Raw genomic sequence first — 68,269 nt, forward strand, 5'->3', positions numbered from 1 at the left:
TTGTGACACGTGGGCTCAGTAGTTGTGGCACACGGGCTTAGTTGCTCCGCAGCACGTGGGATCTTCCCAGACCAGGGCTCGAACCCGTGTCCCCTGCATTGGCAGGTGGATGCTTAACCACTGCACCACCAGAGAAATCCTAAACCTCTTTCACTCCTAATTCCAGTATCTGATTCTCAGAGAACCTAACTCATGTGCTGAAACCTTCAACTGAATTTTTTCTTCCTTGCTTTAATATTATTTTTTAAATGATTTTACGTTAAAAAGTTTTCATACACAGACTGAGACCTGATGTACCTTTTCAAAAAACCCAGCCCCTGGGGTTTGATAATTGTATAAATTGAAGTTTAAGAAGTATCTCCTTCATTCTCTTCTTCACTTAGCAGATCTTACTCATCCTTGAGGTCTCAGCTTAAATATCATTTCTCCATGGGGACCAGCATCCGTAGAACATACAGAGATGTCCCAAAAGATAGAGTCTGCCTGGGGAGATAAAGATGTTTTTATGGTCATATGATCACAGCAACATAGGAACTGCTAAGGGAGACCCGAGGCAGAGCATCCTGAAAGCCAAATGATAGGGCTGGATAGAAAGTGTTCAAAGAACTTGGGGAAAGTGCTATGTCTGGGAAGTCTGGGAGTACAGAGAGTAGGGATCTAGGAAGGCTTCATTTAGGAAGTGGGATTTCAGCTGAGTTTGAGGGACAGGAAACATGAGGCAGTGGGTAAACCATCTTGCCAATCAGGCTCAGAGAGAGAACTCTTCCCAAGGTGGACACGGAGGGGCTTAGTGAGATGGAGGAAGTTAGAGGGCTGCTACATAGGGTGAGAGTCATTTCCCTCTCCTCAGGACTGTCAGTTGGTCACTCTGTCTCTCGCAGCATCCTGGCAGCTTGTCTTCTTCACAGCCTTCGGGGCTGACCAAGTCACACCTGGAGCACACCGGGACACAGGGCTGTGGACATGGGGGCCCTTCCATGGCTGCTCCTGCTCTTGCTGTTCCAGGAAGGTGAGACAGACTGCTAGCTCCAGGACAGGAGTATCTCTTTCCCCCTCTGTTCTCCTGCTGGGTCTTGGGCTAGCAAGTCACCACCTTTGGGACCAAATGCTTCAGCTCTTCTGGAGTAAAGAGGACTAGGGTGTGGCTTCAGTGCAGGACCAAGAGATGAGGAAACCTGGGGATATGGAAGGGGAAGCAGCCCCATATCCCTTCTGGGGATATGGAAGGACAGCGAATGGAGAAGAGAAAATTTGGAGGATGGGGCACAGATGGAAGCCGAGCCCTGGTAGGTGCTCAAGTCAGGTGCAGCAAAAAGCTAGAGCCAGAAGAGGCAACTGGAGGGCAAGGTTGAGTGTGGGTCCTAGAAAATACTCAACTGAGATTGAGACCACAGCCCTGCTGCCAGTCTCAGCAGCCTAGAGACACCAGCTGTGTTGTTTCCATCTTTTCTTTCTTTATCTGCAGCCGAAGGGGACTCTGGAGATGGCGTGGATCCCGAGGAAATTGTTGCAGTCCTTCAGGAGTCCATCAGCCTCCCCCGGAAATACCATTGGATGAAGAGGTTGAGAACATCATCTGGTCCTCCCACATAAGCCTTGCCACTGTGATGCCAGGGGAAGAGGGACATCCGGCTACCATCATGGTGACCAACCCTCGCTATGAGGGCTGAGTGAGCTTCCTGGAGCCCACCTACTACCTGCACATCAGCAATCTGAGCTGGGAGAACTCGGGGCCTTACCAAGCTCAAGTCAACCTGAGGGCGTCCCAGATCTCCACCATGCAGCACTACAATCTTTGTGTGTCCCGTGAGTTTACTGGGAACCATAAAGCTGCTTTTTCTGGCTCTCCTGAACTTCTCACACAAAGGATCAGGGGTCTTAGGACTCGGGGTTATGGCTTGAGGGTCTGGGATGGGAAGGCAGTCTGCCTCCAGTGTGTCTGACCCCAGTATCTGCACTGCAGGTAAAGTGACCTGGAGTAGCAAGACCCTGGACTGAGGCTGTTCCTGTGGATGTGCCCAACGCAGTGAGACGGGTCAGGGGTTTCGTTTACAGACGTCTAGGGAGCCTTTCTCTCCCAGTGAGATTCTGCATCCTGGGCATGAATGCCACCTCCATTCTTGAGCCTTTTGTCCTCCTGTGTGATTTGAGGGCTACTAATCAGGGTCTCCTCCCTACTTGACCCCAAATTTCCTCTTAGTGCCTGTGACATTGACTGATTTTCTTTTTCTTTTTTCATTAATTAATTAATCTATTTTTGGCTGCGTTGGGCCTTCATTGCTGCGTGTGGGCTTTCTCTAGTTGCAACGAGTAGAGGCTTCTTTTGCTGCGGAGCTCGGGCTCTAGGTGTGTAGGCTTCAGTAGTTGTGACTCCCGGGCTTAGCTGCTCCGCGGCATGTGGGATCTTCCCGGACCAGGGATTGAACCTGTGTCCCCTGCATTGGCAGGTGGATTCTTAACCACTGTGGCACCAGGGAAGTCCATTGACTGATTTTCTACCTTGAATCTTGCAGGGGCACTGATTAAACTATAAATGCCCCTGGGAGGGGTGATAATATTTTCTAAGATCAAGGAGGCAGGACAGAGTCTGAAAGAAGGCGGGGTGCCAAGGTAAGAGAGAGAAGGCAAGTCATAAAGGGGAGGTAGAAGATGCCAAAGGCAGCTCTGTCTGCTTGGCCACTGCCCTGGGGACTCTGGAACAATAGGTTTGATGGTGGCTAGGTGCTGTTAGTTTGGCTTGTTTGTTAAGTGAAGCAGGTCTCAGTGGGCAGCGTCCATACCCCAGTGTTGAAGAGCTTAGGAAAACAGACCCAACCCCTGATTACTTAGAGGGTCTTTGTGTTTCTCCTTCATCTAGGATGGCTGTCATAGCCTCACATGGCTGTGAACTTTGAGATCTCTGGGGAAGAAGGTACTGTAATATGTCCTTGACATGATCCACAGGGAGGCAGGCCTGGATGTGACCTACTGCTGGATATCCTGGGAGGACGGCGCTGACACAGCCCATGAAGGCCCTGTCCTTAGCATGTCCTGGAGGCCCGGGGAAAAGTCTGTCTCCTACACATGCAGGGCAAACAACCCCATCAGCGACGTCAGTTCTCATCTCATCCCTGCTGGGCCCTTCTGTGCAGGTACCAGGGCCCCAGAGACAGCCCCTGAGCGACCACAGGGCCTCAAGTCTACCCGCTCCCTCCCTCCCTTCTCCCCAGGAGAGTACATGGAATCTAGATCTAACTACTCCCGTGGAGACTTGACCCCTGGATTGGGGAGGGGCCCCCCACTTTCCCTGTGCTCCTTCCTAGTCCTCCCAGCTTCCAAAGATCCCTTCTAGTCTCTTACTCAGGTTGAGATTACTCCTCAGACCCCAGCCCCTGAAATTCTGTGAATAGAATATACATTTCCTGGGATACTTGCCAAGGAACATCAACAGACTGTGAACTTGAGACCCCCTGTGTGGAATTTGGGGTAGGTGTCTGCCCCCTAATCCAGGCCTTCCCTCTGGTGAGCCCCTCTCTCTTTGCCTTCTTCTGTCCCAGATATTGGCTACCCTTTGGAGAAGTCTTCCACTTCCTTCTGTCTCCTGGCCAAGGCATTGCTCATCCTCTTGCTTTTTGTAATTCTTGCTGTGGGGCTCTGGCTCATCCGAGTCCAGACAAGATGCAAAATGCCAAGAATGAAGAAACTCAGGAGAAACAGAATGAGACCGAGAAAGAAGGGGAAGCCTGGCCCCAGCCTGGCCTGACGGCCCCCTGGGGACCCCTGCCCTGAGCATTGTTTCTTCCCAGCCCCAAGGGAGACCTTCCTCTCCTTCCCAGACTCATCTCTTCCCAGGGGGCCAAAGGGTGGGTGTCCCAAGGGCCATGCTCCCCGAGGGAAGATTGTCTGGCAATAAAGTCAAATTAGGTGACCTCACTCGGGAGGAGCTGTTTGGTCCTTCCCTGGGTGACTCTGGCAGAACCTGCTTTCCTGCATTTCTTCCATTCCAGTTACCCTCTTCCAACCCCACGTGCTTCCCTCACCTGCCTTTGGGAAGGAAAGTGAGTCTAAAAGACCCGCTCACAATGAAGTGTTGGTATGTTATTATTCATGCCTAACCCATTCCCCACCAACACACATAACATTTACACTTCAATAAGAAAAGTGGGAGATTCCTTTTAACCTAATAGAAGCTGTGACTCCCGAATGGGAGATTTCAGGCAATGAGAACGCTACATAAGAGCGGTGTTATTCCTGCCAATCTTTCTGCTCTCACACCCTCCTTCTGCCCTGCCCTTAGCTACTCCCACCCACCCCACCCCACCCCAGTCTAGCGGCTGTCCGGCACGGGCGCTCTGAAGCACCCCAGTGCAGTCCTGCTCTGGGTCTGACCTTTCTACTCTGACCTTTCGGTCATCTCCCTGGTGCCAGCTTCTCTGGGGCTCTGGTACCTGCCCCACAGAGATGGCAACTCAGCCGGATTAATAGCAGAGGTCTGCCCTTGACCTCTGTTTGTGGTTGGTGTTACTGTCCTGTCTGTCCCTTCTCCATAGACTTCCAGGCCTTACACCTTCTCTCTGGACTCTTGTCCTGGGTTAATGCCCACCCCCTACACATACATTACCTGTGCCCCCCACAGAAGCCTTTAAGTTTATATGTTCTTTCTCTTTCCCAAGCCCAGGGATCAGTCCGAATTCCTCACCCTCTGATTAAGTCTTGGTCATTCTCCCCACATCAAATCTTGTAGATGTTACTTAATGTGGCTGCTGTGGCCGGGTGGGGAGGGGGGGTGAATTGGGGAGGGAATGGAAAGCCACTCAACTCACAGGACATGCCTAGGGAGTGAGTGACCTGGAGGAGGGTGGTGTGTAGGATACGGTAGGGAGATCACTGGGTGAGATCTCAAGAGATATGGGCTATGCTCTGCCACTGGTCTCTGGCTTGGGACACTTTGCCCAGCAGATGTCCATGGGGGCACCGTCCCTTTCCACCAGGAACACGTGCTTTGAAGGAGAGGCAGGCACAGGTGCAACTGACTGGCGCTCTTACAGAGACAGGGCTAAGTGAATGCCTTGGCTCCCACAGGGGCGGGAGGGGCCGGTAACCCCGGGGGATTTTAGAAGAGGGTCTGAGGGGTAGAGACAGAGCCATGTGGCAGAAGCCATGCCAGACGTCTCTCTGCATCTGGCTTTCCCCTCTCAGTAAGAAGGATGCTGACCTCCAAAGTGTTTCCCAAGAAAAGGAACACTGAGGCTGTGAAGGGGCAGTGGGACGCACTGGGGAACCACGGGGACCAAGGATGGCTTTAGGGAAAACAGGACACATGGACCAGGCACTGGGACACTCCAGGAGGGGGGCTCCACTGGGACACTCCAGCCAGGGGTATGGTGGAAACCAAGGGTCAGGGTCTCCAGGGCTGGAAAGGAAGCAGGGCCAGGAGGTAAGCAGGGGCTTCCTGTCTAGGTTTCTGGGCAGCAGATGGAACCCTGTAGGGCTTGGGAAGGACGTGATGAGGTTGGGAAACCTGTCCCCAAAGAGCTCCTAAGAATAGCAACCGATCCACTCTACTCCCTGAAGGCCTGAGTCCTTGTCCTGCTGGAAGGCAGTCCCTGGCCTGAGGCTGGTTCTCTGTGCCGCCCTTTGGGCTGAGGAGGCCCACCTCCAGAAACGCACGAAGTTCTAGGACCAAGCCTGCAGCACCCAACTCCTCTCATTCCTTTAATACCTTTCTGGAGACTGAGTGGAAAAGGCCAACAGCCATCTTGCACACACAGGGGCAGGTCTTTTCTTATCTATTTCAGAGTCTGGCCCAGGAAGTCAATAAGGGAATGAATGTCACTGTATGGCTGGCCCAGGGCCCTCCCTGGAATTTGGCAAAATACCTTCTCACACCCAGTCTCTGGACAGAGAAAGGCTGAGGTCCTCAACCAGTCCAGAGCACCTGAAAGAGGAAGGCTCAGACCCTCAAGAAGGTGGAATATAAGCTCAGAGAGACCCAGGCCCCTTCCTCTGCAGGAAGCCAGGATAATAATCACCCGACAGCACTTTGCCTTTTGCAAAGTTTGCTGTTTGGAAATAGATGAAAAGCAAACTGAGGGGAGTAGGATGATATTTGAGCATTGACGTGCCAGGCATTGGGCTAGCCGTGGAGAGGTGGAGAAGACACTGTCTGCCCTCAAGGAACTCTTTGTGGGGTGTGTAAGATATAATTACAACGAGCTGTGACAAGGGCTATGGGTGAAGTTGAGGGCATGGTGGGAGGAGTCGTTGATGGTGTCCTGGAGGGAAGAGGTAAACAGAATTTTGACCTGTGATTAGCAGTGAGTTCAGGGAAGGGAGAGAAGGACATTCTAGCTAGACAGACGATAAGTGGGAAGCCACTGATAAGTGAACAAGCACCATGAATTCTAGGGACTATGGGGCCACATGTGCTGCCCTGTGATGAAGGGGTAAGTGATAAATGAGTCTGGAGAGGTAGGCAGGGCCCCTCTGATAGGCTAAGGGCTGGGGAGGAATTCAAGGACGAACAAGACCAACTCCACACACTCATGGAGCTAGAGTCTCGTTGGGTCAGCAGATAGGCACGCCAACAGCCAAAGGACAATCAGTGAGGAACGATACCTCTTTTCTGATCAGGTGACAGGACCAGTGCTCCTAGCATGTGGTCAGCAAAGTCCCTGTAATTGACAACATTGTCTGGTCTTCTTGTCAACAAGTTGAAAATACGTGGGCTGGCTGAAACTTTGGTAGAATGATGCTAGGTAGAATCCTAGCAGATTGAATACACTATACCAGAGCGTGATGATTACAGATCCAGGACAACCTAGAGGAAAATCTTTAGTTTTGAGCCTCAGGGACTAATTTTACCGACTTTAACTCCTGGCATGGTGAGGGAACAAGTTAGGGTTAGGTTCCTTTTCTTACCAAAAAGCCAACAAGATGCATCTGAATCAGAGCAAAATGACAGTAATAATAAAACACAAAATAAACTTCCAGAAAAAAAAAATGACCATATTATAAACTTAAAAAAATTGAAAATCATTTTAAATCCCAATTTTACAAAAAGTTATTTTAATGTCCAAAAGAGTTTAACTTATCTTCAAGAAAACACTGGAGACAGCAGAAATGAAACCTTTGAACCAGAGATGGAGCTGATTCTAACATGGGGAAGGGAGATCTTTCCCACTAGTTGGTGAGGGGCCAAGATGTAAAACAGGTTGCGCTCTTCGACCATATTTCCTAGGCATTCTGCCTGGCCTTGCTTCCATGCTGTGTCCACTGACATGTTTTCATTAGAGTGTCAGCACTGTTAGGTCAATCTGTTACATTGTAACATTGGAAGCAGCCACTTTGGGAAAATGTGCTGAAGGGATTGTGGGAGAGATCAGGCCACTGCTCCTGCCTCCTCCCTCACTTCCCATCCCCCTATTTTCATCTCAGGCTGTGGCAAAAAGCACCCAGATGTTTACACCTGGAAGAACTTTCCAGCAGTCAAAGTCCCTGAAGATGGGGTTTCCCTGGGGCGCAGTGGTTAAGAATCCACCTGCCAATGCAGGGGACACGGGTTCAAGCCCTGGTCTGGGAAGATCCCACATGCTGCGAAGCAACAAAGCCCGTGCGCCACAACTACTGAGCCCATGAGCCACAACTACTGAGCCTGCGAGCCACAACTACTGAAGCCTGCGTGCCTAGAGCCCGTGCTCCGCAACAAGAGAAGACACCGCAATGAGAAGCCCGCGCACCGCACCGAAGAGTAGCCCCTGCTCGCTGCAACTAGAGAAAGCCTGTGCAGCAACGAAGACCCAGTGCAGCCAAAAAAAAAAAAAAGTCCCTGAAGATGGAATGAGTCACTCTAAGGGGTGGTGAACTTCCTGGCCCAGAATGTATGGGGCTGGATGACCACCTGGAAGGGAGGATGTGGCAGGGATACTGGTCCTGAGGTAGGAGATAGATGGGCACTTGGGCTGGACAGCTGGTGTTTGTCGTGTGGAGTAAAACCAAAGCTTTGTTCTCACCCAGACACTCCAAGGACAAAGTTAGTGGCGGAAGCTGAGCTCTGCTTAAGTAAAGAGATAAGGGTCCCACTCCTGAGGTCAAGGGAAACCTCCCTGTCTGCACATGTGCAGGAAGGCTCCTTGGGGGTCAAAAATGGAGGGGGCACCACCCCATAATAAGTGTGGATCCCACACAGGCCTCTGGGGTGGGATCCATCTTAGCAAAAAGTTGTGCATGCATGTTGGGGAGGGTCCTAGGACTGGTCAGGTGTGCAAAAAGAATCGAGATAATCGGCCAAAGGTAAACAGAGACACAGGAGGACTGTCCTGTATAAGTGATTTAAATCACCTCTTCACTGCTCTCCTCCTCATTAGAGAGGATGCCCATACCCTTTCTCTCCAGGTGTATATTTCTACCTTGCTTCAGTCTTAAATAAACTGTTTTTCTGTGTGCTCTCCCACTTGTGCTGTGTCTCTAATAATAAACTTTGTACCGGGCTTCCCTAGTGGCGCAGTGGTTGAGAGTCCGCCTGCCGATGCAGGGGACACGGGTTCGTGTCCCAGTCCGGGAAGCATCCCACATGCCACGGAGCGGCTGGGCCCGTGAGCCATGGCCGCCGAGCCTGCGCGTCCGGAGCCTGTGCTCCGCAACGGGAGAGGCCACAACAGTGAGAGGCCCGCGGACCGCAAAAAAAACAAAAAAACTTTGTACCTGTTTTTACAGTTTTTGCCTGCTTGAAACATTCTTACTTTCAATGGAGGTAAGAGCCAGGGAACTTTGTCTCTAGCCCCTAGCCCCTGGTGGTCTGGCGGTTAGGATTCCTGGTTTTCTTCCAGGCTTCTCAGGGTCAATTTCTGGGCAGAGAACTAAGATACCTCTTCAGGACCGCTTACCGATGTCCCTCCGAGTTCAGTGTGAGCCGTGGTTAGACCTAACCTGTTGGATCCCTCCTGGTGTTGAGGCCATGATTGGGAATGGTGCACTTGGAGTGGCAGGACTTCAGCCCGGGGGGAGATCAGAGTGCTGCTTTTAGGGAAGGCTTCCAGGGCAAGACCCGGACAGACTTAAGACTGCTTAAGCCTGGGGGGGAAGGTGTCATGACCCTGCATCCCCAAGGCGGCACCAAGGTGAGGAGGTAGAAAGCTCTATGGGGCACACATGCAAGATGTATTTTTGCCTGCTGTTGAAGTTTCCAAGGGGGTGGGTGTGATGGAGCCCCAGCTGGGTCTGATTCCAGTTCTGCCCTGTGCTAGACAGGAAGTCTTGGGCAGGTGACTGCACCTCGTGGAGCCTCAGTTTTCTTATTAGTCAAACAGAGCCATACCTACTTCTCAGGGTTTCTGTACAGGTTACGTAAGAGTCATGAAGCATGTAGTCCAGGATCTGGCTCCCTGTAGGGGTTCAGTAAATGATCACTTATTTCATTCCTCCTCTCTCAGTCTCCCGTGCCAGGATGTCTCTCCCCTCTGGGCCCGTTTCTCTGGGTAGCTGGTGCTGGTAGCTAACTTGGCAAACCTCAGGCTGGGAGCGCCGCCTTCCCCTCTGCACACCGTGGGCGGCGCCTGGGCAAGATTTGGGAGCTCGCCAGTGCAGACAGGTATTTCCAGTCCAGCCAGAGAAGAAATGTGTGGAGGTGGGAATGGGGATGGGAGAGGAGATCAGAGGAGCGGGGTGGGTCCCCTGGGAGGAGGGCGGGGAGTCCTGCTCCCCGCTTGGTGCTCCTGCCCCCAGGCTCAGATTTCAACCCTAGCTGCCACTTCTGCGGTTAAGCCCGTTAGGGGAGGGGAGAGGGTCCAAGGTGGCTTACACAGGAAGGGAGGTGTGCAAGGAGCCGGCTGAGGGCCGGCTCCTGCGACCCCGGGAGCCCGGGACCTGACCGGCGTAGCCCCTCAAGCTTGCGGCGGGAAGCGGCCAACCGGCCTTTCCACCCTTCGTTGTATCGAGCTCCACCAGGGGGCGACCCGGGCCCACGTGCCACCCAGTCCTCCTCTCTCGAAACTACAACTCCCAGGCCGCTCGGGGGTCGCGCCCGCCTTGCCTCGCCTTCTGCTCGCTCCAATTGGCCGCCGCGGGAGGGGGATTGGCGGTCTCCAGGGCGACGGGCGGCGCTCTGGGCATCCGAGGCTGGGAGGCGGGTCCGCCCCCTATTGTGTAGCTGGAAGAGTGGAGCGGAGCGGTGCGGAGCAGGTGAGGGCGGGAGCGCCCTGGGGGCAATGGAACGGGGTGCCGGCGGGGGGATGGAGAACAGTGCGGGAGTTATGGGGGACAGGAAAAAGCGGGGGACTTGTGGAGAGAAGTGGAATTCTTCGGGGAGCAGAACTAGGGGAGTTCTGGGGAGTGAAGTGGAATTCTGGGTGGGTGGATGGGTGGGTGCTCCTGGAGAAGTGGAGGAGTTTTGGAGGTAATGACTGTGCCGGGGGTGGGGGATGGGGTTGGTGGGTTCCAAAAGCAGGGAGAAGTTCCAGGGGTCCGGAGAAGGCGAGGGAGAAGGGAATTGGGGGCGGGGTACCAAAAGTGTACTGTGGGCTGAGGCTAGCGAATTCTAGGGAGGGAAATTCCAGGGAAGAGAGGATAGAAGTGGGTGAGTGGCGATTCGGGAGGAGACAGGGAGTGCCTTGAAGCGGAGATAACCTGGTGCAATTGGAGATCAGGTGCGAAAAATAGGAATTTGGTGTGTGGGAGTTGTGAGAAGTGGGGATAACTGGGATGGGGGAATGAGAGAGTACTGGGTGGGGAGATTATTAGGTGAGGACGTAGTGGCCGACAGAAGAGTTGGAAGGATCTTAGGAAACACAGAGGAGTTCTGGGCAAACCTGGATCCTGAGGTTTTCAGAAAACTGAGCCAGGAGGGAACTGGGGGTTCCTATGCATTTGGAAAAAGATGTGTCCATGAGGTGGCTGGGGACAGTGGGAAGCAAGGGCGATGGGTGCTTGCTGGTGAGGTATCAGGAGTTAGACGTGCAGGGCCATTCAGTCCAGGCAGGGGTGTTTTATAGCCCATTCCGAGCTGTGAGGCCAAGAGTGGGGTGGAGGCGCGCAGAGCAGAGTCCACTTGGATCTTCCAGGCCCAAGGCAGCACCCCCCACCACCATCACCACCACCACCCCAGCCTGCTGTGACTTCCTTAGATGCTCAGGGGCTGGAGCTATCAAGAGTTCCTCCCCTCCATGCTCCAGGGCTCACTTTGTACACCCTAGAGACTGGTTGACTTTTTAGCTTCTCATGGACCATGCCTCTGGGGTTAGTGAAGGGGGAGCCTAGCAAACCTTAGGCCCCGAAGATACTGGAGGGAGAGTAAGTGGGAGGAATTGGGTTAAGGCACTTGGGTCATGGTGTCTGGCAGAGGGAGGGCTGCCTGGCAGCATCAAGAAGAGGAAGTGGCGTCAGCCGCCAGCCCCAGGACCTGCCCAGACCTGGAGGATGCTGCCTGGGCCCCCTTACCAGCAGATGGGGAGGCAATCATCCTCTCCCAAGTGTCTGACTCATTCACGGCTAAAGCAGTATTGGGAGGCTGATGGAGAAAGAGGTACAGGGCCTCCAGCTTGCAGGGTTCACAGAGGCTGGAGAAATGAGGCAAGGATTTGTGCTCTGGGGGCCACTTTCTCTGGGTTTTCATCCAGGCTTTGCCCTTAACTGGCTCTGTGCGCCTGAGCAAGGCTCTGAGATACCCAAGGTCCTTATTTGTCACCGTGGGGTGGAGGCGATAATACTGGTTCTACCTTGCTATCTGCTACCTTGTTATCAGCATCAGGACTAAGGAAAGAAGAGGGAGAAGAGGCTGGGCTATGGGGGTTCTTCATCTCCCATGCTTTCCTGAAAAGTCCTTTTCCAAGTGTGTAGGAACCCAATTTCCCTCCTGGCTCAGCTTTGCAAGAGCCTTGGTAACCTGCGTATCCCCAGAATCCCTCTGCTTTTTCTGAGATCTTTCCAGCTCCTCTGCTCCCCACATGTCCTCATCTGTCTGGTCTCCCCACCCGGCACTCCCTCACCCCAGCCCTTCCCCCACGCATCTGCTCTCCTCTCTCCTTCTTCTGCCTTTGCTCACCTCCAGCTTTTCTCTAGCTCGGGGTTTCTTCTGGTTTCCAACATTGGCCCACTCTGCACGTTGCCTTGCATTTTGCATCTAGATCTGGCGGTGCTCCAGAGGACGGCTTCATCAGGTGTTACATGAGCCAAGCCCTAACTGTCCAGAAGAGTGAGAGCTGACCCCCGTTACCCAGTCAGAAGGATTGACAGGGCTTGCTGGGCTGTGCAGGTCCCTGGGCCCCTCCGTCTGGGCCCCTGTGGATAGGAGGGGCCGGGTGAGCAGGCAGCTGGGCTATGGTTTGGTGCCTCAGTCTGGCCATCCTCAGCCTGATCATCGGCCAGGGGGCTGACGGTGAGCTGGACTTCCTGGGCTCTGGAACTCCCCGTTGGCCTTGGGGTGGGTGGTGGTCCCCTGGGGTTCTCTGTGCGCAGGTCAGCGGAGGGGAGGAGCAACACTGGTTCTGCAGAAGTCGAGGATTTCCTCAACCACTTCACAAAGGCCTGGGAAGCCCACAAAGATAGAGAGGGTATCTCCCCTCCCAGCCCTGATTCTGGCCCTCTGCTGTGTCCTCATGCCACGTGCCCTGCAGGTCGAGGGAAGCCTGAGGTGGTGTCGGTGGTGGGCCGGGCCGGGGAGAGCGCGGTGCTGGACTGTGACCTGCTGTCCCCGGCTGGCCGGCCCCCTCTGCACGTCATCGAGTGGCTGCGCTTTGGATTCCTGCTTCCCATCTTCATTCAGTTCGGCCTCTACTCTCCCCGCATCGACCCTGCTTACGTGGGTAAGGCTTATCATCAGGTGGGAGGTCGGGAGGTGTCCCCAACAAAGGTGGACTGGGTAGAGTGGGAACAAGTCCTCTTCTTAACAGCTCTGTCCCTGTCCCAAACTCATCTCCAGCTCCACTGCCTGAACTCTGCTTAACAAGCGTGGCTCTGCTCCCAAGCAGTGTTCATTCATTGAAGGATTCATTCATTTACACACACACACACACACACACACACGCACACACACACACACACACACACAGAGACACACATGTGTTCTCTTTAAAACTCCACATGGTCTGTTCCAAAGGAGATCCCGCAGCCCTATTCCAAGTGTCCATCCTACTTCTCTAATCGCTCTTTCTAGCTCATGAAACCTCCCAGACCATCCTCATTCTCCCTATTCTCCCTCCTTGGCCCTCTCCTGGTCCCTAGCTCTGCTATCTTCTCACTGCCCTGCCCTCTTCTTCCCCTACTTTCTTAAATGCTAGTTTGGGTGTTCTAGGCTTCTAGGGAGTGGGCTGAGGGGGCAGCAGGGTGGGTGGGTCTACGACCTGGCTGCTTTTCCACTGCTTCTGATTCTGGGTACAGCAGAGTTCGTGCATGGACAGGGTGGGCTGGGGATGGACCAGGCTCCCTTAAAGATCAGCAAATGGATGGAGCTGGGCTGGGTTCCTGCTTCAGCTGGTTTCTGTATGGACTTAAAATAGTGTATAGGCCTCCCTAGGGGCCTTCTCCTGTGCCCCAGCTGGCTCCCTCGAAAGGCTCAGCTTCCCCCTAATCCCCGATGGAGCCTTAATCTGAGCGGTTTAGTGCAGGTCTCCGAGGACAGTGTGTGGGAGAGCCTAGGGCTGGGGCTGGGGCTGCTGGGGAGAGAGTCTGGCTGCCTCCTCTTCAGAGGGGAAGCCCAGGAAAGGCCACCTGGGAGGACGTCGATGGGGGCAGGGGGACCCCCTCCCTTTTCCCTCTTTAGTTTGAATCCTGGGAGAAGCCACAGGATTGGCTGAGCTGTCGCCGCGGGGCAGGCTGAGCAGAGAGGGGAGGAGGCTCAGGCAGGTGCTGCAGGAGGGAAGAGTTTATTTTCAAACTGGGGTCAGTTGTTGGCAAACAGCCTGGTGGGAGCGTATGTGTCTGCACAAGCCCCCGGAGAACTGATGAAAGCGGGGCCCCAATTAGGACAAGTGGAGAGACAACGGCTGTGCCCACCAGCCCTTCCTGCCTCTGCCCGCCAGGCTGGCAGGAGCTGGGCTGCCAGGCTGAGGCTCCGCAGATGCAGAACGTTGCCCGACTGACGGCAGGGCACGGGGAGGTGGAGGACAGGGGAGAGAAGGGCTTTTCCTGGGCTTCCCCCAGGGAGATGTGCAACTCTCCTCCCCCCAACCCCCTGCCCTCTGTCCTGTCTTGAGGTCCCTCAGGCGGACAAACCCCTGGACGGTAGCAACTTTGCTACCTGTGGGTTTTCTTTCTGTCTCTGTGGTGTTCCTTTCAGCTGCAAGTCTTTCTTCCTACCCCTGCCCTTCATGCCCACCCCTGCCCCAACTCTGGAGCTCCTGGTCGGGCAGGGCTTGTCTGGGGAGTCAGGGCCCTGGGGAGAGGCCCTTGCACCCATTAACCCTTTTACTGCCTCCCAGTGTGGAAGGGGCCTCTCAGCCTTTGTGTAGGGGACTCTGAACTGCAGTTGCTAGGCAACGGGAGGTGAAGGTTGCTAAGGACAATGCTGTCCTGTCATAAACCCTCTGGGCAAGCGAAGGGGAGATGGCCTGGGACTGTGTGTGTGAGGCCCGTGGCCTAGAATGTGGGAGGGACCATGAGAGAGACTGGGGCTTCAGGGATGACACTGAAGAGAAGGCTTCCAATCTTTGAGGACCCTAGAACCCATCTAGCAGAGGAGACTGGATTTATAGACGAGTATAAAAGTAGTAAAAAGCAGGATAAAACAAGCCAGGACTAAATCCTAGGATGAAGTTAGCTGCTGTACGTAAGGAACCCAGCACAGAGCCTGTACAGAGTGCCTGCACGGTGTGAAACCGTGACTCGGCATGCAGAGGAAAGAGGGTCCACCTCCTCTACACCAGCTTTCCTGGGGTGGATCTGAGATCAGCTCTTCTAATTCATGGGACCAGCTTTGGGTCTTCGACTTCTGTGCTATATTTCTTGGGAGTTTCAAGATACCCCATGTGGCAGAAGGGACATGAATTTTCTCTCTGTCCTGAGTCATGTGATACAAATCAGTTACCTTATCCTCCACTTAGAACCACCTGGCTCCCTGTCATCATCTCCCCTCACTACCTTTAGCCTTGCATCCCCTCTGCAGAGTCACCTCTTCCTGGAAGCCTTCCATACTCCTCCTGCTTCTTAGCCTCTTGGAATATTTGTTAAGCTTCTGTGTGTATATGAACTTGCACGTGTCCATGAGTGTGGATTCCGTGCCTTCCTAGAGCTTGCAAGAATGGGGACTGTGCCTCCTTCCTCTACACTCCCCTGCACGTGGGGAGGTCCAAAGACACTCAGGCTCCGGCTCTGCGGGTGGAGGGGGGCCCAGGACTCAGGAGGATACAGGACGGCCTGCCCCTGGCCAGCGTCCTGTTCTTCTGCGACTCTACAGGTCTAGCCATTCGTACCTCACAGAAAAGTTAGGACATACTCTATGCTTTATTAGATGTTCTGATCAACAGACGTTTGGAGCTGTTACCCGTTGGCTACCAACATCCCCCGAGTGAGCATATACTGACTATGCTCAGCGATCAGTGCCCTGAGCGTCCCTTGATCCTCACACTAGTGTGCAATGGAGAGCACGCAGCATCATGAGAAAGGAGGCCTGGCTGGATCACCGAGTAGCTTATTGGAAAGAAGCTTAACATCAATTCCTTCTTCTATAATGGAATTCTTGGAAGGATTAAGTATGGTGACAATGCCTAATATTACGTGGCCCATATCCCAGACTCTATTTCCCTTCCCTCTTCTTCCTTCTTTGTAGCGACCGAAGATCACCGTAATGAAACGTTGCCATCACACGGGACGTAGTAGAGGTCGCAGGGAGTTCCCCGGTGGCCTAGTGGTTAGGATTCCGGGCTTTCACTGCCATGGCCGGGGTTCAATCCCTGGTTGGGGAGCAAGCCACGTAGTGCAGCCAAAAAAAAGAAAAAAGAAGAGGTCGCAGTGGGGTCTGCGGGGGTCCCATGCCAGGCAGTTTAGGGTTACTGAGGAATCCCACTGGTGGGAGGAAGGGTGTGATCATATTCAATATTTACCTGCATGACCCAGGCTTATCTTCTAGGTGGGGATTTAAACACCTAGCCCTTTAAGCAGCTCCACCCTTTCTAGAGAATCTGCGCCCTTGGACCTCATTCTTGGAAGAAAAAAGTCCCTTGCCTGAGCACAGCGCCGGCCTCAGCCTGATCATCTCCTCTTTTTTCCTTGATGTCTTCAGGGCCCGCACGGGTTTTGATTCTATTTCAGAAAGGTGAACCCTAGAGGTAGAATGCAAGCAGATGGAAGGGGGCAAGTGTGTGAGCAGCTTCAGACTGCCCAGTCTTAGAACGGGCAAAGTAGGGGCACAGTCTGGTTGCTTTCGTTTGGCATAACCCACAAGAATTAGAAAATGTCAGCTGTCCCTATCAAAGGTCAAGGCGGGGTGGGTCGCTGATGAATGTGGAGGGCGGGAGGCTGGAGGCAGCGGGACCTCTTTGTGGACTGTTGGTGTAACCCAGGAGAGAGATGCTATGGGACTAAACTAAAGAGAAGGTGGCAGAGAGGGAAACAGCATCCAGGAGGTAGAACTGAAAGGCTTACTGGACAAGCAGATGTGGGGTTAATGGAGAGAGCAATCTGGGTGACACCAGGTTTCTGGTAGGGTGACGTGCGTGACGGCACTGTTCACTACTACAGGGGAGAAGACGGAGAGGGTGTGTTGTCAGGTGAGGGGTGGTGCCAAGGTTGAATGCAGGCTGCTGATTTCAGATCATGAGCTCCTTCATTTGTTCAACCGCTTTTATTTAAGCACCCGCTGAGGTCAGGCACCATGCTGCCAGCCTTCCATCCACCCTACCTGGATTTTTTTCTCTCTCATTTTATAGATGAAGAAGTTGATGTTGAGAGAGAAGTTAAGTGATCTGGCCAAAGAAGTAAATGGCAGAGCCGGAGGCTAGGTCTCTGTGGCTCCCCAGCGTGTGCCTTGCTTTCTAGGCTGCACTGCCAGGGACCCACGAAGCTGTCTGGGGTGCAGGGCTCCGTCGGGGTGGGAGGGCACCGTCTGCTTGCGCTGGGGCCGGGTGATTTGTGGAGCTCTATGTAGTCTGTCAGCCGGGGCTTGGATGCCCTGGAGCGTGAGGGGATGGGGTGAGGAGGCTGCTGACCTTGCTGCCTGGCTGGTTTGGACTCTGGCCACCCTAAGGCGCTTAGGCCGCTGATAATAGCCCTGGCGGATTAGGGGGCTTTGGTAGGCGAGGTGTGGATCCCAAACCCAGCTGTGGTTTCTGGGCCCCGAGTCCTCTGGCAGGAGCACTCCCGGGACCCCCCTTACAAACAGAGCTCAGGGATGGGCAGATTCTGTACGAATCCAGAGGAGACTGAGTGTTGGCTCTTCAAGCCCCTTCCCCCTACAGTCCTGGAAGCTGGGCGTAGTTCAGTGCCCACCTGCTGCTGCTCTGGTTTCTCTTTGTCTAAGCTGGGTCCCAGCTGCTGAAAGGCAGGAGCCATCAGAGGGACTGAAGGGAGAGATCTGCCCTCAGTGACCCCAACCCCATCTGTGCCTCTCTGGACCCCACTCTATCAGGGTAACTGGGAGACACTGAGCCTGTTCTTGATGTCTGAGAATGACCAGTGTGACCAGGGGCCTGGGGCTCCCATGGGGTCCCTTCTGCACCCTTGATCCAGGGCTCCTCCCCCAGGGCGTGTCCGGCTTCAGAAGGGGGCATCTCTCCAGATCGAGGGGCTGCGGGCTGAGGACCAGGGCTGGTACGAGTGCCGCGTGCTCTTCCTGGACCAGCACAGACCCGAGGACGACTCTGCTAACGGCTCCTGGGTGCACCTCACAGTCAATTGTATGAGGCTGGGAGCAGGCAGGCTGTGGAGGAGGGAGGGGAGAGGAAGGAGGAGGGAGGGGAGAAGAAGGAGGAGGAGGGGAGGGGAGGAGGGGGAGGGGAGGAGGGCAGTCCCGATGCCCCACCCTTGCTGACACCTCCTGTTTGCTGGCTCCCTGTTTGCATCTTACCCCTGCCACCCCCACTCCTGCCCTTTCAGTTCCTCAAACCTGAATCCAATCAGCCTTCTCGACTCTTTGTTAGGAACTTCCTCTTCCTCTCTCTTCCCTGCTCCTGCCTCCCTGGCCAAGAGAGGGTAATGGGTAGGAGGGGATAAGGGGTTATTGAGCCTTGAGTGAAACATCACTCACGTGTATACAACATTTTGTTTTTTCAAAACACCTTTTGACCCAGTACCTCATGAATTCTGTCTCAACCCTAGGAAGCAAGGAGGTCATAATTATTCCCATTTCATAGATGGGGCATGGGGAGACTGGGTCATACCACTGATTAGTGGCAGAGCAGTCTAGAACTCAGGTCACCTGACTCCCAGGACAGTGCTTTCCTAGAGGGCACCTAGCTCTCTCCCAGCTCTGAACACCCAGCCTGGTGGTCAGCTCCCTAACCAACTCTGCAGGCCAGTGGGGGAACGGGCTTGTGCGTCCTTGCTGGGTCCTGGGTGCAGCAGACAGGGTGGCCCTGGGTTGGGAATTCCTATGAAGCTGGTGGGCTGATGGGCTGAAGGCTGAGGCCCTGATCTGCCTCTCTGGTCCTCGGACGCTGCTCTTTGGGCTGATGGCCCTTCTGGCCATCCCTGACGCCTCTCTCCTTGCAGCGCCCCCTCAATTCCTGGAGACGCCTCCCCAGGTGCTGGAAGTGCGGGAACTGGAGCCTGTGACCCTGCGTTGCGCGGCCCGCGGCAGCCCCCAACCTCGTGTGACTTGGAAGCTCCTAGGACAGGACCTCGGCCAGGGCCAGAGTCAGGTGCAAGTGAGTCGCAGGGCTGGACAGGGTGAGAGTGTGAGGCAGGTAGTGGCCTGGAAGCGGGGCTGGAGGCCAGGAGGTTGGGAGACGGGCCGGAGGAGGGCTTGGCATTGGCTTCCCTGAGCCCAGCACGCTGCCTCCCTCTGCTGGCCAGACTGGGAAGTGCGGGGTCTGAGGCCCGCCGTGGGCAGGGGAGACGCAAGAGTCCTTCCTCACCCACTTTGACTCTAGGTGCAGAACGGGACGCTGAGGATCCGGAGGGTGGAGCGAGGCAGCTCCGGGGTCTACACCTGCCAAGCCTCCAGCACTGAGGGCAGCGCCATCCACGCCACCCAGCTGCTGGTGCTAGGTGCTGTCTCGGGGGAGGGCCGGGAAACAGGACACACACGTGAGAGGACTGACCTGTGGCTGGAGGTGCACACAGCCAGCAGCTGGGGGGGGTGGGGTGGGGTGGGGGGGGGGAGGCTTGTGCCTGAGGTCAGGGGCCCATGGAGAGGGAGGGCGCTCCCAATACAGGCTCTTCCTCTAAAACCAGCATCTTGCCTGTAAAAGGATCAGTGAACGGAGATAGATATTTAGAGCCAGCAATGTGGTATAGTGAGAAGGGCGTGGGTGCTGGTGTTAGACCATGAGCCATGGAACCCCCTTGACCTCCAGTTTCCTCATCTATATGAAGAGGTTCCTATGTTCCTTGCAGGATTGTTACAAGAATTAGATTCAGACGAGCACAGTGATCATAGTAATTCCTGGCCAAGCCCTTCCCCTTAGAAAGCAAGCTGAGAAGTAGACTCTGCCTTCACGGAGCCTCTTATCCACTGGGGGAAATAAGACGCAGTGGCGAAGTGCCTGTCTCCTGGGTACTGTGGGAGAGGCAGTGCTGGGCAGTGGTGTCGAGTCTGGTGTTGAGAAGGCCTGAGTATGAATTTGCCTTCCCCGCTGATCTCGGGCAAGTCACCTCACAGTCTCTCTGCCTCTGAGCCTTCATGTCTTCACCTATGAAGTGGAGACAATAATTTCTACCACAAAAGGCTCTTGGGAGGATTAAATGAGAATAGCGCAGGTAAGGTGCTCAGCTATGCCCGGCATGCCTGTAAGTGCTCTATACACCAACTCATATCATTACCGCTTATTACTGACCACTTATTATAGGAGCCCAGAGAAGGGAAACAGCAGTGCAGCTGCAGACGCTAGGCTCTCAGGGAAGGCCAGGCTCTCAGGGAAGAGCATTCTAGACTGCGGGTCCAGAGAGCAAAGGCATGGAGATGGGAGTGAGTCTGGCCTAGGCGCAGTGAGCTGCCCATACTGACCTGAAAGAGTTCACAAAGACTTGACATATGAAAAGACAGTTGGCCAGGCAGGGGTTACAAGGGCCCACAGGGCTGGGTCAAGAAGTTTGAGCTTAATGTGCTAGGAGCCAGGAGCTGTTGTGGGTTCTTGAGTAGAAGTGTTCTGTGGCCAAAGGTGGGGGGGACATTTCTGCATGAATGGCCATCAGAGTGGCAGTGATGGCGGAGCTTGGAGTCAGGGATTGCTGCAGCATCTTGGGGTAAGGTACTGGGTACCCGGATTAGGGTAGGAGACATAGAGGTGATTTCAGGTGTGACAGATGAAGGATGGAAAGGGTAGTGGGTGTAAAGGTATAAAGGGTGATCAGAGGGGTAAAACTGATTCCCCCTCCCCAACACACACACACACACACACACACACACACACACCCCGGAAACTAGGTGAATGGAGGTGATGGGAAGGGGAGCTAGCCAGGGCAGAGGAAGAACTTGTGTTAAATAAAAGGGTTAGGACCTGTTTCCACTCCCAAGGCTTTGTAGCAACCAGCCCTGTATTCCAGAGAGCGGACCTGGGAAGAACTGTAGAAGTGACCCTTAGGGTTCCTGGCAGACTGGGCTGAGGCCTCCCCTCCCCCGTGTGCTCCCCCCGACAGGACCCCCAGTCATCGTGGTGCCCCCCAAGAACAGCACGGTCAATGCCTCTCAGGATGTTTCCCTGGCCTGCCAGGCTGAGGCGTACCCCGCTAACCTCACCTACAGCTGGTTCCAGGACAGCACCAATGTCTTCCACATTAGGTGAGGCATGGGGTGGGGTGGGGGTGGGGTACTGATGGGCAGTCTGAGTCCAGCAAGACCTGGACCCCCCTGCCCACGTGCCATACTGCAGCCGCCTGCAGCCCCGAGTGCGGATCCTGGTGGATGGCAGCTTGCGGCTGCAGGCCGCCCAGCCTGATGATGCGGGCCGCTACACCTGTGTACCCAGCAATGGCCTTCCACGCCCACCCTCGGCCTCTGCCTACCTCACTGTTCTCTGTAAGCCTGACCCCAGCTCCCTCCCCAGACTGCTCTCCTCCCCTGGGCCAGGCCAAGCTCCTCCCCGACAACTTGTCACTGCTTCCCCCCAGACCCCGCCCAGGTGACTGCCATGCCTCCTGAGACACCCCTGCCCATGGGCATGCGGGGGGTGATCCGGTGCCCGGTTCGTGCCAACCCCCCACTGCTCTTTGTCAGCTGGACCAAGGATGGGCAGGCCCTGCAGCTGGACAAGGTACAGGCTTGGGGCAGGGGATAGAGGACTTAGCTTGGTGGTATTCTAGTCAGGACAGCTGGGGCAGCATTAGATCAATTCAGTGACTGGGGAACATGCTGTGTAGGTTGTCGCATGGGGGACAGAAGCAGAGACACCCATGCCTAGAGGGGGCAGCACAGCCGTGCAGACACTGCTAGAAGGCCAGGAGGCAGCGAGCACCTTCCTCTTAGGACTGGTTGAGGATAGATCAGCAACAGCTTCTGGGACTCTGGTGATGGGCCTTGAAGGGTGGAGAGACATTCCATGCAGAAACCAGGGCAGGAACAGTATAGTGCATTTATGGCATAATGAGTCTCCCAGCTGGGGGGAGCTACAGTGCCTATGGGGACGTGACTAGTGCAGAGAAATCTGGAAAGACTGGTTGGGACCAAAAGGAGGAACTATGGATGCCAAGTTAATTTACCTCATTCCACGGGGTTTGAGATCTTTTGTTTGTCGGCAAAGACCACAAATTCCTTGTGGGCTAGTATTTCATCTTTTAATCCTAGTCTCCCCAGGGCTACTGCAACTGTAGTGGTGCTCAATAAATTTTTGTCTAAGGTTTAAAAAAAAAGTCCAAAGGCATTCGGAGGCAGTGAAGTTGCTTGGGCAACGGTGTGATAGGAATGGAGAGGAAGAGACTGGACAGACAGAGGGGGTACAGAGGCTATTGAAATGAGAGTGTGGGTGAGAGGTTACGAGGCCTGAGCTAGAAAGGAGGACATGAAGATAGATGGGACAAAAGGCCTTCCCAGGAGGACAGACGTGGGGCGTGAGACAGAGTGAGGAGTCGGATGTTAGCCTTTAACACAGAACTAGGGAAGCCAGGAAGAAGAACCGATTTGGGGTGGAAGATGCAGAATGTAATCTCGAGTGCTGGGAAGACAGCAGGCCGGGAGACCCACACCTTTCAAGCTCAACCCCAGGGTGTGCCGTGCACACTGGATTCCCCGTGAGTGGCTCTCCTGGAGTCTGCAGTCCCAGTCTTCACCCCCATTGGTAGTGGCCCCTCTGTAGGAAAGAGGAAGGAAGGATGGAATTCACAGAGAGGTCTGGCCTAGGGGTAGGGTTGTGGCTTCCTCTGCATAGATGTGGGTCCCTCCCGGGCATTGCCTCTCTCCATCTCTGGTCTGGCCTCCGCTGAGTTTCTCTCTCTGGTTGTCATCTCCTCATGCCTCCAGTTCCCTGGCTGGTCCCAGGGCCCAGAAGGTTCTCTGATCATTGCCCTGGGGAATGAGGATGTGCTGGGAGAATACTCCTGCACCCCCTACAACCGTCTTGGCACTGCAGGGCCCTCCCCGGTGACCCGCGTGCTGCTCAAGGTGAGGCTCGGGGGGGGCCAGCGGCAGCAGGTCAGGTGGCCGAAGATGCGAACCTAGTGCTGACACCGGGCTGACAGAGGCGGGTGGGACAGACACATGTGGGGAGGGGGGGTGGGCTTCCCAGTCTGTGTTTCCCACGGTGGCCACGGCAGCAGCTGTCAGATGCCATCACAGAGGTTTTTGCAGAGATGGTGCTGGGGAGGTGGGGCATCGGTCACCTCCACACAGTAAGATATCCTGCCTGCCCCGACCCTTTAATTTGGACCAGGCTGCCCTCCGCTCTAGAGGGAAGAGAGTGGGAAGCAGAGGGCAGGGTGAAGGGTGTTCTGCAGAGGTTTGTACGTCTCCAGAGAGGCCCTCGTCTCTCCAGCAATGTCCCTCCAGCTTCCCTGCTGGGGAACAGAGAGAAAGCTAGAGAGACACTGAGAGATGGAGACAGACGCAGCATGACGGGGGCCCCGCAGAGGGGAAGGAACGACCCTTAGACAGCAGTGTGAGAGAGCCCCCTCCCAATGCCAGATCTGGCTTACAGGCTCCCCCAGCTTTTCTAGAACGGCCCAAGGAAGAATATTTCCAAGAAGTAGGGCGGGAGCTACTCATCCCCTGCTCTGCCCGAGGAGACCCTTCGCCTACTATCTCTTGGGCTAAGGTAAGGCTCCTGACCCTGCTCCTCCTGTATTCACGCCTCCTATGCCCCTGCCTCTCCGTACCCCTGGCCGTTTTGTGGGAGGGAGAAGGGGGAGGAGAGGGCTGTCAGAGGCAGGGCGGGGAGGAAACTGGAGCTGCCCAGAGAGATGAGTGGCGCCCTTGGTGAGGGGTGGCTGCGTGTGTCCTCAGGGCTGACCAGTGGTTCTGTAGGTGGGCCGGGGGCTGCAGGGCCAGGCCCAGGTGGATAGCAACAGTAGCCTCATCCTGCGACCGTTGACCAAGGAGGCCCACGGGCGCTGGGAGTGCACAGCCAGCAATGCTGTGGCCCGAGTGGCCACCTCCACGAATGTCTACGTGCTGGGTCAGTGGGGGCAGAGCCAGCTGGAGGCAGCCATGTGGGAAGGAGATGGGAATAAATCATTCTGGGGGGCCCAGATGGGGGATCTTGGGTGGGGTGCCCCTGGGATGATGGGTGGAGGGCCGAAGCCCTAGTCTCCCCCTAGCTCTTTGCTGTCCCTCAGCACCCTGACCATCATCCCTCTGTTCCCCCCACCCAGGCACCAGCCCCCACGTCGTCACCAATGTGTCCGTCGTGCCTTTGCCCAAGGGTGCCAATGTCTCCTGGGAGCCTGGCTTTGATGGTGGCTACCTGCAGAGATTCAGCGTCTGGTACACCCCACTGTGAGTGACCTGCCCCTGCCATCCCTCTCCCTCAACACCCTGATTCTCTCTCTGGCCCTCTGTCTTTTCTCCCAGCCCTCTATCCCAGCCCTGCCCTAACTCTGCTGCCCGAGTTCCAGAGAATCTCAGGGATTCATGGCCCAGGTCCTGAGACCCCGGATGCTGAAAGGGAGGGGAGAGGTCAGCCCCCGTTTCCTCCTGTCCTCCAGGGCAAAGCGTCCTGACCGAGCCCACTACGACTGGGTGTCCTTGGCTGTGCCCCTGGGGGCTGCTCACCTCCTAGTGCCAGGCTTGCAGCCCCACACCCAATACCAGTTCAGCGTCCTCGCTCAGAACAAGCTGGGGAGCGGGCCCTTCAGCGAGATCGTCTTGTCTGCTCCTGAAGGTGAGAGACCTCTTACCCAGAGCAGCAGACAGGGATAGGCAAGGGCTGTAGGGACCTGGGTGGGAGGGGGCAGAGGTGCTGGGCAGCTTGGGGGCCAGAGGGCTTTGTGGAAGATGATCCAGGCTTGTCTTTAGGGGCTCTGGGAGAGCAGCTGGGCACCAGGGGATGTCGAAGGCCAGAGGAGCAGGGGAAGAGCGCTGGAAATCCCATCTTTATGAGTCTATCTGTCCCATTCAGGGCTTCCTACCACACCAGCTGCCCCCAGTCCTCCCGCAACAGAGATGCTGCCCCCCCTGTCCCCTCCGAGAGGTCTGGTGGCAGTGAGGACAGCCCGGGGGGTACTCCTTCATTGGGACCCCCCAGAACTGGTCCCTAAGAGACTGGATGGCTACGTCCTGGAGGCACGGCAAAGCTCCCAGGGGTGGGAGGTGCTGGATCGGGCCGTGGCAGGCAGTGAAATGCAGTTTTTGGTGCCAGGACTTATCAAGGTAGGTGTGGGAAGTGGGCACAGGGAGGGTCCTCCCAGCAGCCCTCCTGCCCTCTGCTCCACTCCCCAAACCTGATCTCACCCTGATTTGACTATCCTCACCTCCGGCTGTCCACTTCACCCGTACCTTCCAACTGCAAAGTCTTTCCGAACGGGGTTGGGGGTGGGCAGTGCTGAGCCCTGACCCCCTTCCTGGACCCCAACCCCCAGGACGTTCTCTACGAGTTCCGCCTTGTGGCCTTCGCCGGTAGCTATGTCAGTGATCCCAGCAACACGGCCAACGTCTCCACTTCTGGTGAGAATCTGGCAGGAGGGCAGAGCCCTGGGCATTGGGGGGCTCGAAGCCCACTAAGTCGTGGACACCGACCCTCCCCCGTGGCCCTTTGCCCAGGCCTGGAGGTCTACCCCTCGCGCACACAGCTGCCGGGCCTCCTGCCCCAGCCAGTGCTGGCCGGCGTGGTGGGCGGGGTCTGCTTCCTGGGCGTGGCTGTCCTCGTGAGTATCCTGGCCGCTTGCCTTATGAACCGGCACAGAGCCGCACGTCGCCACCGCAAACGCCTCCGCCAAGGTAGGCCACCTGGGGCCCCGGCCAAAGAAGGGCCCCGCCCCTCCATAAGCACCTCCTACCTGGAGGAGAAATCCCTCCCTCCTACATGGGCCAGGTGTGTTCCCACAGCCCGTGGTCCTGCTTCCCCACTGGCCTCCACTTTTCCCAAGCAGATGAGATTGGGTGCCTGTGTCACCTCTGGTTCTCCTGTCCTTACAGATGCACCTCTTATCTTCTCTCCGGCCGGGAAGTCAGCTCCCCAGTAAGTCCCTCCACTTCCTCGGCTTCCTTCTGTGAGCACCAGGGTTCTCTGCTTCCTTTTCTGCACCTTGGGGTAGGAGGGGTAGGAGAGGTGGAACAGAAGTGAGAGGGAGGTAAGGATGGAAGTGCAGAGGCCCCAGCCTGGGGGCTGGTCCAGCGTTGCCTGTGCCTCCCCTCCACCGCTCCACCCCTCCACCTTGTGGGTCCTTTTCTCCCTTGCTCTCCCTAGCTCTGCTCTGTTCTGCATCAAACCTCTCAAGGCCTGACGCTGGTTCCTGGGAGGGGGACTGGCCCCCTACCACAGACCCTGATCTCCTGTCCTTCCCCAGCTCTGCTTCGGGCTCGGGCAGTCCTGACAGCGTGGCGAAGCTGAAGCTCCAGGGTTCCCCAGTCCCCAGCCTGCGCCAGAGTCTGCTCTGGGGGGAACCCGCTGGACCCCCCAGCCCCCCTCCGGATCCTCCACCTAGCCGGGGGCCCTTACCCCTGGAGCCCATTTGCCGGGGACCAGATGGGCGATTTGTGATGGGACCCAAGGTGGGGACCTCCCAAGAAAAGTCAGGCCCTGAGCAGGCTGAGCCTCGGACCCCAGCTCAGCGTCAGGCCAGGTCCTATGATGGCAGCAGCAGCCCCAGTGGGATGGCCCAGCCCCTCTGCATTGCAGACATCAGCCCTGTGAGGCCCCCTCCAGCAGCGCCACCCAGTTCCCTGCCAGGTCCGGGACCCCTGCTCCAGTACCTGAGCCTGCCCTTCTTCAGGGAGATGAACGTAGATGGGGACTGGCCCCCCTTGGAGGAGCCTGCTCCTCCCCCAGATTACATGGATACTCGGCCCCGCCCCACCTCATCTCTCCTCCACCCCCTGGACTCCCACTCTGAGTTCCCCAGGGCGGCGCTTCCTGGGGCTGTGCTCGGGGTTGGGGCCTCCCCAGAGCCCCCGTACACAGCGCTGACTGACTGGACACTGAGGGAGCGGCTGCTGCCAAGCCTTCTGCCTGCTGCGCCTCGGGGCAGCCTCACAAGCCAGAGCAGTGGGCGGGGCAGCGCCTCCTTCCTTCGGCCCCCCTCCACGGCCCCCTCTGCAGGAGGCAGCTACCTCAGCCCCGCTCCAGGAGACACCAGCAGCTGGGCCAGTGGCCCTGAGAGGTGGCCCCGAAGGGAGCATGTGGTGACGGTCAGCACCAGGTGAGGGCAGTCCCTGCCCAGCCCTGCCCTATCCAGGTTCTCCCCACCCCTCTCCTATACCGTCTGCCTTCTCTGCTCCATTCCCACCCTGGGACCAGGAGAGCTGAGGTCCTTTTGCTGAGGTCCAGGGATCTTCAGAGGAAACCCATGGCCCACCCTCAGCTGGGGGTCCCCGGGTTCAGGCTTTTCTGGCTACCCTCCATTGCTCCACCCATACCAAACGTCTGTCCCTTTTAACAGGAGGAACACATCTGTGGATGAGAACTATGAATGGGACTCAGAATTCCCAGGGGACATGGAATTGCTGGAGACTCTGCACCTGGGCTTGACTGGCCCTCGATCCCGACTTGAAGCTGAGCCAGAGCTAGGTGTGGGAGCCCTCCAGGAAGGCAGGCACCCCTGGCCTTGCTGTCCTGCACCCACACCCTTAGGACCTAGTCAGTTCCCAGCTGGGCCCTGGGCCCCAGGCCCTCTCCTCTTGCTGTCTTGGCTTCTCTGCATTGGCAGGCCCTAGGGAGCCTCATGGTGCCGGTGAACCACAAGACTTCACCCAGGGAACCTTAAGACTTCTTCCTCTCGTTATTCTGCCCTCTTGCAGGTGCGAAGACTCCAGAGGAGGGCTGCCTCCTGAATACTGCCCACGCTCCTGGCCCTGAGGCCCGCTGTGCTGCCCTTCGGGAGGAATTCCTGGCCTTCCGCCGCCGTCGAGATGCTGCTAGGTTCCGGCTACCGGCCTATCGACAGCCAGTCTCCCACCCTGAACAGGCCACTCTGCTGTGAATGCCCTAATGTGAGGCAGGGGGAAGGCACACGGACCCTGCAAAGAAGGCCCCCAGCAAGAACTAGCTCCAGCCTGGGACACTGCCCCTCCTCTTTTGGTGCTCAGGCACGGACCCTGACAGTGGGCTTGGTGTGGGATGTGCTGAGCCTCTAGAGTCTGGGGACTGGAACAGGGATCTTAGGTCTGCCCGTGTGTGTGTGTGTGTGCGCGCGCGCGCGCATGTGCGTGTGTGTGGTGTTTGTGGTGTGGGTGAGGTTTTTTTTACAGGTGAATAAAGAAAGTCTGAAAAATCTTTCTGTGTGTCATCTGCTTTGAATCTGAGAGGGAGGTTGGAAAATCCCTGAACCCTAAAAAAGGAGGGTAGGGCTTCCCTGGTGGTGCAGTGGTTGAGAGTCCGCCTGCCGATGCAGGGGACATGGGTTCGTGCCCCGGTCCGGGAAGATGCCATGGAGCGGCTGGGCCCGTGAGCCATGGCCACTGAGCCTGCGCGTCCGGAGCCTGTGCTCTGCAACGGGAGAGGCCAAAACAGTGAGAGGCCCGCTTATCGCCAAAAAAAAAAAAAAAAAAAAAAAGGAGGGTATTCTTCCTGAGGGTACTCTTCCTGAATGAATGGATGTACGTTCAATATCCATTCAAAAAGCATTTACTGAGTGCCTACTGAGGTCAGCTATTGAATGCCTACTGAGACCAGCCATTGAGCTAGATGCAGAGGAACTACAAATTTCACAAGACATGTCTGCTCTTGGGGAGTTCTTTCTGGTTGGTGAAGCAGGCAAGTAAAGAAATAGTTACAGGGCTTCCCTGGTGGCGCAGCGTTTGAGAGTCCGCCTGCCGATGCAGGGGACATGGGTTCGTGCCCCGGTCCGGGAAGATGCCATGGAGCGGCTGGGCCCGTGAGCCATGGCCGCTGAGCCTGCGCGTCCGGAGCCTGTGCTCTGCAACGGGAGAGGCCAAAACAGTGAGAGGCCCGCGTACCGCAAAAAAAAAAAAAAGAAAGAAAAAAAAAAAGAAATAGTTACAGTACTATGTGATAAGTTCTGTGATAAACTATGTGTTGGTTATTAAGGCAGCATGAAGGAAGGAGTCAGCAAACAGTGAATGCTTACAGCTTGCGCTGGGATAAATTGGGACGATTGCAGGCATCATCACAGGAAGTGAGAACAATGATGACAGCCACAGCTGAGCACTCACTATGTGCCAGGCACTGCTGTAAGCTCTTTACATGTATCATTTAATTCTCTACCACTTTGAGGTACGTAGTACTATTAGCTCTATTTTATAGACTAGGGAACTGAGGTGCACAGTGCTTTAGTAAGTTGCCCAAAAGTCACAAAGTTGGTGGTGGATAGAGCAGGTGAGAAGTCAGTCAAGGGAGGAAACGCATCCCAGGCAGAGGAACAGCCTGTGTAAAGGCACGGAGGATTCCTTGGCCTACCAGGGAATCACTGGAATATAGGGGTAGGGAGGATCAGGCAAGAGAGAATGGAAAAGTGGGAAGGCACTGGTTTTTTTTTTTAATTATTATTTTTAAAATTTATTTTATTTTTGGCTGCGTTGGGTCTTCGTTGCTGCGCGTGGACTTTCTCTAGTTGCGTGGAGCGGGGGCTACTCTTTGTGGTGGTGCGCAGGCTTCTCATTGCAGTGGCTTCTCTTGTTGTGGAGCACGGGATCTAGGCGCACGGGCTTCAGTAGTTGTGGCACGCGGGCTCAGTAGTTGTGGCTCGCGGGCTCTAGAGTGCAGGCTCAGTAGTTGTGGCGCACGGGCTTAGTTGCTCTGCAGCATGTGGGATCTTCCCGGACCAGTGACCAAACCCGTGTCCCCTGCATTGGCAGGCGGATTCTTAACCACTGCACCACCAGGGAAGTCCGGCACTGGTTGGTGATGCGCTTGAAAACCAGGCTCAACTGGGTCTTCTATCATCTGTGAAGAACTCCACCGATGGATGTAAGCAGGGACTCCACCCCAGAGGGACTGCTCAACTGAAGCCTGAAAACAGGGAGGAGGGAGCCCTCCTTCAACCCCCAAACGAGGCTCTCCTCCACCCTCAGAGACAGAAGAACTGCCAGCCTCTTCCTCCACTGAGGGTTCTTTTGATCCCTCCAGGATTAAGAAGAGGTGCCAGGTCATAGAGGAGGAAATGAAGGGGAAAGAAGTCAAGTCTGGGGACTTCCCTGGTGGCGCAGTGGTTAAGAATCCGCCTGCCAATACAGGGGATACGGGTTCGAGCCCTGGTCTGGGAAGATCCCACATGCCATGGAGCAACTAAGCCCGTGCACCACAACTACTGAGCCTGCGCTCTAGAGCCCGCGAACGACAACTACTGAGCTCATGTGCCACAACTACTGAAGCCCACACACCTAGAGCCTGTGCTCCACAACAAGAGAAGCCACCACAATGAGAAGCCCACACACCACAACAAAGACTTAACACAGCCCCCAAATAAATAAATAAATTATAAAATAAAATTGTTTAAAAAAAAAAGAAGTCAAGTCTGAACCCTGGGTCTCAACGCTGATCATGCCTCTTGGGCCCTGGGCACGGAATCACCTCACTGCTAGTCTGGGGCTTGAAGAAGGTGGGGAGCAAGACCACCAAGATCAGGAGCTGTCCTGGCCTGCTAGCCCCAGTCCTGCCTCACCCTAGACGGTTGTGTGTGTGTGTGTGTGGAGTGGGGGCAGTGAGCGTCTTCCTGTACCTCCATTTACTTAACCACCCTTTTTAAACCAAGAGGTTTCTTCCCATATAAAAACGCCCACAGTCTTGAGCTAACCTAGGCAGAAAGTTTCCCACTGGGGCACAAGTTTAAGGGCTCTGGGGTAGGGGTATAGGTTCTCAAGAGTGGAGGCTACTGCCTCCAGGTCCTTTAACTCAGGTTCTTCTCCACCGCCCCTGTCTTTTAAGCACTGCCCTCAGCTTCTGGACTGCGGCGCCTTTAAACCCTCTCGGCCCTTGCCCCGCCCCTGGTCCGCCCCGTCCGAGGCGGGAGCAGGCTGAAAACCTCCGGCCGGGCCCGGCCCCGGCGCTTCACTCGCGCTGCAGACCCCGCCTGGAGTGCGCAACTCTTCGGTCCGCGTGAACGGTGAGCTGGAGGGAGGGGTCTCTAGAAAGCTAGAAGCCAGAGCTTGCGACTTGCTCCAGTGAGCTTGGTGATCAAGGGCTGGCAGGCAAGGGTCCGTTGACTGCTTTGCCCCTCCCCGGGCTGTCAGGTCTGTCCCCAGGCTCTGACCCCGCATTGTTGAGCAATGAGGTCAGCCGCTGTTGCTAGTGCATAGACGGGGCCGTCCGTCCGGATCAGGGACTCGGGGACTGCGTCCCGCCCGCCGGCTCCAGCCCTGGGTCTTCGCTGGGGTGGGGAAAGGGGGGCGTCAGGGATTAGCTGGCTGGCCCCCAGTGATGGAGCGTACAGGGTCCCGGCGCCCACCCTGGCCAGCTCGGCGCCGCCGGGACTTCCGAAGCGACACTTCACTTCCTAGTTCCAGGAGCACGTGTGGGTGCTGCCTGCCCTCTGCGTCCCCGAAGCCGACCTTTCTGTTCATTCTCCTGCAGCTCGTTTTTCTGGGGATTCGGCGTCGCGGGTTGGGGCGAGGGGGCTCCGTGCGCGGGTCCCGCATGGCCTCGCCTTCCCGGGTTCGGGCGGGGAGTTGAAGCTCCAATCGCCTCCAGGAGAGTCCCCCCGACCTGAAACATCTGGGAGGCTGCAGCCTTGACTGCGCCCCATCATGCCCTGTCTGTAGGAGGTGGTGTTGAGGGAGGATGGATGCTTTCCAGGCCTCCAGCCCCTACGGGAGCCGATGCCCCCACCCCTTGCCCCCTGCTGCTGGGAAAGTCGGTGGTGGCTGCGGGCGGGCGGTCGGGCGGGCTGCCCAGACCACTGCGTCACCCCAGCGGCGGGCGGTGGGTGATTCATCCCAGTAACGGCCCAGGGTGTGGCGAGGGGGGGGCGGCAGGACCGGAAATGGACTGCCACCTCCCTCCCCCACCCCCCTCCCTCTGCAGGCCTCCTGGAGGCTCCTGGAGCCGCTATCTGTGAAGTTCTGGGGCACCTTGGTATCTGTGAGCAGAAAGAAGTGGGGTAGAAGTGAGGATGGACTGGTGTGGGGATCCGGTGTAGGAGGAGGCCTGTGGCTCTCCTAGTTTTCTGACCCCAGAGCACCCGACAGAGGGACAGCTCCCCGTCTTTAACCCCACTCCCAGTTTCTCCTTCCTAGTCTACAGGGAAGACTGCCGAGGAGGCCAAGGTAGGGTGGGGCCGGCAGGGCCCTCCCCTTCTAGAATCAACAAATAAGTCTTTGTCCAAGTGCAGTTCTCCCCCCACCCCCCCACGCCCCCCACTCCACAGCCCGGGTCCCTCTTTTGCTCTCCGGGGATTGGCCTCTAATCCCTTCTCCCCACCCCCATCCCCTCTCCCCCACCCCCATCCATTCTCCCCCACCCCACATCCCTTCTCCCCCACCCCCATCCCTTCTCCCACCCAGGATTTTCAGTTATGGGGCTCTCTAGCTAAGAATGTACCTTCTGTTCCCAGGATATTTCTTCTACTCCTGAACTATTTCCTTAAATCTACTTCTCTACCCCAAAACTTGTAATTTCCCTTCTCCACACGCCCTCCGTACCCTCCACAGCTGCTTCCTTGAGGAATCCCTTGCACCTGTCTGTACCTGTGAAGCGGCCCCTTTCCCAAGGATCCCACTTCTCCCCGCCCTCGCCCCGCCCTCTCCCCGCCCCCGCCCCGCCCCCACTCGGAGCCTCCCCGCCACTCCTGCGCCGAGTGGATGTTTCTGCCTGGTGCCCCCACCCTGCCCCATTCCTGTGTTTGGTACACAGAAGCCATGGCAACGGCCCCCACCATACCCCTCCTCCTGCGCAAGCCTTGTGGCTTCCTGTTTGTATAGCTTCAGCTTTCTCTTCTGCTCGCTGACTCTTGATACCAAGGCGGCTGCCCCAAGGTGGCCCTTCAATCGTAGGTCTCCCATCACCCCCGCTCCCTGTGGCTCTTCACTTTGGGGGCAAGTATCCCTGTTTCGCCTTTTCAAAATAGTCTTAATGCCAATTCTGGATTGGGAGGTTCCCCTGTGTCCTCTCTGCACAATGAATGGAGAGTCCCTTTGTCTTTCCAGTTCAACACCCCAGCCAGGAGCCCTGGAATCCTACTCCCACCCCATGTCCGCTTTTTCTTTGGCGTCGGCGGTGGGGTGAGGTCAGCTTCCAGCCCAGGGTCTGGGTGGGGCTGAGGGCTGGAGTGCCTTTTGTGGCCCCTCCCCCTTTCCCAACTGTTGTAACCTTGTGGGTGGGAGTGAGGGCTGTTCCCACCGCTGTAGGCAGCTCTGGAGTTTAGGTTACTCACTGCCAATCCACCCCCCAAGCTGTGCAGCTGTTGTTTTCCCTTCGGACCCCCAGCTCTGGGCATCTCCCACACAGCCTTTCCCCACTGCAGTAGGCAACTGGCTACCTTCCCTCCTTTAAGGGAGAGCCAGGGTAGGTCCCCTGAGTGTCACTAGCGTGGGCCACTCCAGCTCCAGCGGCCGCAGCCCCTCAGCGTGTGCCTGCTCGTGGGGGTGGGGAGAGAAGCCGTGGGCAGGCTGGGCCCGTCTGGCCTGCCTCCTCCCAGAGCTCTGCTTTACGGCTCTGGCACCTCGGGATCTAGGGCAATGGCTCCAGAGTGGAGCCGAGACACTGCAGCTGGAGTCTGTGACCTTGCCAGATGTGCCCAGGCACCAGAGTTTAGGAGGGAGACCCAGAGGTGGGTCTGGGAGGCCGAGTCTGTCCTGCCCGTCCATACCGTGACACTGGAGGGGTCACTCTTCGGTCCTGCGCTCCCCTCCTAAACCTGGTGTCTGGGTTAATCATTCTCCTGTCCTTTCTTTCCCTGGGCCATAGTGATCCCTGGGCCTCAGGCCACTTGGCTCCATGGAGACAGCCCTGAGGCCCAGGTGACGACAGTGGAGCTGCTCCCAGAAGTGAGGTCTGAACACTGGGCTGGGAAAAGGGGGCTTACTGGTGGCAGCAGCCTCTGGCCCCCTCTCCTTGCTTCTCAGGCTCCCAGCCGCGGCCCTGTGCGTCAGGGGTCACAGGCTTACGGGGACCGAGTGGCTCTCGGCTGGGCAGCTGGGGCTGGGCTGAGGGGAGGGAATCTTGTCTCCCTTTCTCCACTCGGCCGGCCTGCCCTGCCCCTGCTGAGTGTGTGCTGGCTCGTGGTGTGGGTCAAGGCCCAGACTGACCTTTATCTGGCCTGGCTTCCGGGCTGGGCGAAGTGGGGCTGGGTCGTCTTAATGAGGTTTAAAAATAACTGATCATGGGGAGGATCGCTGCCGGAAATGTGCAGCCCGATAGGCTGCAGTCGGAAGGAGCAGCCATGTTGCAGTGGGGGGAGGGGACTGGCCCGAGCCCCACCTCTGCTGGGGCTGAGAGGTGGGAGGACGTTTGAGGCAGCTGCTGTCCCTGTGGCCTGCCCCGAGGCCCAGGGAGGGGGGGTTGGGGTGGCTCAAACTGCTGTGCAGGGGGACCCAGGGAGCCAGAGTGACTCCGTCCCTTAAGTCTGACCTGGCCTGGGGCCAGAGGTAGGGAGAGGCAGTGTTTCTCCTCCCTCCCCTTGCACAGAGGTGCCTGGCCTGGGGCATCCCCTTTTATGTACAGTCAGCCAGCTCTATCTCAGAGCAGAAAGAAGAGCCCATGGGGAGGGGATGGGGGCAGGAAATGGGGTCCTGGCTCCCCCTCGGCATGGGTAGCATTCCTAGGACAGGGCTCTGGGTGTGGGACCTAGGCAGGGAGGTGGCAGGTGGGGACAGACTGCCCACTGCGAGGTGCTGTCAACCCAGGCCAGTGGTCAGGAAACCACCCAGTTCTTCCTAACTGAGGTCCTCCAACTAAGTTAAAGAAACCCCGCTGTGTATTTCCCCATCCCTCCCTCTCTTCCCAGGTTTCCCTAAAAATGCCATCCAAGGCTCCTGGATTAGTGCCCTATTCCTGCTGTGACAAATTATCACAAACTGAGTGACTTAAAGCCACACACATGTAATATCTTGCAGAGCTAGGTTTCACTGGCTAAAATCAAGGTGTTGGCAGGGCTTGCATTCCTTCCAGGGGACTTAGGGGAGATTCCATTCCTTACCTTTCCCAGCTTCTGGAGGCCATCTGCATTGCTTGGTTCATGACCCTGCATCACTCCAACCTTGGCTTCCTTCTCACTTCTCCCACTCTGACTCATCTGCCTTCCTCTTTCACTCATAAGGACCCTTGTCGTGAGTGCATTGGGCCCCCCTGGAGACCCAGGGTACTCTCCCTATCTCAAGATCCATAATTCAATCACATCTGCAAAATCCCTTTTGCCATATCAGGTAACATTCCCAGGTTCTGGGAATTAGAACATAGACACCTTTGGGGGGCCATTATTCTGCCTACCACTGCTTCTAGAAAGGAAAGTAGAATTAGGTATTACCTCTTTTCTCATGGGAAGCCCCTTTGCCTGGTGAAATCTGTTAAGGGCCTACTCAGACCTACCTCTTCCAGGAAGCCCTCCAGGCTGCTTCTGCCAATACTCCTCTCTCAATTCCTATAACATGTGGTCTGACTGTGTAGTTTAATATTCATCATGTACAACTCTTGCCCTTTCATAGGTGCTCACTTTGTCTCTCTGATGGCACTGTGGGCAACTTTAGGACCAAGGACTTCTGTGTCTTCCACAATCCCCAGCACAAATAGTGGGTGTTCAATTAAAACCCAGTGGCTAATTAAGGGTAGATCTGTCCAGTCCCCTAGCTCCTGACATAGGTTTCTCCAGCCACTCCACATTCTTTCCAAATCATTCTCTTGCCCAGAACTGGAAAAGGCAGGGTTGGGGTTAGAATGACCAGTTTGCCTTTGCTAAAGCTGACCACCCCAAATGAGGGGCGGAACCCCCAATCCTGGCCTCATTTACCCTATTTTCTATTCCAGTGGGTTTTATACTTCATTGTAGCAGTGGAACCATTCAAATGAAATCTAATGGGAAGCCTCAGTAGAGTAGACAGGCTACCTGTCACAGGGGTGGAAGAACCCAGAGGTGCCTTAACACCTCCTAGAGTTCTGAGCACTGAGAGTCTAGCCCATGTCCAGGGGTTAAGGTGAGACTTCCCTCATTTGGTGGCTGTTCTCACCTCCGGGGCCCACCCTGGGGATATGGTGTGTGTCGGAATCCCCCACCCCACAGGCTGCAGAGTGCTGACCACAGGCCTGTATGTGTCCTCTCCCCAGTTCCCCCAGACACCACCGCCCTTTGGAATGGCCAACAGGGGACCTTCCTACGGCCTGAGCCGGGAGGTGCAGCAGAAGATTGAGAAACAATATGATGCAGACCTGGAGCAGATCCTCATCCAGTGGATCACCACCCAGTGCCGCAAGGATGTGGGCCGGCCCCAGCCTGGGCGCGAGAACTTCCAGAACTGGCTCAAGGATGGCACGGTGAGAGCTTGGCGCCGCTGACCAGAAGTGCCAGGAGAGCAGGGCTGGGTCTGAGGGACCGGGGATTGTCTCAGCTGAAGAATGGAGGGCAGCCCCCTCCCAGCTCTTCTTGAGCCGGGATATCTTCATCGTGCAGAGGCCCCCTGCTTTCCTCCCTCCCGCCGAGGGAAGTGGGAGGGTGAACGTGCCTCCCTGCAGTGGAAGCCGTGTGTGACAGAAGGAAGAGGAACTCTAAGGGAAGAGCTGGGGGAGGTGTGCTGTAGTTGGTAATCCTGGAATAGCACGGTTTACACTCTGGGCTCAGAGGCAGGGGGCTGGGCAGGAAGGAGCCTCCTGCTCACTCCAGGTAGAGTCAGAGCTGTCTTCAGGTAGGAGAGGCCCCTCTGCGGTTCACTGTCTCTAGCGCCGAGCATGGTACATTCTGATCTGTGGTAGGCAGGGCCTCACTTCTGCACACCTACTGTCCTCACCCAGGTGCTATGTGAGCTCATTAACGGGCTGTACCCCGAGGGGCAGGCCCCAGTGAGGAAGATCCAGGCCTCCACCATGGCCTTCAAGCAGATGGAGCAGATCTCCCAGTTCCTGCAAGCAGCCGAGCGCTACGGCATCAACACCACTGACATCTTCCAGACTGTGGACCTCTGGGAAGGTGGGTCAGGGCCAGGGCACCGTCATCCAGAAGACCAGAGGCTGGGCTGGGCCATGTCCACCAGGGAGAAGGGGCAGGTTCCTGATACCTGAGGACAAAGAGTGGTGTGTGTGTGTGTGTGTGTGTGTGTGTTTATGGAGGAGTTGGCCATATTGGGGGTTGGGTTGGAGAAGGGTCGGGAGACCAAGAGTAAAAGAATTAGGAAGCTGAGCCTGCTGACTTAGTGATAGAGGTGGAAGCCTGGCATGCAGGACCCCAGACCCACTGAGGCCAACACACCCCCTCCCCCTTCCCAGGAAAGAACATGGCCTGTGTGCAGCGGACACTGATGAACCTGGGTGGGCTGGCGGTAGCCCAGAACAATGGGCTCTTCTCTGGAGATCCCAACTGGTTTCCCAAGTGAGTACTGCTGGGGCAGCCCAGGCCCCGGGCCGGCGCGGTGATCCTTCCCACTCCTGCCCCTAGGAAATGCCCTTTACAAAGCACTTTCACATTCCTCGTCTCACTTAATCCTCATGAGTCTCCCGGGGTGGCAAGGGACAGTCCCTTTTGAGAGATGACCGGGTGGCTTCAGAGAGCTCAAGGCTCTCCAGGGCAGAGCTGGCACCAGTACTTAAGCCAAAGAAAGCCTGTGCTGTGTCCATGGAGGACATTTACTGGGGCAGCCTCCACCCTCCTCCTAACCAACGCTCCCTTTCCACCCAGGAAATCCAAGGAGAACCCTCGGAACTTCTCCGACAACCAGCTGCAGGAGGGCAAGAATGTGATTGGGTTACAGATGGGGACCAACCGCGGGGCATCTCAGGCAGGCATGACCGGCTACGGGATGCCACGCCAGATCCTCTGATCCCACCCACAGCCCTGCCCCTGCCTGCCGTGAATGGTTAATATATATATATATATATATGTGTATATATATATATATATATGTATATATATATTTTAGCAGTGACATTCCCTGAGAGCCCCTGGAGCTCTCACGCTCCCCTCTGCCAGGGTGGGGGCCTGGCCTGTCTCCTCTGGGGGTGCCTGACGATGGCCTCCCCACTGTGCTTACTAATACATTCCCTTCTCTAAATCCACCAAAACTGGACCAACTGGCCTCTTTTCCACGGGACCAAAATTAGGGGGGCATCACCCCCTCTCCCCACCATACCTCTTCTCTTTCTCTCTGGCCTCTCTTCGCCTGAGCCCTGTGCCCTAATCCATTCCTTGGCTGGGAGTCAGGGATGCTGCCTAATGGCCTTCTCCCCACAAGTACGCCTCGCCCACAGCTGTGGCTGCAGGGACTTAATTTATAGGGAGGGGTCTGTGGCGGCTGCCCCCCCAGCCCCAGCTGGACTACGCTCACCACACTTCTGAGGCAGCCTGCCCTGGCAGAGGCCTTCAGGCTTCTCATTTTCCATTCCCCTCTCTGTGGCTAACGGGTAGGGGTGAGGGGACTGGGGAGGGAAGGCTGCCCACCATGGGCTGGGGCTTGAAGAATCTGAGTTTGCTGGTTTAAATAAAGAATCTCTGTCTTTTTTTGGATGGACTCTGGCTGTGTCTGGGGCCACTGAGTCCACTGTTGGGAAGGGAGGAATGTGGGGGAAGGGCGGTGACTGGCTCCAGGGAAGAGGGCTTTGAAATAAAAGGTTACAAACATCTCCCCATCGTCGATTTCCTTCCCATTCTTTTTCTCACTTGGTTTAGGGGTGGGGTTGAGATGGGACAGGCCCTTCCAGCTGCCCTCGAGCTAGAAGCCATGATGACAGCATACGTGGGCAGGCTTCACAGGGAGGGAGGGCCGTCACCTACCCAGGTGCTCCTGGCTGGGCCCTTCCCACAGCCAGAACAGTTCTCAGCCACTGCAGGAAGGTGGGGCCGCCGTCCACACAGCCCTGAGTCCTGGCAGGTGTCTGGGTGGGAGGCCCTCAGGCAGGCTTGATGCAAGGTGACCTCTGGTGGCCAGACCAGTCCGGGAAGGAGCTGGTGGTGGTGGCTGGAGGCAGGAAGCCTTGTTGATCATCCCAGGCACTTGTGAGCTGCTTGCTGGTGAGAACCTAGCAGCATTCCTTCTGGACGGGTGGCCCTGGACCACAATAATCAATTTTGGGGTCAGGTTGTCCTGAGCTCCCAGCCCTGACCCAGGCATGAATGTAGTTCCAACCCCACGGCCTTCCCATCAGACCCTGTGTCTCCCTAGAGGCTCTGGGCCAGTCCCCCACTTCAGCTCCCACCCGCATCAGCCAACCTGGCCTCCACTGTCCCTCTCCCCATGTCCACTTCCGTGTGTCTCTATTTCCCAAGGATGGGAAAGGCACAACGTTGTGCCTGAGGGTGACAAATTGTGCAGTGGTGGATAACAAGAGAGCTTCCATTCTCCTTTCGCCCACCCCACTGTGGTTCCCGCTGCCAAGAAGCACCTACTGTGTGCCAGGCCCCATGCCACTGCTGTACATTAGCCGTCAGCTCAGGGGCTCTCCGCCTTATCCGAGCCCCAGCCATGGGCGAGATGGTGTTTGCTTGCCTGCTGTACTCCCTTGGGCTGTGGCACAGATAAGATAGGGTACAGCCTATTTGCAAATTCCCCGGGGATTAGCTGTCACTCCACCCCGTTATCTCCCATTCAGGAAGCCTCCGTGGAATGCCAGTGAGGAAGAGTGATGTCATTGCAGACGCAACATTGAGTTCATTGATATTTGAACTAAAAAAACCAAACCATTTGCACCCTTCTCTGATTTAACTATAGCTATGAATTATGGGCCACAGGCCTCACGACTTTCTGGGACCGGCACACCACAGAGCCAAGACTGAGGACCACTGTCTTCTCCCAGCAGATTCCCATGTTAGTCCACAAGGTGGATATGACTGTATTATTTCCCTCATTTCGTTCCCAAATGAGCGTACTGGGTCCCAGGACAAGAAACTCACCCAAAGCCATATAAGGATTTAGTGGGCAGAGGGGTTTTGAACCCAGGTCATCCTGGCTGGGAGCTGGCTGAGCCTATGCTGCTCCAGCCGGACTGGATTTGAGAGGTGCTCAGCCACGGGGCTCACCTCCCTCCTGGCTGGATCCACCACCCACCGGCAAGCTCTGGGAGGCCCCTCCACGTCTCCCCTTAATCCACTTCGCTCCAGGTTCAGCTCCTTCCTTCTGGAAATGGCCTCCACTGACTCCTCAACATTTTGTTTTGTTTTCTGTTTGCTTTACAGCATTTTGTTCTGTGTGAAATCACAGTTTCATCCCTAATTTGGCCCCTCTCATCTCTCCTGGCACTCCTTCAGGCCCTGGAGCCCAGAATGGGTCCCAGCCCTGGGAATAGGGGGAAAAGCTTCTCTGAGTGGCAACCCCTTTTCCTGCCATCTCCTAGCAACTCATTCCCCGTGGCTTTCCACACTGGTGTTCCCTAACACCCTGCGCCTGCAGGACGGTTCCTGCTGCCCCGAACAATCTCCCCTTCCAGGTGTCACCGTGGCTACTTTCTCTCCTTCAGGTCTTTGTTCAAATGTCACCTTCCAGTTCAAACATACTGCCTTCCCTGGCCGCCGTGTTTAAAATTGCACACTCCACTCTCAGCCTGCACCCCATCCTCCTTCCCTCCTTTCTCCTATCACTACATGATACTAATGTAGTTTACTTATTTATCTTCTGTCTCCACCCACAGGATGTACACTCCGTAAAGGCAGGTTTGTGCTGGTTTTGTTGATGCGCAGTAGTGCCTGGCGTGTTGTAGGCGCTGGATAAATATTTGTTGAATGAACGAATGAATGAGTGAATATCACACTGCCCTCATGCTCCCGAATCCCCTGGCCTGGTGCCCAGCCAGCCCAGGGTCCCAGTGACCCAGCCTGTCATCGGATCTGAAATGAAACCAGTTTCCATTTCAGTTTCCAATGCTTCCTCATTTCCTGTCAGTTTCCAATGCTTCCTCATTGTTCATTTCTCAAAGGTAAAAAGCTGAGAAGCGGGTTCTCCCTATAGCCAGAGGAGTGGAGGTTGGGAAGGGGAGGGAGGGTGGTTTGTGTGCTCTGGGCAAGTGGAAGGTGCTTGAGGATTTGGCAGAAAAAAAGTGGGAAGAGGGCAGGAGGAAGGGGTAGGAGCCAGCATTGGTTCATTTACTCCTTGCCTTCAGCCTTGCAGTGGAAGATCACTGTGGAGGTAAAGGGAAAGTAGACTTGGCCCATGGTGGCTGATGGGAAGGAGAGCTGGAGAAGGAAGGCAGGCAGGAGGAAGAGGAGGGGGAGGGGGAGGAGGAAGAGGGGGGAGGGGAGGGGAGGCTAGGGGGAGGGGAGGGGAGGGGGAGGAGGAGGAGGGGTTCACAGTGTGGCTGACCTGTAGGGGAAAAGTATAGTTCTGTGCGGTCTGTTCATGTGCACTGAGTGTGCGTCCAGGTGTGCGAGAATTCACAGGGCCAGGGCTCGGCGGTGCGGGTGGGAGGAGATGAAACTGTGACCTTGTGTGGAGGCTGCCTGTGAGTATGTGTTTACCAAGGACTGGGGACTGGGGGTGCAGAGAGGTGTGTGTCAGGTGTGTGTAGGCAGAGGGTAAGCGTCTGAGTGTTTGTCCGTGGCTCCCTGGAGAACAATATGTCCATTCCTGCCTGTGCAGCCCAGAGAGGCCTTTGAGAGCTTGGCAAAAGGCCCAAGGACCAGTGGAACAGGGAAAGGGCTGGACAGTAGGGCCCCAGGGAGGGAGCAATAAAGGGCCTGGGATTAAATTTGTTGAAGAGAAGGCTAAAGGTAAATTAGTAACCGTCTCCTTGTGAAGAAATGAGTTTTAGTGCCAGTGGCTAGGGAGGTAGATTAAAAGAAAATGCACTGAAGGTCCACCTAGAGGAATTTAGGTTAAACAAGGAAAAATGATCCTCTTGACCCTGAGGTGTTATTAGCCTCTGGATTCTCTTAAGGGTCAGGAGGAAGGTCTTCAATAATAGGACAAGTCTCATCTTAAAGTGGAAAATGAGCAATTCCGCCTGGGAACACTCATATACACACCCATTTTTTCATTCATGTATTCATTCCTTCAACAATTATTGGGGTTCTACCCTATGCCAGGCCTTATGGGGCCTATGAAGATTATTCATACATGATCTCTTTGCTCAAAAAGTACCTCGTCCTGTAGGGGAGGTAAAACATGGATAGGAGCCATGATAATTCAGAAAGCCAGTGATATGTGCCTTTGGAGAAAAGCAAGTAGGGCTCTTTGGGAGGATCACTTGCCAGCCTCCCGCAGCCCTGGGTCATTTCTGGGGTGGAGGTTGGTGGTGATGTCATGGTGAGCTGAGGCTATGTGTCTCAGGGATCCTCTCCCCTGATCTGCGGGGGGGAGTGGGGCTGCTGGTTGGTGGGGGTGGGATTGCTCCTCCGGAAGAAGGAGTAGTCACTGGCTCTGTGGTCAGAGGTCAAGTTTCAGTGCGGGGGGTGGGGTGGGGGGGGTGAAGGGGCTGTTCCTTTCCTGCCTGGAGTGGGGGTGGTCAAAGAAGCCTGAGTCAGGGTGAGAACCAGGGATTGGGTGGGGACAGATCAACATCACTGGGGGAGGGTAGGTGGGCAGTGGGTCATACAAGCATCTCCCCAAACACTGGGGCTGTCACACCATTTCACCCCGCTGTGGGCAGGGCCTGAATTTTGAGTTGTGTTTCCATGAGAGAAATGTAGCTCGGTGTGGGGCTGAACCATCACGGACATGATGATGATTCACTACCATTTTTCTGTTAGTCACTCTTCTGAGAGCTTGACCTGTATATGTTCTTCCATTATTTCAAAAAATATTTATTGAGCACCTATTCAGGGCGAGGCATCTACTGGGTGTTGGAGGATACAGAAGTCAACAAAACAAGTACAGTTTGTGCCCTCCTGGGAGGAACTAGAAGAGCAGACAATCAATTATAATGTGATTTGTGGCGTGCTAAGGGAAGTCTAGGTGAGAACCCAGAGGAGGGGACTTAACCCAGCCTCACGGGGAGAGGCATCAGTGGAGATTTCTGGAAGGTCTGAACTGAGGATTTAAGGATAATTAGAAGCATAAAGGAGAGGCCAGTAGTGTTGAAGAGGACAGCGGTCTCCGGTCTCCGCTGAGCTGCAGCATGGGTGTGGGCTGGAGGTGGGAATGTACAGGGCTGGACAGTAGAATGGGTGTGTTTAGAGGGCGGAGGGGTGGGTGCTGAGAAATGCACATCCTCAGAGGGCCTTCAATGTCCATGAATAATTTTGGACCTTTCATTAAGGGCAGGGGAAGACATTGAAGGATTTTAAGCAGGGGGATGAGGAGATGAGAGTTGGGTTTTAACTTAGCCGATTTCCTGAGGCTGCAGGGTAGAGAATGGCCTAGGGTTGGAGAAGACTAGTGAGTGAGGCAGGCCAACTCCAGGAGGTTACTGCAGCAGTCACAGCAGAGGCAAGAGTGGCCTGGGGAAGGAGGACCAGTGGGGATGGAAAGAAGAGACTGGATTTCAAAATTGTTTAGTACTCTGACTGTGCAGAGTTGAAGAAGGGGGCGAGGGATCCAGAAAGACGGGCTTCTGGATTCAGCCACTAAGCAAATGGTGTCTGTGGCTAGGATGGGAAATCCAGGAGAAGGGGCTTGACCACCACCACAGAATGTTATTCTCTCCTATTTTACAGATGAGGAAACTGAGGCTAAGAGAGCAAAAGTAACTTGCAGAACCTACCTAGCAGGTGGCTGAACTGGGACTTAAAACTTGTGGCAGAAGAAGTCCAAGCTAATTGCTCACCCCATCGTGGAGCTCCCTGGCTTGGTGGCTGACCCTGGGGAAGGGTTCGGCCTGCAGCCAGCATGAACTGTGGTTTCTCTGTAGGTGGAGGACAGGGCCACAGTGAGGAAGGGAGAGGTCTGGCTTAGGAAGAGGTGCAGGAAGTTCAGCTCTGCAGCTGCCACCCCTCCAAGGCAAATGAAGATCTGGCAGCCACAGGAAGGAACTAAGAAACCCAGCCCCTGATCTTGCACCTTGGGGTTTCTGTCCTGAAGGTCCCCTGACTTTTTTGTTTTTTGCAGTACGCGGGCCTCTCACTGTTGTGGCCTCTCCCATTGCGGAGCACAGGCTCCGGACGCGCAGGCTCTGCGGCCATGGCTCACGGGCCCAGCCGCTCCGCAGCATGTGGGATCTTCCCGGACCGGGGCACGAACCCACGTCCCCTGCATCGGCAGGCGGACTCTCAACCACTGCGCCACCAGGGAAGCCCAAGGTCCCCTGACTTTTTGGAGCCTTCTGACAGCCTACCATTTCCTTCTAGCCATAAAGACTACCACAGCCCCCAGGAGAGTAGCTGAGAGTTGTATTTTCAAGGCATTTCCATATCTATTAATTCCAGGGAGACTTGTCACCTCTTGGGAAGGCTTGAATATTTTTATACCCTTTGGGGAGAAGAGACAAACTGAAACCGAGAGACTGAAAGTGATGGGCCAGGGTCCCAGGGATCTTGAGAGTAGAAAGCACACCTTATGTGTCTTCAGATGGCTCATAGTTCTCAGAACATTAGTAGCAGGCCCAGAGGAGCTCAGCCCAAGTTCATGGTTTTGAATTGGTTCTGCATGTACTAGAATTCAGGTCTGTGGACTCCTGGTCAGTCGCCGGGTGTTGAAAATACCCATGTCAGGCATCCCTGGGGATGGGCTGACTGTAGGCCCCATCCTGTATTTTCCCCCAACCCAGCTACCCTCTAAGACTGTGAGCATTGGAATCCCCTGGGGTACTGGTTAGAAATGCAGATTCTAGTTAGTCCTATTAGACCTATTAGGCCGGGAATCTGTGGTGGAGGTGATGGGGGTGGTGTCTTGAATTTGCATTTCAAACTGGCTTCCCCCATAATTCTTAGGCGGCAACACTGCCCTAGGGGATTTGGAGAGAGAAGTTTCTCCAACAAGAAAACTGAGGTCTGAGCCAGCCCTGGCTACGCCTTGAACGGGAGTTGTCCCCCCCACCTCCCCGCCCCACGCTGTACTGTTTGGTGACTGTGGCTGGGTTGCCGGGGGAACCAGGCTGTGTAACTTCCTGGCTTGGGTGGTTTTCCCCTCCTTGGTCTTATCTCAGCATCCGCCACCCAGTCCAGGGCCGTGCTGGTCACGTAGGAGGGGAAGCTGGTGCCAGGTGTGTGGAGACGTGTGCAGGGCACCAGGGCGACACTGGCCCAAGGACCTGGGGCGGGCAGGAGGGTGATGAGATTTTGAAGAAGAAGTAGGGGAGGCTGCAGATTTGTTGACGACTTTCTCCTTGGTCTGAGGGTTATCTGCCCAGTGGGAATGTGGCCAGGTGGGGATGTTGAGGAAATGGGGATGTATGACCAGCAGGGGGCTGTCTCTGTCACGGCTTCCACTTCCACTCCCACCCTAACCATCTTCCTCCCCCAGCTCCGCTCCACCCCAACTCTTTCCCTCGTGCTCACTATCTTTCTCCTTGGCCCCAAATTTCTTCTTGTTCCTCAAACTCTCTTCTCCATCCCTGTCCCTTGCCCAGTCTCTCAGGTTGTAGCAGGAAGGCTCTACAGTTTTGAAGAATGGGAAAGAGAGAGAGAGTTTGGAAGAAAGCAGGAAGGCAGCAAATTCCTGGAGGAAAATAATTCATGCATTTAAGTATTTATTTATCTTTTAAGCCATACTGTGTTTTAGAGAGACTTGAGGCAATTTTGATAGTTCAAGTATTCCAGGAAGAAGGGGGCTGTGAAACGGTCTCTCAGGCATCCTTTGCAACTTAGAGGATTTACAGTCTGACTCCTGGTCGTTTATACGACACTGAGGACAAAAGACATTCTTCCCGCCCGCCCCCAGTATCTCCCTGCTCTGTGGGAAGGAAAAGGGAAGAAGATCACCAGGCACTATGCAAACTGATTTTCCAGCCTGGTCTGCTCTTCCCAGAGCCTCTCTTTTGGGCTATTACCCACTGCGCAGATGAGGAAACAAGGCCCAGGTGGTTATGCAGTTCACCTAAGGTCTCTCAGCTATAAGTAATGGTGACAGGGGTCCAAGTCTGTTGGTCTGGCTCCAAAATCAGTCACTACTTTCCTTCTTCACTGCGCTGCCCCAGGAGCACAAGTCATGGGAGAGCACCTTCCAGTCTGCCTTAGATAGAATTGGGGGCTCTGAACAGCCTAGGAAATGATGATTTACTGAGACCTGACGGGCATCCTAGAGTTCCCATCATGGGCAGGTGTCACCACTAAGATGGGAGTAGAAGCTGCCCAAGGAGGTGGGTCCAGAGGAAGGAGCTGGGGCCTGTATCCTGGAGAACTGCCAGGATGTGTATATACGGCAAAGGAGTTCAGAGAAAACAGGAGAGCAGTAGACCACCACTAACCCACACCTCCATGCACTCAACACAAATTCTTCTATGGGAAATGTGGAAGCCCCATCTTTTTGCCCTTTGTCCATGTGGGGCCCGGCTCCCTGCATGCCACATCCAGACTCCACAACTCTGATCCCTGTTCCTAAATGCATATCAGAGAGAGAGGGAGAGAGAGAGAGAGAGAGAGAGAGAGAGAGAGAGAGATAGAGAGAGAGAGAGAGAGAGAGAGAGGGAGAGAAAGGGAATCAGTCTCCTTTCTCATGCTCTTAGGAGACATGCTCTAGTGAGAGGCCAGAGTTTTCATTTTAACCAAATGGCTCCTCTGGGTCCCGTCTCCCAGGCTCCTCCCATTTAAACGTGCTTGTTCATCACAGAGTCAAAATTCCTATCCCTCCTGCCTCAGCCAATGTGGGGAGCATCTCAGGAGAACGGCAGGGTGAGGCCTGCCTGACCCAGCGCCCCAAGGCCCGGTAGGGTGAGGAGAACCTGCGGGACCCAGCCCAGCCCCTGGGCTCTGCTCCCAGCTCTGAGGCACCCAGCAACTCTGCGGGATCTGGGCTCCTGGCTCCTGGCCAGCAATCCTGGGTTTACTCTGAGACTTCTCTGGGAGTGGCGATCTGGTAGGAAGCGTCAGGCAGCCAGAGGTGGAGTTAGGGTTAGGCGGATAATCTGGACCTGTCCTCTTCCTCAGGCGGCAGCAGCCAGCCTCTTAAACCTCCCTCCCCCGCCACCCGTTGTTCTCATCCCTCGGCTTGCTAGGCAATGAGAATGCTGAAAATGAGACAGAGCACAGGAGGAGAGTGAAATGACAGCTTAAGGACTGGGCTAGAAGGAGGAAGCCCCCAAAGGTGCACAGCGAATAGAAGAGACAGGAAGAAGAGGAAGGGCAGAGGGGAGAAGGTGGAACAGGCTGGTGAGGGGAGGAGAGGGCTGAGCGTGGCTGAGGTCGGGAGGTGAGAGCGAGGGCAATCCGCCCACACCCACCGGACACGGCTGGGCAATTGAGCCAATCGCTGAGACGGGAAAGGTTGCCTCCTCACTTCTCAGAGGTGGAACTGGGTTTTGTGAGACCTGAAGCTTATACAATTTTGGAAGCTCCTTTTAAGAAAAACAAAACAAAATTAATGACAGGAGTAAACACTGAACTAGAATAATGTCACAACAAATTATACATTAAAAAAGAAAATCTGGTAGGGATTTCCCTAGCGGTCCAGTGGTTAAGACTCCGTGCTTCCACTGCAGGGGGCACGGGTTCCATCCCTGGTTGGGAAACTAAGATCCCACGTGCCGTGCGGTGTGGCAAAAAAATTTAAAAAATAAAAATCTGGCAAATACTATAAACATCATAACATCTGGAAGAGTGACGTAAGATTCGTATGAATTCACTGCCTGAAACAAGTCTAAAATAGTTTTCGCCCTTACCTTTTTTTTGGGCAGCTTATTCTTTGTCTCTTCACACGATAAAGATTTTATAATATTACTTTATATGGAGAACAGAATAATAATTCAGTTTTTTTCCTCTGGCATGATTTTGATCAACACTTTTATTATCGATAGATTAGAATGTTTCATTTCACAGCTTCTTGTTGTATCAATTTTTTGATTGTTGTCACATTTGGAAAAATCTCTGAAATTTCTCTCTTATATGAGCTGTAGAATTTCAGGAGATTGTCCAGTAATTAATTTTTTTTTTTTTTTTTTTTTAATTTAGACCGTGCCGGGTCTTAGTTGCGGCACACGGGAGCTTTGTTGTGCCATGTGGACTCTTAGCTGCGGCTTGCGTGTGGGATCTAGTTGCCTGACCAGGGATCGAAACTGGGCCCCCTGCATTGGGAGTACGGAGTCTTACCCACTGGACCACCAGGGAAGTCCTTCAGTAATTAATCTTAAGTGTTCTTTGAGTTGATGACACTCATTTACCCGATTGTCATAAGTCCTCATTTTAGTGTACTAATGTGTTTTATGCAATCTCCATCAGTGTCAATCTTTTATATCAAATCAACAAGAAAGTTAATATTTCCCCAATATGTTCATACAATTTTCTTCCCCTTGTTAGTTGGATTATTAAACAATCCAAGTGCTTGTTTATTCTGTTCAGAATTTGTCTATCCCTCTTATTGAATTACCTTTTCTGGTAATCTGAAAATTTTTGTTTCAATTTGCTTCTCAATTTCAAAACAGTTTCTACTGATTCATGGTTCATTTTTATTATTTGTGTTTCATAAACCCATTAATATCTTTTATTGAAATATAATTGACATATAACATTGTATTAGTTTCGGGTGTACAATACAATGATTCAATATTTGTATATATTGTGAAATGATCACCACAATAATTTATCACCACACATTTTTTTCTTATGATGAAAACTTTTAAGATCTACTCTCTTAGCAACTTTCAAATATACAATACAATATTACTAACTACAGTTACCATGCTGTACATTATATCCCCAGGACTTTTAAATTTAATTTAATTAATTTATTTTTTTAATATTTTGGCCATGCTGCATGGCATAGGGCATCTTAGTTCCCCATCGAGGGATTGAACCTGCACCCCCTGCAGTGGAAGCATGGAGTCTTAACCACCGGACTGCCCTGGAAGTCCCGGGACTTATTTATTTTATAACTAGAAGTTTGTACTTTTTGACCCCCTGCCCTGCCTCTGGCAATCACCAGTCTGTTCTCTGAACCTATGTGTCTCTTTTTAGATTTCACATATAAGTGACACCACACAGTATTTCTCTTTCTCTATTTGACTTATTTTACTTAGCATAATGCCCTCAAGAGCCATCCATATTGTTGCAAATAGAAAGATTTCAGTCTTTTTCATGACTACATAATATTCCACTGTATATATACGCCACATTTCCTTTATCCATTGATGGACATTTAGATTCCTTCCATGTCTTGGCTATTGCTGCAGTGAATATGGGGTGCATATATCTTTTTGAGTAGTGTTTTTGTTTCTTTTGAATAAATACCCAGAAGTGAAATTGCTGGATCATATGGTAGTTCTATTTTTAATTTTTTTGAGGAACCTTCATACTGTTTTCCACAGAGACTGCACCAGTTTACATTCCTACCAACAGTGCACAGGGATTCCCCTCTCTCCACATCCTCGCTAACACTTGCTATTTCCTGTCTTTTTGATAATAGCCATTCTAACAGTTATGAGGTGATAGCTCATTGTGGTTTTGATTTGCATTTTCCTGATGATTAGTGACATTGAGCATCTTTTCATGTACCTGTTGGCTGTATGTATGTCTTCTCTGGAAAAATCTCTATTCAGATCCTCTACACATTTTTCAATTTTTTTTTGGCTGTTGAGTTGTATGAGTTCTTTACACACTTTGAATATTTACCCTTATCAGATATATGATTTGCAAATATTTTCTCCCATTTGGTAGGTTGCCTTTTCCTTTTGTTGATGGTTTCCTTTGCTGTGTGGAATAAACCCATTAATTTTTCAGTAAATTTTCCATCCTTTAATACATACTTGTAAAGTTGACAAAAGAAGAAAATGTACTCTTTCTTTCTTTCTGGCTGCGTTGGGTCTTTGTTGCTGCATGCAAGTTTTCTCTGGTTGTGGCGAGCGGGGTCTACTCTTCGTTGCAGAGCGCGGGCTTCTCATTGCGGTGTCTTCTCTTGTTGCAGAGCACGGGCTCTATGTGTGCGGGCTTCCGTAGTTGTGGCTTGTGGGCTCTAGGTGCTCAGGCTTCAGTAGTTGTGGCTCACGGGCTCAGTAGTTGTGGCGCACAGGCTTAGTTGCTCTGCGGCATGTGGGATCTTCCTGGACCAGGGCTCAAACCCGTGTCCCCTGCATTGGCAGGTGGATTCTTAACCACTGCGCCACCAGGGAAGTCTGTATTATTTAAATTTTTTTTTTTTTTTTTCTGTATGCAGGCCTCTCACTGTTGTGGCCTCTCCCGTTGCGGAGCACAGGCTCCGGACGCACAGGCTCAGCGGCCATGATTCACAGGCCTAGCCGCTCCGCAGCATGTGGGATCTTCCCGGACCGGGGCACGAACCCGCGTCCCCTGCATCGGCAGGCGGACTCTCTACCATTGTGCCACCAGAGAAGCCCTGTATTATTTAATTTTTAAAGACACTTTCCAGAAAGCAGTTTAGAAAGGCATATGTAAGTTGTTTCAACTTTTTGAGAATATATTATAGATCATTAAAATATCACTGTTATGTAGCAAGGTGTGGGAGGCAGAACAGTGCACCACCTCCCCTCCTGCGAATGTCCACCTCTTAATTCCCAGAACTGTGAATATTTACCTACAGGCAAAAGGGACTCTGCAGATATGGTTAGATTAGGGACCCTGAGATGGGGGGATTACCTTGGATTATCCAGGTGGACCCAACCTAATCACAAGTCTAAAACTCAGGGAACCTTTCCCAGAACGAGATGCGACTAGGGTGGAGTGCTCAGAGAGATGCAGTGTTACTGGCTTTTTTTTTTTAATTTTTAAATTAATTTATTTATTTAGCTGCACCGGGTTTTAGTTGCGGCATGTGGGATCTTCGTTGCTGCGAGCGGGATCTTCGTTGCAGCATGGGAGATCTATATCCCTGATCAGGATGTAACTCAGGCCCCCTGCATTGGGAGAGTGGAGTCTTAACCACTGGACCACCAGGGAAATCCCACAATGTTACTGGCTTTAAAGATGGAGGAAGGGGGTCATAAACCAAGGAACATGAGTGGCCTCTAGAAACTCTAGATAAAGGATTCAGCCTAGAGCCTTAGCAAGGAATGCAACCCTGCCGACACCTGGTTTTTACCCAGTAAGACCCTTGTTGAACTCCAGAATTGTAAGATAATAACTTTATGTTGTTTTAAACCACTAAGTTTGTGGTAAGTTGCTGCAGCAGTGGTAGAAAACGAATACACAAGGCTTGAAGAGTTTTCAAATGGAAAGACCATCTCATTATACCTAGAAAAATCCAAGTAAGCATGTGTGTTTAAAATTATCTAGAAGTCGAAAAGAAAACCTATCACTGTTGGAAAAACAGAAGTAGTCAATGAGTTTAGGTCCTTTGAAGGCAGCTTTTTTTCTCTGATGAGATGCATATTGTGTTTATAATTACATATGTTGCATCACTGGGTCTCTTCCAGGCCAGAGAGAACTTCAGTTTGACCAGGTCTTGATAAGAACAGAATACTCACTTACAGTTTTACATAACAGAGGCTTAGAATCTTTTCACAGAGGGACTTCTGGCTTTGTTCATTTCAAACCTTGTTTTTCCTCCACTTTGCAAATACTCTTGGCGTGAGCAGCGTAGCACATATTCCCATGGAGATTATGGCCAGTCCCTCCTGTCCTGACATCAGGTGAGGTGGCATAGTGGCTTGGTGGAAGAAGTGTTCCAGGCAGCCGTTCCTCCACCTGGACAGCTGGCAGTAACTTAACTATCTGTGTAAGTGGTGGAGAACCACACAAACCTGTTTCATTAAATGTATGTAAATGTAAAATGTATGCTTAATTCAGCTTACTTTTTTTTTGGCCGTGCCGCGCAGCATGCAGGATTTTAGTTCCCTGACCAGGAATCAAACCTGTGCCCTGTGCAATAGAAGCGCGGAGTCCTAACCACTGGACCACCAGGGAATTCCCTCAACTTACTTTCTCAAGGGGCTCAGGCAAATGGGAGACCTGAAGTTTAAGCACTGATAGCTTTGAGGTAAATTCAAACAAAAGCCTGGGAAGCAATTCCCTTACTCTGCATTTGGTCATCCCCCTCCTTTCTGCCTCAACCTCACACCTTTCCTTCAGAGAAGCAGCCTGAGTTGAGAAAAGAACACTAACTTTTGAGTTTGGACAGTTATCTCTCTTGGTCTCAGTTTTTTCTTTGGTGATGGGGATAATAACTACCCCATAGAGATGTGGCTGTGAGAACTGGGTGGAAAACATAGGGGAAGCATCCAATCCACAGGGGACTGGTTACTTCATCTTCCCTCCTCTCTGGGTTGCTACGAAGAGGCTGGGGAAAGAACGGTGCCAGGAACAGAAAAGCCCTTCCCTCACTCTCAAGCCGGGAGGATCGTGCCAGCACCTGTATGGTAGCTACCCTGGCTTCTCCCTCCCTCTGATCCCACCTCCAACACTTTCTGCCCGCCCCACCCCCTAACTTGTCCTTCTGAGGATCCCAAAGGAGATAAGGCTGGAAAATCCAGGGAAGGAATGTGAAGCTTGCCAGAGTTAAGCCCTTTTAAAAACAACTGGAGGTGACCTGGTCTCCCTTCCCCCACTCCCCTGGAGCTTGTAAACAGCCCTCAACCACCCTAGCTCTGCAGCCGATCCTTCAGCCCTGAGTATGTCCGAGGAGGCAGTGACTGGCTTTACAACACAAAAGTCAGGTTGGAGTAAGCCCCAGAAAGGTGGGCTGTGGAGAGAGGTTTGGGCGTGGGAAAGTAGCTCAGAACCGAAGTCACCACTTCTTTTTGGTCTAAGAGTTCAGTTTATCAGCACTGGAGAAAAAAACAAAAGGACTCGGTCTTGTGGGAAGGCTTTGTGAGGCCCGGAGCAGGCACAGCTGTGGGGTAAGTCCAATCTTGTCCCTGCAGGTTGGGAGGTATAGGTGCCAAACCAAATTGGGAAAATCATAAAACTCCTAAAAGGCTTTCCAGAACAGTACATACAAACTGGGAAGCATTAAAAGGCAGGTTCCCTAAAGCCAGGTCCATAGATTTCGATTCAGATACTCTAGTAGGGTCTACATTTCATTTTTAATAAACTCTCCCAGGCGATTCAGAGCTGGAGGTCTGAGGCCCACAGTTTAAGGAAATGCTCCTGAAACTACATACACATCCTCACGGCTGGAAGTTCTTTCTTTGGTCTAACCAGACTCTCTGCTGCTGTGAAACTTGTTTCGTCTGATCCTGATTGCTTCTCTGCAGACTAAATTCTCATCAGCATTTGGCTTGGCCCCTCACAAGCACTGGGGCAACGGTTACCATGGTAACCTAGATGGGGTGTAGGGGAAAAACCGTGACCCTGGGCCTGGCTCCTGGAGTGGCTGCCAGCAAGTCAGACCCCCTGGGCCAATGCTAGGACCTTGACGGTTTGGGTCCTGACCCAAGAGTTCAGCCAAAGCTAAGTGAAGAGCGGGGCGCGCCAGGGCGGGACAGTCTTTCAGAGCCAAAGCTCCCGCTCGAGCGCCGGCGGGAACGGTCAGAGGGTGGGGTTCGTGTTTCTAAAGCCACAGCGCGCCGCGTCTACCAGCCGGAGCGGATCAGAGCGGAGGGGCGGGGCCGGGGCCGGGGCCGGGAGGGGGCGGGGCCCGGGCCGGAGAACGCGGGCTCTTGGTTACTACGGTAACGCGTCAACACCAAGCGTCGGTGGTGCAGTAGGTGGCGGAGGCGGTGGAGGAGCGGAGTTAGAGAGTGCGGCTGAGATGGTGAGGTCCCGGGTGTGGAGGAGAACCTCGGATGGGGGCCTCATGTGTCCTCAATTGGGTTGGGGTTCTAATCTGGGAAAGTGGGCATCTGGGAGACTGACAGAAGTTGGGTCTGGGGTCAGGAAGGCCCAGGAGCGGGGATGACACCCCTGGAAGAGGCAAGGGAAGTCCTGAGGGGGGTCCAAAAGAGAAATTAGGTGTGGGGTCGATAGCGATTGGAAATGTGATCTGGTGCTGAGCAGAGGAGGTGGGGAGAAGGGCTGTCCCAACCTTCTTCCCCCTCCCATCGGTCTGGGGCCTCCATGGGCTGGGGATTGTGGGATGTGATGTGGGAAAACCATTGGTGAGGAGGCCAGATAACAGGTTATGGTACGCGTTCTGCCTCTGACCAGCAGGGTGACAATGTGTAAGTCACCTAATGTCCTGAGCCTACAAGTCCTTGTCTTGTTACTGGGGCTCTGGGTCACTCATAGGTACTCAACAAACATTTGCAAATGAATGAATGAATGAATGAATGAATGCAGAGGGTACCAGATTTGAAAGTCCCTGGAGAGGGATTGGGACTGTCTAGCAGGCCTGGGGTTCCCCAGGATGGAGAGAACAAGGGTCATGAGGGTTGAAAGGGCAGCAGGCCTGGGAGGAGGTATGAAGATGATGTCTGGGATCCCATGAGGAGGGTGTGGTCCCTGAGGAATAAGTGAGAGGGGCAGAGGATAGGTGTTGGAGCCTTGGGTTACTGGAAATAACCTTAGAATTTCTGGGTGAACACCTGGTGGCAAAGGAGTCTCTGATGTACCTGTGGACACCCTTCATGTTCAGAGGTCACACTGCTTTTCTGGGACTCAGTGGTTCAAATTCAGGGTCCCCAAGTCAGGATTTCAAGAAGAGCCTTGTTAATTATAAAAGAAACAAATCTCCCACAAAGAGCATTTATGCATTTTACGATGCATGTTTATCTCCAGCTTTCCTGAGTGATTTACAGGCCCAGTGCTGTGTGTGTGTCTCTGAGGGCCTAGCGTCACACTTGGCATCTAAGGGCACACAGTAAATGTTAGTTCTCTTTTTCTCCTGTTTCAAAAATGTCATATTTCCAAGTCCAAATTCATCAGTGAGTTGCACCTGGGCTAGACTTGTGGGCTTTGGCTCATGCAAATCAGGGACTCCCCACCCAAGGGCCACTCAAGGAGGGGTTTTGGTCTGTTGACTGAGCCCTTCTGAAGTCCCTTGGACAGGACTGGGCATATGAGCACCTTTGAGAAGCAATGGGTCAAGTTAATGATCTCTGCCCTTCTGTGAGACCAAGAGTGTGTGTGTGTGTGTGTGTGTGTGTGTGTGTGTGTGTGTGTGTGTATGGTGCTACTTACTAGCTTTTGAGAGTGTTTGGAGGAGTGGGGAGAGGTGATAGTTGCGGGGAGGGTCACAATGAGGCAGACCTCCAGGATTCTTACAAAAACAATGAATAACATCCCCCAGAAGGAGGGACAGGGCCTCAGTACTGAGTAGCATGTCATCTTCAAATGGTACTCCACAGATGGCCAACCCAGTCTTATTTGAGGAAAGAGGTGACCTGAATGTATCACTCAGTGGAAGGTAAGGTACCTGGTTCATGGGCATCCCCACCTTCTTAGTAACCAAAGTCTACAGAAAGCAGGAAGAATCAGGCTAAGAGCTCAAAGCCTGAATTTGCCAGCCTGCGGTGAACCTATATGCAAAAGAGACACTAGGTCCCAGGTGGAGAGGACATCCAGGAAAGGACAAGCCTTTGTCTTTGTTCAGTTGACAGGTGTTACAGTTACGTCATGGAAATTCCACACTGCCCTGCTCCAGCCCTGTTCAAGATCTGTCTTGTTGGATTTGAGCTGAACATCCTGGATCTCGGGACATCTGGCACTGCAGCTTTTTTTTTTTTTTTTTGCTATACGCGGGCCTCTCACTGTTGCGGCCTCTCCCGTTGCGGAGCACAGGCTCCAGACGCGCAGGCCCAGCGGCCATGGCTCACGAGCCCAGCCACTCCGCGGCATGTGGGATCTTCTCGGACCGGGGCACGAACCCGTGTCCCCTGCATCGGCAGGCGGACTCTCAAACACTGCGCCACCAGGGAAGCCCGGCACTGCAGCTTTTTAAGGGCTGCACTCTCTGTGTTCAGAGTCAGGGCACCAGGTCCACTGCTTTGTTTTGTAGTCAAATAAAAATAGTTCCCCCCTCCCCCTGCCCCAGTCATAAAGAGAGTTACCTACTCAGTGCAGAACATTATTCAATACAAGAAACACCTTAAGATGCTAATACTCACATGAAATTACTGTTAAACATTCTTGTGAACTTTCTTTTAGTAACACATTCTGGATGAATACCCTTCACATGAACATTTTTACTGCTGTACTTCCATGTTTCTTATAATCTGCTTTCTTTAACACTTAATATGGGGACTTCCCTGGTGGTCCAGTGGTTAAGAATCGGTTTTGCAATGCAGGGGTTGCCGGTTCAATCCCTGGTTGGGGAACTAAGATCCCACATGCCGTGGGGCAACTAAGCTCGTGTGCCACAATTAGTGAGCCCGCGTGCCACAAGGAAAGATCCCACATGTGGCAACTAAGACCCAACGCAACCAATAAATAAATATTAAACAAAAAAAAGAATTGAAAGCAGGGACTAGAACATATATATAAACTTAATATGTTAGGGAGATCATCCTGTATCTATAACGGAGTGAAAATCATCTTCTGAATGACCAGTTAATCTTTCTGCATCAGTCTCTCCCAGAGCCCCCAGCAATGGCTGAATTCTTGTAAACCTGGGATGGAATGGTATTTGAAGAGACAGGGAGTCAGCTAGGTCACCAAAAGGAAAATATCAAGGCAGAGCTGGCATCTTTTTCTGTCCCAGTCCTCGTCTTTGCCGATCATCCTTGTCTCCTCAGCGGTCTTTCCTTACCTTCAAGAGCTGCCTTGGGAATTCCTTGGTGGTGCAGTGGTTGAGAATCCGCCTGCCAATGCAGGAGACACGGGTTTGAGCCCCGATCTGGGAAGATCCCACATGCCGTGGAGCAACTAAGCCCGTGTGCCGCAACTACTAAGCCTGTGCTCTAGAGCCGCGAGCCACAACTACTGAGCCCGTGTGCCACAACTACTGAAGCCCGCGTGCCTAGAGCCCGTGCTCTGCAGCAAGAGAAGCCATTGCAATGAGAAGCCCGCACACCGCAAGAAAGAGTAACCCCTGCTCGCCACAACTAGAGAAAGCCTGTGTGCAGCAGTGAAGACCCAGTGCAGCCAAAAATAAATTTAAAAAAATAATAATAAAATAAAGCTGCCTTCCACCAGGGAAGACTAGCCGGCTTCTCTCTAGGTATGGCTCAGCTTCTTGGGGATATTTATTTGGTCATGCAAGAAATAAAACCAGCCCTTCACCTCCTGAAAGAACCTCTTGCCTATTGCCTCTAGCCCACAGGGATCTAACTTTCCATTTCTGCTTGGTTCTTCATTTTTTTCTAGTACTTTTACACAGTGACCTCCTTAATCCTTCTTGTTGCTTTTGGCAAAACTGGTTATTCTAACCCTGGTGTAAGGCTTGTGGCTTCAAAGTCAGCGTTTCCCCAATAAGGTTTTTCAGCCACCCAACCCCAGAGCTCCAGGCTTCCTTCTGCTCTGCCCAGTGGCCGCTTTACTGTGGTCATTATCTGTTTTCCTTCCTATGTTCTGACTTCGAGGCTCAGACAGTCGAGTATCTCTTGTGCGACTTCCTTTTGATCTGGGTATCAAGAGCATAGGAGAGAAGCGATGCAGTCCCAGCCCTGGAGGAACCTATAGTCTGGTGGACACCCAAGGCCAAGGGAAAAGCTTGTAGGAGCCCTTGAAAAGAAGCAGGAAAAAAAATGCAAAACAACAATAATGCTTTCCATCTGTGCTCCGAAGCCCTTTCTCATACATTATTTTCCACAGTGCAGAGCACATCCGTGATATGGAAAATGTGGAGTGGTGGCATACTCGGGAAAGGCTTCCATCTCAATCTGGCCTGCAGCCCCCAAGAGGTCGTCTTGTTTGGCTTCATTCATTCATTCTTCCTCAAATACATATCGAGCTCCTACTACATGCCAGGCACCTCTCCCCTTAGTTGTCTACAGAATTCACGCCATCTCTCATGTTCCATTGCCCTCCATCTTTTCTGCTTATTCCCAATGCTTTGCCTCAATCCCACCTATAGTGGTTTCTATTCATCTCCTCTTATTCTATTTTTGGTGGAAAGGGGAGCTGTTGCTCCCCAGTTACCATATAATAACCCTTCAGAGTCTGTTATTAGGCATCCTTGGGGCTGCCGTATTTACCTTTTAATAAAGCCGAGTTTCTCTGCTCTCCTATACGGGGGCTGACCAAGGCTGTAAAGGGAGGCGCCCTCTGTAAGCCTCCTGCTGGCTGTGCCAGGCTGGGAGGGAAAGGGTGCACACAGCAGTGCCCGTTGTGTGGAACAGAGCCAGCTGGAGAATAATCGCCCGATTTAGTGTGAAAACCTGATTCAGGTGGAACAGGTGCTGCCGGGGTGGGAGGGTGTCTGTGTGGTCATGGCAGATCAGAGAGAACTTTCAAAGCACACTGTCCAGTGTTTAGTGACCTGGAATGCGTCTCCCTGTCCACCGTGTCCTGTTGACAGCTGCTCATTCCCAGGCTTGGTAGACCTGACGTGCCCAGTCCATTCCCCCTAGGTGTCCCAGATCAGAGAACTGCGGGAGATGTGGGCTCCTCCAGAGCGAGATGTGAATCAGCTTTAGATGAAGCCTGGAGTTGTCCTGCGGTCCTCACAGAAACTGCCTCCTGGAGATAGACTTCTCCTCTTGGGTGTGAGCTGAAGCTGGACTGACTTTGGGGAAAGGAGGTTGTATCAGTCAGGTTCTTGGTTATAAGCAACAGAGCCAGAACTTGAATTTAAGGAGAAGGGAATGTATGGAGAGGATTTTGGAGCGCGCACAGACTTCACACCAACGCTGGGCAAGTAGGCTTGGAAAATGAGAACAAAGGAGGCACTGCAGCCGGAACCCAGGCCTAAATGACAATCCAGAAATGGTCTGGCAAAGACCCTCGATGCACTGTGGCACCTCCAGCACCGGCAGCTTTACTGTGGGCAGTTGCCACTGGTACCCTTATCAGCATTGCCCCAGACACGGGGTGTGGCTGCCTCTGTCAGAAGGGGTTTCCATGTTCTCATTCTTGCATCACTAGTTCCCTATTTATTGTCAGGCTTGGGGTATCTGATGGCTCAGCCTAGGGGTCCTTTGCCCAGGCTTGGAAGACAAACATCTAGTGTTTTCAGCTTCTACATTCACGGATGATCCTTGTCACTCTCAGCTCATTAGATGGGGAACTCCCCCAATCTAGAAAGTACTGGATGCTTAAAAGCTGACTAATGCACATGAAAGGGGTCCTGGGAGTGAAAGAGCATCACGGTGGATGCTCTGAACTGGTCTGCCTAACTGTAGCTGGCAGCTGTTACAAAACTGAACCACCCGCCAGCAGTGGGCGAAGTGCTTTTCCATCCTGCATGCCCTCAGGTCCCCACCACAACCTTGTGAGATGGTGGGGACATGAAGGAGGGCAAATAGTAGTGTCAGTTATGAAGGAGGTTTGGCACTCGGGCTGAGGAGTTTGGAGGTGAAGAGGACACTGCACATATCTGGGCAGGAAAGCCCACGTGGCCTCACAAGACTGTGCTTGTGGAAAACTAGAACCGAGCTGACACTGAGATCATCCTCCTGCCGTCCTGTGTCCTTTCTCCTTCCTTCCCTGCCGCACGGCGTCTTGGCCATCTTTAGCTGGGGAGCCTCAGGAGTCCTCACTGAGCTGGTGTGCCCGCCTCTGCTCCTGTGGGGTGTCCCCTACATTTCAGGGCTTACCCAGGGGCTTTCCCACATGCCCATCCAACATCCCCCCAGCACGGGCTGGCGAAGTGTCTACCTTGCCCGGGGTCCAGATGGCACTCAGTACTGATGACCCCAACTCTCTGCCTCTCCCTGCAGCCATTAAGCACAGCCGGCATCCTGAGCTCCTCCTCTACCACTTCCAACAGGTTAAGGAATAGGCCTTGCTATCGGACCAAAGCCCTGAACTCCGAGGTGGATGAGAGCCTCTTCGGAGCTATCAAGGTAACCCTCACCCAGCCCCTCCAGGGAGCGGCCACTTGGAGGCAGTGACCCAAACTAGCATTGCTCAGGACAAAGCTAGCTCTGGGCAGGCAACCCCCTCCCAGGTAATTCTCAGACTGAAGACTGGGAGGGGTTCTGAGGCTCGAGTGCACGAGCTCGGAAGCCTAGTGGAGCCCAAGCAAACAGGGCACCTGGCTTCCTCCACCATGAAATCCTTAGGTCTTCACAGCATTTAAAAATCTGTTATAACGTTGAAGGGAGTCTCAGCTGCAGAGCACTCAATATTCGCTCTTTGCTCAGTGAGCGCCCCGTGATGGAAATGTTTGAGGGCCACTGGCCCAAGCTTGCAGATACAGACCAACATAATTACCCCTCCATCGGAGAACAGCATCAGAGTGAAAAAACACAGAATCAGCCTTCTTTCCCAGTTGCTCAGCTAAAACAGTTACTTTGGGCTTCCCTGGTGGCACAGCGGTTGGGGGTCCGCCTGCTGATGCAGGGGACAAGGGTTCGTGCCCCGGTCTGGGAGGATCCCACATGCCGTGGAGCAGCTGGGCCCGTGAGCCATGGCCGCTGAGCCTGCACGTCCGGAGCCTGTGCTCCACAACGGGAGAGGCCACAACAGTGAGAGGCCCGCGTACCGCAAAAAAAAAAAAAAAAAGAAAATACAGTTATTTTGCTTTGGGAAACAGGCAGGTGTTTGTTTGCAAATGTCATCCCATCTAAGAGGCTGACGACTTGAGAAGGAGAGCCAGAGTGTAACTTGGAATAACCTTGGTACACGTGATGTTCAGACGGTAAGAAGGAAGAGAGGCAAGGAGAGAAAGAGGATGAGACATGGAGAGAAGGGTGGTGAGAGATTGAGAGAGGAGAGGGACGCTGCCTGTATGTTATCTAGTTGTTAGAGTAAATGCTAAGAGCTCTCAACACAAGGAAAACGGTTTTCTCTATTTCTTTAATTTTGCATGTATATGAGACGATGGGTGTTCCCTAAACTTATGGTGATAATCACTTCATGATGGATGTAAATCAGGTCAATATGCTGTACACTTATACAGGGCTGTATGTCAACTATGTCTCAAGAAAACTGGAAGAAAAATAGAAAAAGAGGCAGAGAAAAGCGAAAAAGAAGAAGATACCAGTGGTGGTGTGAATACTAGTGTGAATAGCTCTGGCTGCAGGCACACTGGGGAGACGAGAGTTGACATCTACCCCTGCCCCTCACTCCCCTCACTGCGGACAAGAAAGAACTTTCCAGAGTGTTCCAGATGGGCATCTTTATCCATTTAGAAGATGCCCACTCTGCAGCAGTTTCCTATTGACAAGGGAAAGAATCAAAGCAATGCAGTTTCACTTACAGACGTGTCGTTTATTTGTTTTGAGTCCATGGGGAGTCTTCTAGTTAAACTGAAGATAGATTTGGAAATGGCCGAGTTCTCCAAGCTTAGTCTTGCTGACTTGCAAGAGTGTGCAGGCAAAGTAATGCCTATTCCTGGCCTGTTCTTTGGCCTTTTTGCTGGGTGAGAGTCCAGGAAGTCTCCCAGCCCGGCAATTGGGGGCAGAAGTGGCCTGTGGCCTGACTGAGTTGTGCCACTTGGAAGCAGAGATGGGCACCAGGTGGCAGCAGCACTCCAGGGACGGGTGTGCAAAGCGGGATTCTCCAGACAGGAAGGACCTCCACCGAAGCCATGCCCCTGCCTCTACTCAGGACCACAGATACTGCATTCATGACAAATGAAATTCTCTCCTGTGTTCAAAATTTCCTGAAAAGTGATTTCATTTTCTTACTATGTTACTCCTTCATGGTCAGAGCATTTTTTAAAAAACCTCATATATCTAATTTGTATTTGCCTTGCTGAAATCTGATTCACTGATTCCCTCATCCCATTAGATTTAAGGGCAGGTCTCCACCAGGGCCATTTAGCTATTTCTAAATTCCTCCATATGGCTTTTTTGGGGGATGAAAGTAAATGAATCATTAGAAAGGATTAAAAATAACAAATATCATAGATTAGATGAGTCTGTAACAAATTGTATGCTTCAAACCCACAGCGTGGTCAGGAGAGCTAATTATTTTTTCTTTCGTAAACCACAGAGGGAGGAGAACCTAGAGACCCCAAATTTTCATTCCTGATGGTTTTAGGTTAGGAATGGACATATGCTAGCAACCCTCCCCCCGCGCCCCCATCCCTCTGGGAGTATCTGTACAAGGTATAAAGAAGGCTTGCTCTCAGAAGAGTTGGTCGGTACAGAGCACATCTGGCCATGTTCAAGGGCAGAGTACCCTGCTGCTCTCAGTGCCCTGGCTACTCTTGGTGGTCCTGCAGTCTAGGCCCCAGCCGGCCTCCTCTGCCGCTGGATGGGGTAGAAGCCCCAGGAGAGGGGAAGGCTGCACTTGAAGTTAGGGCTGACCAGCAGGAAGTGTGGTGACCAGCTTTTAAGCTGTCCTTCCTGACACCACAGCCTCTGACCCAGAGCGACGGCCCCATCGTGCTGCTCCGAGATAAGCATGCCATTCGGAAAAATCTCACTGCCCTGGGCTTGGACCACAAGCCAGAGACCGTCCAGCTCATCACCCGGGACATGGTCCGGGAGCTCATGTGAGTATCTAGCGCACAGAGCCTTTCCGCTGAGGACCTCTGCGTAGAGATGGGGAAACCCACCTGGTCTCATTCTGTCATTGCGGACCCCACCACTTTCCTATTCATTTCCCCCCTTTCGTTTCTTGGTTCTCCTTTTTTCTCCATTTTGGTTTCTTTTGTTTCTCCCCACCTTGTATCTATTACTGCCATTGCCCTTGATTCCCAGCTTCTTTCTCTTCCCTTTCTTCTGGCTGCCTTGGGTCCTATGGGGCTGGTAGAGGGGAGGTGCTTAGGGGTCCTCTCTGAGCCCCCATTAGAGCACTTTCCCATTGGTAAAGGGAAATGTCCAGATGAGTCACTTCCTTTTGGCTGCATCAAGAATAGGAAGCAAAGGGAAACTGACCAGATGCCTAATTAGCCCCTTGGCTTCTTGCCAGGCTCTGAGGCCAGAAGAGGAAATTCCCAAGGGCTCTTGGGTTCCTTTGGGATTAGCTCAGCATGGCTTCCTGACTGGAGTAGCCCCCTTGCTTGGGCCCCTCCTGTGGGGTTTAGGCCCAGCTCAGCCATGTGAAATGAGCCAACACCGTCACTCAGTGGTTTAGCTCTTGTGCTAGTGCTTCATTCTCCAAACCATTCTTCCTACTCTGGCTCCACTCACTAAAAACTTGAATTCCCAGAAAATGCAGCCTGTGTCACAAGCTGGGGAGGCTCGGCTGGGACACAGCTCCAGGAGCACTGTCTGGTCAGCTCTGGCATGAAATGGCCAGATGTGGTAGCAGCCCTACAGGTACTCCTGGGGCCCAAGAAATGTCTCCTTCTTGGACTGGTCCATTCCTAAAAAACACGTTGGAGGTGACTTGTCAGGGCTGCTGAGAGCAGCGTGAGATGCTGTCTCAGATTTAGATCATTTTTTGTTATTCCACATCCCAGATGTTTGGGGCCACGCCACCCAGTGAACCACAAGATCTTGGCTAAGCCTCAAGTCCACTCGCTCATTCGTCCACCTCCTGGACACCTCCCCTGCACCAGTTTTTTTTTTTTTTTGCAGTACGTGGGCCTCCCACTGTTGTGGCCTCTCCCGTTGCGGAGCACAGGCTCCGGACACACAGGCTCAGCGGCCATGGCTCACGGGCCCAGCCGCTCCCGGCATGTGGGATCTTCCCAGACCGGGGCACGAACCCATGTCCCCTGCATCGGCAGGCGGACTCTCAACCACTGCGCCACCAGGGAAGCCCCCCCGCACCAGTTTTATTGGAGGAAGTTTAACTTCCTGCCTCCTAGCCATGTACCTGTTAAATCGCCTCACCCAGAAGCATCTTTATCCCCACCCCTCTGCTCCATCTTTAATGTGTATCATTTGTTTGTAATCTTTATAATTATCTATTGGTTTGTTGAATGTGCTGGGCAGCTAGAAAGGTCTATAGACATGTCTCTGACTATTGTTGATCAGAGAGTTTAATTAATATTTAGGTTTCAAAGCTTCTCTCTGGGCTGGATGCACAGGGATGCTTTTGTTTCTCACTGGCATCCACTTCATCCTTGTCTGGCATCCCCTTGCTCTTTGTATGTCATCCTTGAGGAATCATCTATTTTAAAAGTTCAATTCAACAACTTTATTATGAGTCCTCAGTCTGTGCCCAGCACTGTGCCAGACGCTGGGCTGCCTGTGGGGTTAAGACAGAGTCCGTATCCTGGAGGAGCTTGTGAGCCAGCAAGGGAAACAGAAGTTGCCCACAACACTGGCAGGGAGAGCAGAGGGAAGGAGGTGGTCTATGTATGTATACATGGGGGAGGGTCATACACGGCGACGCAGAGAAGGTAGCATATGAACCGGACTTTTTAGCAAAAGTCCTTAAACTGTCCCTTCTTTAGCCCGTGACGCTACTCCACCCTTGCCTGGGACCGCTTTTCCCCAGTGGACCCGTTGCGCAGTTGACTGTCTCTCCTGCCCTTGCCCGAGTCCCTGCAGGCGGGTGGGCAGTGATGAGGGGCAGGGAAGAGAGCCGAGCAGCCTGCAGTGTGGTGCTGAGAGCTTGCCCTTCCCTCCCCTCCCCTCCCTAATTTTGTTCAATCCTTGTGTCAGCATCCCCACCAAGGACCCCTCCGGGGAGTCCCTTATCATGAGCCCTGAGGAGTTTGAGCGGATCAAATGGGCATCCCACGTGCTGACTAGAGAAGAACTCAAGGCCAGGGAGCAGGCCTTCAAGGAGGAGAAGGAAGCCATTGTGGTAGCTACCCCCGTCCCCCATCTATGCAGAGGGGGGTTGAAGAGAAGGGCTGGGGAGAGGCCGGCTTCCCACAAGACTGGGAGCTCTAGTTATGGGACCCTGAAATGGGGCGTGAACGTGCTAAAGAGGACGTGTTGTAGAATTAAGAGTGGGTGTGGGGAGGAACCGCAGGGCGGCGGGAAGGGTGAGGAAGCCAGGCTGAGAAACCCCTGGGCTCCGACAGTGCGGTGGGGTGAGGCGAAACTCATCTGGGGTCAACCGTGGCAGCCGGGCTAGTGCCCAGGGCACACAGCACAGGCAGTAACCCCCCACTAATCCCGACGTGGCTCCCATAGGACGCAGTGACCACACGCAAGAAGATCATGAAACAGAAGGAAATGGTTTGGAGGACCAGCAAGAAGCTCAACAATCTGGAGGAGGTGGCCAAGGACAGGGCCCAGAACCTCCTTCAGAGAGCCAGGCAGCTGCGGATGGAGCAGGAGGAGGAGCTGAAGGACGTGAGCAAGGTGAGCTCTCCCTTCTCCCTCCCTCCTCCTATCTCTCTTTCTCTCTCTCTTTTTGTTTTTTTAATTTAATTTATTTTTGGCTGCATTGGGTCTTCATTGCTGTGTGCAGGCTTTTCTCTAGTTGTGGTGCGCGGGCTTCTCATTGCAGTGTCTCCTCTTGTTGCAGAGCACGGGCTCTAGCCGCCCAGGCTTCAGCAGTTGTGGCTCACGGGCTCTAGAGCGCAGGCTCAGTAGTTGTGGTGCACGGGCTTAGTTGCTCCACGGCATGTGGGATCTTCCCGGATCAGGGCTCGAACCCGTGTCCCCTGCATTGGCAGGTAGATTCTTAACCACCGCGCCCCACCAGGGAAGTTCTATCAAGCTTCCTTTTTTTTTTTTCTCCCCTTTGGCCGTGCCACACAGCTTGCGAGATCTTAGTTCCCTGACCAGGGATCAAATCCATGCCCCCTGCAGTGGAAGCACAGAGTCTTAACCACTGGACCGCCAGGGAAGTCCTCCCTCCTCTTATCTCTTATTCACACACCTGACAGCATGGGCTCCAGCTGGAGACAGGGTGCAGGGGTGAAAGGTCAGGGTCTGGCCTTGGCAGGGGAACGGGGTGGAGAGCTGCACTTGCCACGTGCCTGCTGTGTGACCTTCAGCAAGTCACTTGCCCTCCCTGAGCCTCACTTCAGTTGTAAAATGAGGGTGGTGAAACTACTTAGCAGAATTATTGGCAGGATTAAATATGTTAATATATGGGAGAGGCTTTGCGAACTGTGGGTCGATAAATGCATGTGAGGATGTTACTTGTATCTTTATCCGGCTAGTTCAATTCTGGCCACATATGGTGGTCCCAGGCAATTGGGTTCTTTTTGTCGTGTTCAAAGTGCTTCCCTTAGCTGAGAGCATAAAGACCAGAGGCTCATTGGGAATTCTATTGTGTAACTCAATTGCGTGTGGTTCACTTCCTGGCCAAATGAAAAATGCTGACTCCCCAGCCCCTTCATCTACAGTTTCTGTCTCTCAGGTAAATCTTCTCTACTTCCTTTTATTTTCCAAAGCTTTTACTCCATAGTTCTTATTGATGGCTCATGGTTTTTCATTCCGTTATGTGTCATGTTGGGCTCTTCTAGTTTAAAAATCTAGTGGCTTGGCCTCTGCAAGAATGTTTGTTTCCCCGAAGTGCAGAGCAGCGGGTCTTCACTTGGGGTTCATGGGTCTCTAAGGGGGGACCATGAACTTCTGAAGTTTTATGGAAATTTTGTGTGTACAGATGCAAATGAATTTTATGGAGGAGAAAGCCCATAGCTTTCATTATATTCCCAAAGCGTGATCCATGACCCCCCAAACACTAAGATCCAATACCCTGAAAGACGTTATTGTTTTTTTTTGTTTGTTTGTTTTTTTTGCGGTACGCGGGCCTCTCACTGTCGTGGCCTTTCCCGTTGCGGAGCACAGGCTCCGGACGCGCAGGCTCAGCGGCCATGGCTCACGGGCCCAGCTGCTCCGCGGCATGTGGGATCCTCCCGGACCGGGGCACGAACCCGTGTCCCCCGCATCGGCAGGCAGACTCTCAACCACTGCGCCACCAGGGAAGCCCCGACACTATTGCTTTTCTGGGCTTGTGAGCACACTCAATAGGATTCTGCTCCCATTTCTCCCCGCTCCCACTTCCCTATCCCCGTGATGCATTCCCCCGCATCCTTACTCCCAGGCCTAGTACCACAGCTTTATTTCCCCTCCCCAGATCATCCTCAACGCTAAGTGCCACGCCATCCGGGATGCCCAGATTCTGGAGAAGCAGCTGATCCAAAAAGAGCTGGATGCAGAGGAGAAGCGGTTGGATCAGATGATGGAGGTGGAGCGGCAGAAATCCGTTCAGAGGCAGGAGGAGCTGCACAGAAAGAGGCGGGAAGAGAGCATCCGGTAAAGAGATGGCTTTGGCACCTTCCCCTCTTAGTCATTTCCATGTGTCTTTAGGTCCATATAGCCTTGCAAAGGGGGAAGACATGAGAAATGGTCATTATCCTCCTCTGTTATTATCTCAAAACCTTTATGGAGTGATTCAGAGAACCACAGAACTTCTTAAAACTTATTTCCAAGATCACAACAGGTGCTTCATAATCTGGCCCCAATTCAGCCTCATTTTGCACCATTTCCTGCCATCCATTCTATGAGGCTTTCCTTCGTTTCCCCCAACATGCCAGGTCTTGACAAAAGCTCATGACTTTTGTTGTTCCCTCTCCTTTGAATACCCTTCTCTTTCCTTTCCCCCCGAAAAACGCGCTCTCTTCTTTTAGTATGTAGCTTTGCCGTCTCCTCCCCTGAGAAACCTCCCTCACTTCACCTGGCAGGCTTTAGGGCTCCCTTCTCTGGGTCCCGCCACACCCTCTTTATACTCTGGCGCACCCCTCCTTGCACTGTGGCTCCCTGATCCTCACCAGGCTGTATGCTCACTGAGGACAGGGTCCCTGTCTTATTCATTTCTGTAGCTTCTGGGCCTACCAGAGTGCTTGGACTGTAGTAGGTGCTTAATACATGTTAGAATGAATAAATTCAGTCCCCTTCATTCTGCAGGAAAGGACAAGTCCCAACGCAGGTAAATTATAGAATCATAGTATCCTGGATTTAGAACGCCAACTATATAATTGAAGAATTACCTCTATAAATAGTCCTTGTAAAAAAAATAGTCATTGCACCACACTGAGTGGCAGTTCTTTCTCCCCATCTGTATTCTGTTCTCATGTACCATTCATCTTTGTACTTCTAGTAGGTACGGGGCTCACTATAGCAGGCTCCCAATAAAAGTTTATTTCATGGCCAAGTGGCTCTTCATTTTTTGCATAAACAGTTCCAATGAAAGGAAAATCCCTGCCTTATCAGCAGCTCTAATGATTTGACCTGGTCCTTATGTTGAGTCTAAACCCGCTTCCATGTAACTCTTTTACTCATTGCTCTAGTGTATTTCATCTGGAGTCATTCAAGAGCTCTATCTTTATTTATTTATTTATTTATTTATTTATTTGCGGTACGCGGGCCTCTCACTGTTGTGGCCTCTCCCGTTGCGGAGCACAGGCTCCGGACGCGCAGGCTCAGCGGCCATGGCTCACGGGCCCAGCTGCTCTGCGGCATGTGGGATCTTCCCGGACCGGGGCAGAAAGAGGGCAGGAAGCCTGGGAGAGTGGGAGAAGACACACTCCTTCTACGGGAAGGAGTACGAGATTGACATTCAGATAGAGCTCTTGGAATTCCCTGGTGGCGCAGTGGTTAAGAATCCTCCTGCCAATGCAGGGGACACGGGTTCGAGCCCTGGTCCGGAAAGATCCCACATGCCGTGGAGCAACTAAGCCCGTGAGCCACAACTACTGAAGCCCGCGTGCCTAGAGCCCGTGTTCTGCAACAAGAGAAAAGTACAATCTATGAAAGAAAAAAATCAATAAAGT

At 53.5% G+C, this 68,269-nt stretch overlaps 4 protein-coding genes across 6 annotated transcripts in view; all 4 read left to right on the forward strand.

Annotated features, from left to right (window-relative positions):
• Window positions 1–963: 963 nt before the first annotated feature.
• SLAMF9 (SLAM family member 9) lies at window positions 964–3,742 on the forward strand. Its single transcript, XM_030842331.1, is given in 7 exon segments — window positions 964–1,009; window positions 1,462–1,496; window positions 1,498–1,537; window positions 1,540–1,806; window positions 2,858–2,928; window positions 2,930–3,131; window positions 3,537–3,742. Coding segments are annotated over 7 exon segments (867 nt in total).
• A 5,888-nt stretch (window positions 3,743–9,630) lies between these two features.
• IGSF9 (immunoglobulin superfamily member 9) lies at window positions 9,631–27,892 on the forward strand. Of its 3 annotated transcripts, XM_030841916.2 has the most exons (21): window positions 9,631–10,158; window positions 12,099–12,349; window positions 12,588–12,776; window positions 17,649–17,801; window positions 18,616–18,770; window positions 18,996–19,113; window positions 20,704–20,845; window positions 20,937–21,082; window positions 21,175–21,317; window positions 22,520–22,660; window positions 23,193–23,309; window positions 23,519–23,669; window positions 23,866–23,989; window positions 24,199–24,374; window positions 24,612–24,862; window positions 25,072–25,156; window positions 25,253–25,429; window positions 25,628–25,670; window positions 25,999–26,850; window positions 27,091–27,218; window positions 27,449–27,892. In XM_030841916.2, exons 2-21 carry the CDS (start codon window positions 12,292–12,294, stop codon window positions 27,628–27,630), a joined length of 3,531 nt encoding a protein of 1,176 aa, XP_030697776.2. In that variant the 5' UTR covers window positions 9,631–10,158; window positions 12,099–12,291; the 3' UTR covers window positions 27,631–27,892. The 3 variants fall into 3 exon arrangements, with proteins under 3 accessions (XP_030697776.2, XP_060153611.1, XP_060153610.1); XM_060297628.1 differs by having other exon boundaries at window positions 25,072–25,429; XM_060297627.1 differs by having other exon boundaries at window positions 25,253–25,670.
• A 2,711-nt stretch (window positions 27,893–30,603) lies between these two features.
• TAGLN2 (transgelin 2) lies at window positions 30,604–38,338 on the forward strand. The gene is made up of 5 exons (XM_030841850.3): window positions 30,604–30,711; window positions 35,862–36,068; window positions 36,543–36,717; window positions 37,014–37,116; window positions 37,423–38,338. The coding sequence occupies exons 2-5, from the start codon at window positions 35,889–35,891 to the stop codon at window positions 37,562–37,564; spliced, it is 600 nt and encodes a 199-aa protein (XP_030697710.1). The 5' UTR covers window positions 30,604–30,711; window positions 35,862–35,888; the 3' UTR covers window positions 37,565–38,338.
• A 21,116-nt stretch (window positions 38,339–59,454) lies between these two features.
• The window catches only part of CFAP45 (cilia and flagella associated protein 45), a 22,010-nt gene continuing 13,195 nt past the window's right edge, over window positions 59,455–68,269 (forward strand). Inside the window, exons 1-5 of the mRNA XM_030841837.3 lie at window positions 59,455–59,528; window positions 61,992–62,128; window positions 64,194–64,338; window positions 64,674–64,844; window positions 66,574–66,752. Coding sequence (XP_030697697.2) covers window positions 62,112–62,128; window positions 64,194–64,338; window positions 64,674–64,844; window positions 66,574–66,752 — 512 coding nt within the window. The 5' untranslated portion in view covers window positions 59,455–59,528; window positions 61,992–62,111. The remainder of the gene's footprint in view (window positions 59,529–61,991; window positions 62,129–64,193; window positions 64,339–64,673; window positions 64,845–66,573; window positions 66,753–68,269) is intronic.

The sequence above is a fragment of the Globicephala melas genome, chromosome 1 (assembly GCF_963455315.2).
Source record: "Globicephala melas chromosome 1, mGloMel1.2, whole genome shotgun sequence".
Lineage (NCBI taxonomy): Eukaryota > Metazoa > Chordata > Mammalia > Artiodactyla > Delphinidae > Globicephala > Globicephala melas.

What these genes read in the sequence shown, in the direction of transcription:
- IGSF9 (XM_060297627.1), top strand. Translation starts at nt 12,292, where the DNA reads ATGGTTTGGTGCCTCAGTCTGGCCATCCTCAGCCTGATCATCGGCCAG. An exon ending in CATCGGCCAGGGGGCTGACG is followed by an intron (nt 12,350 to 12,587) that starts GTGAGCTGGACT and finishes CGTGCCCTGCAG; the next exon opens with GTCGAGGGAAGCCTGAGGTG. An exon ending in AGCGTCTGGTACACCCCACT is followed by an intron (nt 23,990 to 24,198) that starts GTGAGTGACCTG and finishes CCTGTCCTCCAG; the next exon opens with GGCAAAGCGTCCTGACCGAG.
- TAGLN2 (XM_030841850.3), top strand. Translation starts at nt 35,889, where the DNA reads ATGGCCAACAGGGGACCTTCCTACGGCCTGAGCCGGGAGGTGCAGCAG. An exon ending in GACTGTGGACCTCTGGGAAG is followed by an intron (nt 36,718 to 37,013) that starts GTGGGTCAGGGC and finishes CCCCCTTCCCAG; the next exon opens with GAAAGAACATGGCCTGTGTG. An exon ending in GATCCCAACTGGTTTCCCAA is followed by an intron (nt 37,117 to 37,422) that starts GTGAGTACTGCT and finishes CTTTCCACCCAG; the next exon opens with GAAATCCAAGGAGAACCCTC.